The sequence below is a fragment of the Cibotium barometz genome, chromosome 11, assembly GCF_041138505.1.
Source record: "Cibotium barometz isolate CiBa-2024 chromosome 11, ASM4113850v1, whole genome shotgun sequence".
NCBI lineage: Eukaryota > Viridiplantae > Streptophyta > Polypodiopsida > Cyatheales > Cibotiaceae > Cibotium > Cibotium barometz.
In genome coordinates this window covers 12,557,440-12,629,528 of record NC_141056.1, presented here as the reverse complement: position 1 = coordinate 12,629,528, position 72,089 = coordinate 12,557,440, and the positions used below count along the sequence as shown (strand labels likewise).

Below are 72,089 nucleotides of genomic sequence, written 5' to 3'. Positions count from 1 at the left end.
GTCTTTTCATTAGAAACTGCATTTGCTGAATCTTCCACACACCTGTCCTCATAAGAATTGAGCCTATACAGCCCATGAAACAAGGTGCCAAATGCAATAATTGTATCACTAGAAGTCAAATCATGAACAGTACATCTGTCATCCACAAATTTGACTACAAATCCAAGTCTAGCAAGCGCAGAGACAGACAATAGATTCTTCTTTATCCCTGGCACATACAAAGCATCTGAAAGTGTGAAAGCGCTGCCATTTGCAGCAGTAAGCATAATTTTACCAATGCCTTTCACTGGGTAAGAAGCATTATTGGCACATGTGACAGTATTCCCATTAGGGACAGCCTCAAGAGAAGTGAACATATCACGATGCGAGGTAATGTGCTTTGTAGCATCACTATCAAAATACCAAACATGAGAGTCAACAGAAACTGCCAAACATGCATCATGTACAGATGGGTCATACTGGCAATACACGCTAAACACCCATTCTGTATCCTGCACAACATTTGCAGAATCTGCATTTGTAGAAGCATCCGCTATTGTGGCTGCATTTGACTCTTTCTTCTTTGCCTCTTTAGCCTTTATTAGCTTAGGGCAATTCTTAATGACATGATCATTTGCCTTACAATAGTTGCACCTGATCTTTTTCTTGCCTTAATCAAGAGCCTTCTCAGACTTATTGTTGTTACCTATGGTGGAAGGAGAAGAAGTTGCAGACCTACTAATAGGAGAAGAAACAGTGGAAGGGGCTGCCTTACCACTTCTTCTCTGTTGCTGGGCAGCAATAAATGCTTGATCAACTGCACGCTGCTTGGCCCTGTTTTGCCTGGACTGCGCTTCTTGCAAGAGCTTGTTGACTAAAGTATCATACTTGACAGCATCAGGTCTGTCCTCAGCAAGAAGCCTCCACGTGGAAGCAAAAGTCTGATATGTCTCAGGTAAAGCATCAAGAACAGTCTGTACAAGAGAATGATCAGGAATAATCTCACCTGCAAAAATCAACTGTTCTTTGAGATCTTTAATCTCAGCAAGAAAAACATTCATGTCATCATCTTCCTGCATAATCTTCAATTCCAGCTCTTTACGCAGGTAAGAGATTTTTGCCTCGTGATTATGACCTGCATACAAACCAGCTAGAATATCCCAAGCCTGTTTTGCTGTTTTAGCTGAACGAATATGTGGGGTGATGTTACGTTTGACAGAAAGTGCAATCAAGGCATGAGCCTGCGCATCTTTACCATCCCAACGAGCTTGTTCAGTAGTGGGTAAAACAGCAGCAACAATAGAGCTGCTAGAACCTGCAACATCCTCAACAGATCCTACATCCACAGAACCTGGACGTACATCCATACCTTGCACAATGTTCCACACTCCTTTTGCAACCAAAACATGCTGCATCATGTATGCCCAAAGTGGGTAGTTGCTGTCTCCATCCAGTTTGTCTTCAGCAGACAACATGCGAAATACATCATTGTTGTTATCAACCATGGTGGCCACTGACTGAAACTGATGCAAAAGCTACCTGTAATGAAGCAAAGACTGAACAAAAAACAACTCGTGCTATGTAGCACGGGCCACAATAGAATACGTATGCCTGTTTTGCAAAAAACTGCACTGTCAAATTTTTTGCACAAAATGATGAAAACACCTGTGCAGAACTTGAAATGCAAAAACGGAGCCCGAAACGACCTCAGATGCGATTTCTGAGAACGCAAAGCCCTACAGGTTTATTTGTAGAGTATAGGGACCTGGAAGCACTCGTGAAAGCTCACCTCAATCGAAGAACGTGAGTCGGAGGGTGCTGGCAGCGTAGCCCTGGGAGCCGATGCCTGCTCTGATACCAATTGTTGGAATTAGGGTTGCAGGAAAGCACACAAAGCTTGGAGAAGAAGAAGCAAGAATACACACAACACAAAGTGTATTAGATTGTGTCAATGTACAAAAGATAAGTTAGCCCTAGAAGGATGGGCGTATATACAAGCCGGGGGAAAAAACCTCCTAAAGAGGGAAAAAGTGCCCCGGCGGTCCTAAGTGTGTTCACACACATCACTGCCTATATATATATGGCAACAGAAAAAAAACTTGAGAAAATGATGGGTCTTCTTAGCTCCTTGATAGGAGGGGAAGGATTGGGAGTAAAAGAAATATCTAAAAGTAACATTGGTGAGGGAAGGGAAAAAACTCTAAAAAAAGAGTTCAATGAAACCATAATTGAAGAGGATCCCAAAACAAGAGACTAGGGTATGGTATTCAAAGATCTAAAGGCTCTTTAGTGGAGAAGAGAAGGAGAGAAATAAAGATGCGGTCCATATTTTTCTATAAAAATGGGAAGATTTACATCTTTTAAGAAATGTCTGATCATATCTATCCCATTAAAGTTAGCATATCCTTACAAGGCAAAGCTTATAAGTAATGGATGAGTTTAGTGGAAGCTGGCAAGTAACCGATTCTTGGGATTCATTCAAGGAATTATTCTTAAAGGAATATCTTCCTGAAAATGAAGAAGATCAAAATTGGGAGGAGTGGGATAGTTGTTCTATGGAACAAAAGAATTTAAATCTCACTCAATATATAGCTTGCTTATAGAGAAATTGTCTTAAAACTTATAGAGAAATTGTCTTAAATCTCACTCAATATATAGCTTGCTTATAGAGAAATTGTCTTAAAACTTAAGGGCATAGATAATTTTCAAAAAGTAAGAGGCTTCATTAAAGGCTTGAATAGGCTTCTTGTCAACTCCTGTCACTTACCTTCCTCCTGTACGCTACGGACAACAACTGATCGAGTCAGACATCATCATTAAGAAACCTGTAGATCCAAAAATTAAAGTTTTTTGAAATTGGAGGTTTTTTAAAATCAAGTGATAATATTCTAATTAAAGGTTCCAACATTTAAAATCAAGTGATAATCTTCTAATTAAAGGTCCCAACATTAATTTATTTATGGCTTTCTGCAAAATCAGCAATCTACATCAAAATTGAAGCTCTTGTAGAGGCCCAATTTTGGGGCATTCCTCAAAATTAGGAAAATAAACAAATTTAAGCCTTGCATAACCCATGAATTTGAGGGTTTTGCCAAGTTAGCCAAAATTAGCAAAATGGGACCCGTCGATAACATATTGAAGACTCCATAAGGCCATGGTTAGGGCGGTAGCCTGGAAGCAATGCTGAAGTGACCTGAAAGAAAGCAACATCTAGATTAACCTTGAATCAGCCTAGATTAACCTTGGATTTGTTGGAATTAGGGTTAGGGTTGTAACAATGCACACACACAAGATAGAAAAGCTTAAGAGCACACAAACTCACTAGATTAGAATGAACAAATGTGTGGCTGCAGATACAAAAGATAAGTATACACCCCAAAATGAGTAGTTAAGAGCGTGTACATACGCACGTGGAAAAAACCTCCTAGTGAGGAAAAAAGTAACCCGGCAGTCCTAAGTGTGTTCACACACATCACAACCATATAATGCTACAAATCCCCCCTGGAGGAGTGATGATTTGAACATGTATAGGGTATGGCCGATCAATCTTGAAAAGGCAATAAGCCCAAACTTTACGAAAAGATTCAAACTTTTCACAAGGGGGGAAGAGCCTTCTCATGAATAAATCTGCCATGTTATCATGTGTAGGCATATAGACCAAGCTGATCTCTGCCGGCAGCAAAGAGTCTTTCCCTGACATAGTGGTAATGCACCTTAATGTGCTTAATGTGAGCATGAAACACTCGGTTTCTCGCAACTGTTAATGTGCTCTGGTTGTTAGTGAAAATCATAGTGCTAGACGACTATCCAACACCCAAATCAGCCACATAAGACGTTTGAGCCACACACACTCAATTGTAGCTGTAAAAGTTTCCCTGTACTCAACTTCACAGTTGGAAGTGGCCACTGTAGGCTACTTCTTGCTGAGCCATGATATACATGAATCATCCAAGCGAAAGCAAAACCCACTAGTGGACACTCATGTGTCATAATATCCAGCCCAATCTGAATCACTAAAAGCATGTAGCTGCTGTGACTCACCCCCATTTGGATAAAATAATCCAAAATACTGAGTGCCCTATAAATAGCCTGCCAATGCTTCGTACCTGGGCTATGCATAAATCTGCTCAACTGTGAGACCGCATACTGTATATCTAGCCTCGTGTTGCACATATAAAGAAGGGATCCAACAGCCTACTGATAAATCAAAAGAGTCTCCTGCATCTTGAAGACTAAGTCGATTACCTATCTCCATAGGTGTAGCCACAGGTTTACAGTCTTCAAGATTAAACCTCTTCAATAGCTTCTGTATATATTTAGACTACAACATAACAATGCCATCATTGCGCTGCATAAACTGAATCCCCAAATGAATGCAAGGGCCCCAAATCTGACATCTCAAATGTTGACTGCAAATCAGCCTTAAAGGTTTAAATCTAATCTATATCGGGTCCCGTAATAAGCAGCATGTCATCAACGTATAGAATGATGACCAAAAATGTGTCCTTACTCCTCTTCACATGGAGGGTACTCTCTGTTAGACTGTTGCAAAAATCATTTGCAACCAAGTATGCATGAATCTTCTCATACCATGCTCTAGGAGCCTACTTAAGGCCATAAAGAGTATTTTTCAACCTGCATACTTTAGACTCTTCTCCTTTCACAGCAAAACCAAGAGGTTGCGATACATACACCTCCTCATGTAAATCACCATTCAAGAATGCAGTCTTAATGTCCAACTGATGTACATTCCACCCATGATGTGCTGCCAAAGCAATGAGACACTTAATGGTAGTCATACGAGATGTGGGTGCAAAGGTCTCATCATAATTAATGCCCTTTTGGTGGGCATACCCCTTTGCAACAAGTCTGGCCTTGGTGGGCTCTCATAGATCCATTCTTTGGAAATGATGCCGATGCATTTCACCAAGAATACACCCCTCACATACATGTCTAGCAGGGGTCTCAAGAGTTGGCAACTCATACACCATATCATGCCTTTGAAGGCGTAACAAACTGCCATAATTCAGATGTCCAAATTGTGCATGCCATAATTATGCATCATTCATAGCACGAGTTGTAGAGACTAAGCAAGCATCATGCTGCAACTTCTCAAATACATCCATCTTTCATAGGCCATGAAATAAGATACCTGAGGGTAATGATAGAATAACCATCATTTCTATCCTGAGATAAATGCAATGTACAGTCCATGCCTAATCATCTTGAGAAAAAGTTACAGATTCCTTCTTCTTTACACTTGGTGCAGATGCATCAACCATATCCATGCCCGATTCTTTCTTTTTCTCCTTCTCTAGCCTTTTCTTGCACTCATTTATGTAGTGCCCTAGTTTCGTGCTCTAGTAACACTTGTCCTTCTTTTTAGGCTTATCACCTTCTTTCTCTAACATCCTTACATGAGGATTCCGATTTTGGCTTATAGCCACCATGCGAAGAAGCTTTACCTTTGCCTTCGTCTACAGAAACCTTGCGGTGCCCAAAACGAGCCCAAATCGTGTCGCGAACCTCGAAAATTTTGTATACTTTGTATACAGCACACTACAGTATATACTTTCTTCTCCTAATAGGGTATCTCAATCGAAGATAGAAAAACAGGGTCGTGAGGAGGGAGGTAGACTACTAGATCAAGTGTCAAGGAAGCTAGCTCTGATACCAATTGTTGGAATCAGGGTTAGGGTTGCAACAATGCACACACAAGATACAGAAGCTTGAGAGCACACAAATGCACTAGATTAGAATGAACAAATGTGTGCCAGATACAAAAGATAAGTACACACCCCAAAATGAGTAGTTAAGAGGGTATACATACGCACGGGGGAAAAAACCTCCTAGTGAGGGAAAAAGTGCCCCGACGGTCCTAAGTGTGTTCACAGACATCACTACCATATAATGCTACATGATTAGCTTAGATTAGGGAGATTAACCTAGGTTTAGAGAGAAGGAAGAGTAATTCAAGTGATTAGCCTTAATAAATAATGGCTTATTTTGGTATGTATACATGACCACCCCTTTCACACTATCATTAATGTTGTCCATGGGCATGGTCCATTGGCCTTAGGCCCATTATTTATATGAGACCACACTTTGTTACAAACCATCCCCACCTAAGAGGTTTTGTCCTCGAAACCATTGATACGTACAACCACAATCCACATGGATGGAGTATATGATATTGGACTCGTGTCAAACTTCAAGCTCATGCTCACATCATGCACGAGAAACTAAAATTGCATGTATATAGCTATAAACTGCCCAAAAAGCCTTCAAAACAAGCCATAACATCTACCCCATAATGGCATAAGAGCCTTGTGTAGCTCTGCCAAACACTATGCATCCAAAATCGAAGGGTATAGAGCTATCCACACTAAATTTACAGGAATTTTCAGCAAGCTAATTCCTTGTTCTTAACCATCGTTGGACTTCAAAAATGCATCCAACAACCCTTCAAACCCTTCCAATGTAAAAGCGGGTTTCCAAGAAGCTTCTTCCTTAGATAGTCCTTGCCATTTGACCAAATACTCCACTAACGTACGGCTACGAAGAACTCTTTCTCTTGTACCCAAAATTGCTTCTGCCACATACTACATACTCAATCATGCCCTCCATCTTTGCTATGTGTGCTCCCACCACTATCAACCAAAACATGTGCCATCCATTACATTTATGCATGCCTTCAATCCTTAATATACTTGCATCTTTGGAAGGCTAGCATAGGCATCACTTCACTCTTCTTTGATCCACCCAGATCAAAAGGAAATTCACTTCCATTCTCTACATCTTTCACATCACTCCTCTTTGATCCACCTAGGTCAAAGGAAAATCCCCTACCATTCATTAAATCTTCAACTTCATTGTTGGGGCATCTTCAAAGCAATCCTCATAATCTTCCTCTTTTGTGTCTTCATGGCAAGGTTCGGTGAGATCATGCTTATGGACATATTCTTGGCTTTGCAAGCCTTCCAATGATCCTTTTTCCATTTGTCACCACACTTGAAACATAGCCTTTGTCCTTCAAGTCATTAATGTGATCTTCACTAAAAAACTTGCTCTTGTTAGATGCTTTGACATCAACTTGCTTAGGGCTACATTTGGATCCTTCAAGTACTCCATGTCAACACCATATGCATCTCCAATCGACGAGTCTCATCGCAAGGCAAAAAGTGGGCCCAATCAATAATAGCAAGTTAAATTTAAGATTTGAGCATGTGGGTGCATAGTACATGCCATTAGCTTCTTGATAAACCAAAGAGCTCTTAATTCTAGCACCGTTAACTTAGTCAAATGGCAATAGTTAATTGGTCAAAGGAGTCAAAATAGACAAATGTTACCGGTCAAACTTGATCAAAGTGTTGACGTGGATGCGTAGTTCTTGCTTTAAGCATCCCATCAAAACCTAGATCACTCCATCCATATGCACCAAATACTTTTCAACCAATGGGGCCACAAACTTATGGACATTTGGTGGGAGTTTCACATGCAAATGCATCGCAACATGGTGATAGAAGTCATGGGTCTATTCTTGGAAGGGAGAACTTACCTCCACCATTGATGCATCAAGGTGGAACAAGTATGCCAGGAATGCCTATGCATGATCCTATGTGAATGGAGTCTTTTCAATGCAAGGGAAAAGTTTGGACAAAGGCAAAGGCATAGTTTTGGAAGAACCAAGGGTTGATGGAAATTGGAATCGTTCACACATGAGTTGTTCTCACTGATGGGCGGTCCTCACTTCAATGAGATGGGAGATCATCACTTCAATGAGACGGGTCATCATTCCAATGGGATGAAATCTAGCCATGGTAGACCACACCACTTCAATGAGTTTGGGGGCAATTATGTTAGACCATTTGAGCATAGACTGCGTGATCGTCATCGAGGAGTGAAGGACAAGAAAACATTTGAGCATAGACCGCATGATCGCGTGATCGTCATCGAGGAGTGAAGGACAAGAAAACATTTACTAAGTTGAAGCACGTTGAAGCTTGCCGATCTCCTAGCCAAGCTCTTCTCACCCCCTCGCCAAACTTTAGATCCAATGGCAAGGGTTGAGGCCATGTCTTCACACCATGTACCTAATCCCCTTTCGTATTGCTTGGCACGAAAAGTTAAAGACGCACTCCCCTTGGACACTCCACCTAGTGCCAAAGATACCCTCTCATCGTACTAGATTCTACAAGCATTTTGAAATTAAAATTGAATGTAATGAAAGCTTGTAATCCAATATGTGAGAGAGTTCACTTATAAGAATAGTATGAACTCATGCCAATATCGTAATGTCAATTTCATAATGTCCATACTCTTCCCCAACACCATATAGCTCTAAAGGCATTAATCAAAACACATGTATGCCCCTCACATAGGCAAGTCAAAAGCATGGGCATTCAACACCTCCATGTACATGCATATTAAGCATTCACATAAGCATATCATATGTCATTCCAAAGCATTGATTCATGTCTCCATCATGTACAATAGCTCTCATGCATCAAGAAAGCACATTTAATAGCTAACAACCAAGCTTATGCCCTCACCATGGCATACAAGTAAGCTTGAGCATCCATTTGAATCATATCAATCACATACAACCTCATATACATGTATGGAATTCATGAGTGTGATTGGAGCATGTAAACCCATCATATGCTATTCAAATGGCATGGAATAGCCATGAATATCATGAATTGCATCCAAATAGCAAAAGGAAGCAAAACCCTTAAATTATTGCTCTAAGGTTGCTCAATGGCTCTTATGCAAGCTTGCCATTGCAAATTTGTATCAATTAGAGTACTTAATGGGCAACAAGGCAATGCAATTAGCTCGCAACAAGGATCAATGGTATGTAATTAAGGCTTCTTGATTAAAAAATCCCCAATTCTTGAACCATGGAATCAAGAAGAAGCCATTTCCTGTAAGAATCGAGCCATTATGATACTAATCTTTGTAAGAAGAAATCAATTAGGAAGTGAGAAGCTCAATCATGTCTAGCTCCCTTCATGAAACCCTAGAAAATCAGTGCAGCCCGTTTACCTTCTTATGAGCAAGAAAGAGTGCTAAACACACACATAGTAGCCTTGTATGCTTAATAACATGGGAAAATATCACAAGAAACCATGCTGCGATGATTACAATGGCTAGAGCTTGGAGAAAATAACTAGAACGCAAGCAACGCTACTCACATATCGCCTTGAGGTTGTTGAAATAGATGGTCGCTGTTTCACAACATTGAGACTTAAATCCTTTGCTAATAGCCTCCCCAAAGCCATCCCAAGCTTCAAAGGTGATGATTCTTGCTCCAAATCAACCCTAAATTCAAAAACATGAAGATATTAACTATTAATACGTATACATACATATATGTGTGTGTGTGTGTGTATGTATATATATATGTGTGTATATGTGTGTGTGTGTGTGTGTGCGTGGCTTCGAAACAATTCATTATCCTTCACTTTCATCATTGGAAGTGCTTTTTTAAACAAGGGAATGGCAGGTTCTCCTAAGGTTATAGTTTTAAGGGGAGACTTGTGCCACTTCCCTTCCTTCTATCCCTTTTTTCACACACACACACACACATGCCATTTCTGTGCCATACCTAAGGTTATAGTTTTAAGGGGAGACTTGGGCTTACCATACCTTGTGTATGGTCCTTTTTTCACATGCACACACACACACACACACACACACACACACACACACGTGCACTTAATAGTTGTAGCAGTAGTCAAAATGATTAGTCATGTTACTTCATATGTTTATGTGCAAGGATTCATACGTTTTCAACAATCAAAGCATCTACCTTGTTCCCAACAAAGGAGATGCCCACCATGTAAGTATCATGTCACATGCTATACGATTTTGTAAACAACTCCCTTTCCTAAGGGGAGACTTGTGTGCCACCTCCTCCCCATACCTTGTGTATAGTCTTTTTTCGGCGTATCACTAGTCAAAACAATTAACTTCATTGATGATATTAGTTAACATGTTTATAGGCAAAATGTCATTGGGGTGATTCGTACGTTTTTAACAAATGATGCATTCACCTCGTTTTCAACAATTACTTTCCAAATTTCGACAAGTGCACTTTTAATACTATCTTGCTATTATTTTGTCGATGAGCAACTACTATCGGTTGCTCTTACTGGAGGCTTGCCCTATTTCATTATGTTGTCTATGGTTCTTTGTGACAATACTGAGAGTGAATTGTCGACTAGATAACCTCTGAAATTGTTGGAATTAGGGTTGCAGGAATGCACACACAACTTCAAGAAGATGAGGAAGCTTGAGCACAACACAGTAGTGTATTATGAGTGCCAAAAATGAAAGATAACAAGCCCTAGAAGATAATGGGCGTATATACAATGCACGGGGGAAAAAACCTCCTAGTGAGGGAAAAAGTGCCCCGGCGGTCCTAAGTGTGTTCACACACATCACTACTATAATATGGTAACAAATCCCCCCTGGAGTGATGCGGTGAACAAGAGCTAGCACTCATGTATAGGGAAGTGTCTAGCTATGTGGACGAATCCACAAAAGGGAGTAAGCCCAAAGCTTTGCGAAAAGCTTCGAACTTCTCACGAGGCAGAGCCTTTGTGAAAAGGTCTGCAAGGTTATCCTGTGTTGGCACATAAGCCAAACTGATCTCTCCTGCAGAGAGTCTCTCCCTGACATAATGGTAGTGCACCTCAATGTGCTTCGTACGAGCATGGAACACTGGGTTCCGCGCAACTGCCAATGCGCTCTGACTGTCAGTGAAGATGGTGGTGGCAGATGGCTGCCCAACACCCAAATCAGCCATAAGGCGTCTGAGCCACACACACTCAACCGTAGCTGTGAAAGCTGCCCTGTACTCAGCTTCACAACTAGAAGTGGCCACAGTAGGCTGCTTCTTGCTCAACCATGATATGCATGAGCTTCCAAGCATGAAGCAAAAACCACTCGTGGACACGCGTGTGTCATAACAACCAGCCCAGTCAGAATCTGAAAAAGCATGTAAATCTGGCGGCAATGATCCCCCCTTGGGATAAAACAACCCAAGATGCCGAGTACCACTCAAATAGCGAAAGATACGCTTCACTGCCTGCCAATGCTTAATGCCTGGGCTATGCATAAATCTGCTCACCTGTGAGACTGCAAACTGAATGTCTGGCCTCGTAATGCATACATAAATGAGGCAACCAACAGCTGTCTGATAGAGTGTGACATCAAAGTGATCTCCAGCATCATGAAGACTCAACTTCAAACCTGTCTCCATTGGAGTAGCAATAGGCTTGCAGTCTTCAAGGCCAAATCTCCGCAACAATGTTTCAATATACTTTGTCTGACACAAAGCAATACCTCCATCACACTGCTTAAATTGTATCCCCAAATAATGATGCAAATGCCCCAAATCTGACATCTCAAAAGAGGCATTCAAATCAGCCTTAAAATCAGCAATATGACTCTCATTTGGTCCTGTGAGCAGCATGTCATCGACATAGAGAGCAATGATTAGATGTACACCATCCACACGTTTAACATACAAAGTGCTTTCTGTTGGACTATTCTGAAACCCATGTGCAGTCAAATATGCATGTATTTTTTCATACCAAGCTCGTGGAGCTTGCTTTAAACCATATAAAGCCTTTTTTAACCTGCACACTTTGTTTTCCTGCCCTCTTTGAACAAAACCACGAGGCTGCGATACATACACTTCCTCATGCAAATCTCCATTTAAGAACGCAGTCTTTATGTCCAGCTGATGTACATTCCAACCATTATGAGCTGCTAATGCACAGATGCTACGAACAGTGGTCATACGACATGTGGGAGCAAAAGTCTCATCAAAATCAATGCCCTTCTCTTGAGCATAACCTTTTGCAACAAGCCTAGCCTTATGGCGATCCACTGTGCCATCAGGCTTACGCTTCAATTTGTATACCCACTTAGTGCCAATGGCCTTCTTGCCAGGGGGCAAGTCACATAAAGACCATGTACTATTCTTCATAATAGCATCGTATTCTGCTTGCATAGCAGCCATCCAATTTTCTGAACTTTGTGCCTCATCAAATGAAACAGGCTCACTTTCATCGCACATACTAGAAACAGCCAATGCATAACAATCTGACGCATAAGAGGCACCATGAGAGCCAGAACGAGTGCGACTAGACAAAGGGGCATCCAACTTGCTGTCACGCAAAGTCTGCACCAGCCATCTAGGCATGTTCCTAGAGCCCTCAATCTCTTGTCTCTCATCCTCAAGTGCATCATGCACATCTGCATCAGATATAGGCTGATCTGTGCCATCATTTAAAACCTGCATAGGCTGAAAAACTGCCTCATGAGGTATTGCACTTGACTGTGCACCACTGAAAAGAGGCAACAATGTATCATAGACATCACGTGAGCTGATATCTGTCTCCTTAGTACATGAAACCAAGGGCTGAACTGCATCTTCCACAAATACAACATCACGGCTAACCAAAATGCGCTTTGTCTGTGGATGATACAAACGATAGCCTTTGCTCTCAGCACTATATCCAACAAAAATACATTTGACAGCTTTGTCATCCAATTTTCTGCGATGTTGCACAGGCACTAATGCATATGCCAGGCAACCAAAAACACGTAAATGGCCAACAGATGGCTTGCGGCTATGCCAAGCCTCATATGGAGTGACAACCTGTAATGCTTTGGTGGGACACCTGTTTAGTACATAAGTGGCACACATGACAGCCTCAAGCCAAAAACCATGTGGTAGACTTTGACTCTTAACCATACATCTTGCCATTTCCATGAGAGACCTGTTTTTTCTCTCAGCCACACCATTTTGCTGTGGTGTATACGGCACTGTACATTGGTGTTTTATCCCACGCTCAGCCAGAAATGCATTAAATTCTGAAGACATATACTCCCCCCCCTCGATCTGAACGGAGGGTGCCCATCTTACTTTCTGACACATTTTCAGCCATAACCAAAAACTGTTTGAAGCACAAAAACACTTCGGACTTTGCCTTCAAAGGATATACCCATGCATGCCTGGTAAAATCATCAATGAAAGTCACGAAGTAAAGGTAGTTTCCAAATGATGGAGTTTGCATGGGACCACAAACATCACTGTGAACAAGCTGCAATCTGCGTTCAGCTCTCACTGATCCATCTTTGGGAAAGGAAGCACGCTGCATTTTACCCAATATGCAGCCCTCACAAACATGCTTGACAGGTGCCTCAAGCTTAGGCAAAGAAGACACCATTTCAGATATCTGCAGGCGCAGCAAACTTGCAAAATTCAGATGACCAAAACGTGCATGCCACAGTTTTGCATTTGAAATAGCCTGCGTATCCATAATAGCACATGCTGAATCCTCTACACATTTGCCATCCATATTGAGCTTATACAGCCCTCGACATAGTGAACCAGATGCTACAATGATGTCACCACAAGAGAGATCATGAACAGTACATCTGTCATCCACAAATTTTACAACCAAACCTGTTTTGGCAAATGCGGAGACTGACAGCAGATTCTTTTTGATCCCTGGCACATACAATGCATCAAAAAGTGTAAAGGTGTTGCAATTTGCAACATTCAGCACAATCTGTCCAACTCCTTTAACGGGATAAGAGGAGTTATTGGCACAAGTGACAGTATTCCCTGTGGGAGCAGACTCAAGGAAAGTGAATAAACTGCGCTGCAAGGTGATATGCTTAGTGGCACCACTGTCAAAGTACCATACATCTGAATCTACTGCAGACATACATGTGTCATGCAAAGATGGGTCATAACTGCACTGCGCATTGAATGCCCATTCTGTATCTTGAACAACATTAGCAGATTCATTGTTAGAAGGAGAGGCATCTGCAACAGCCATACCAGCCTCTTTCTTCTTAGCCTCTTTCGCAGCCAGCTTAGGACACGCTTTGATGACATGATCATTTCCCTTACAGTACTTGCAAAATGTCTTCTGTTTGTCACCCTTCTTCTCATCTTTGTCTTCCTTCTTTGGTTGCGCAGCATTTGCAGATTTCTGCTTACTAGAAGAAAAGCCAGCTTTACCTTTCCCGCTTCTCTGACTAGCAACGAAAGCTTGACCTGCGACACGCATAATATTCCTGTTTTGCCTTGACTGGTCTTCTTGCAGCAAAACAGAAACTAACTCCTCAAATGATAAGGCATTGGGATTGCCTTTCATCATCAAGCGAAGAGTGGAAGCAAAACCCTGATAAGAATCTGGTAGACCATTCAAAACAGTCTGCACAAGTGAACTGTCTGACAGGATTTCATCTGCAGAAATGAGCTGCTCTTTGAAATCCTTGATCTTTGTCAAAAAGCTATCCATAGAATCACCTTCGTTCATATGCTCACTCTCCAACTGTTTTCGGAGGTAAGCAACACGAGTCTCATTTCTTGCCTGATACAATGTGGCAAGTACATCCCAAGCATCCTTAGAAGTCCTGCAGGAGCGAATATGTGGGATAATGGTACGTTTGACAGACAGCGCAATCAAGGCATGAGCCTGCGCATCTCTACCATCCCAACGAATCTGCTCTGCTGAAAGTGGTGGTTCTCGAACAGCTGCTACAGCACTTGTGCCTGCACCATCATCAACAGTACCTGTTTCTGATGTGTTTGCAGCATTCCCAGCCACAATAGGACGTGCATCAATACCCTGCACAATGTTCCATAACCCCTTTGCTACCAATACATGTCGCATCATATATGCCCACAATGGATAGTTGGTGCCATCCAACTTATCCTCAGCAGCCAACATGCGGAACACATCATTGTTGTCAGCCATGGCCAATGACTGTACTACTAGATGTAAATGCTGTCTGTAAGAGGTAAACCTGTATAAAATCGACCTGTGCTATGTAGCACAGCCCAAAACAGACGAATGGGCACCTGTCCTGCAGATTTTAATCTTGACAGAAAATCTGCACAGTAGGACGATTTTGCCTGCGCAGTACTTGGAATGCAAAAACGGAGGGCGAAATGACTTCAGATCAAAATTCTGAAACGAACAAGCCCTACGGGCTTTCCCACGGCATATACTAACCTGCAGACGCTCGTGAAACCTCGTCGCAATCGGAGGAGATGAAGCGGCAGGTGCCGGTGATGCTGCCCGGGAGGAGGAAGCCTGCTCTGATACCAATTGTTGGAATTAGGGTTGCAGGAATGCACACACAACTTCAAGAAGATGAGGAAGCTTGAGCACAACACAGTAGTGTATTATGAGTGCCAAAAATGAAAGATAACAAGCCCTAGAAGATAATGGGCGTATATACAATGCACGGGGGAAAAAACCTCCTAGTGAGGGAAAAAGTGCCCCGGCGGTCCTAAGTGTGTTCACACACATCACTACTATAATATGGTAACAGAAATCCTAATCCTCATAATATAGCTTAGCTATGATCAAGGTTAGCAACATAAATTTTGTTGGTGGTGCTTATTATTCACTCTTTCACTATTAATTAATTTTGTTGGTGGTGCTTATTCAATTTTCAGTGCAAAAGAATAAACATGTATTAAGGTTCAAAGGTTTAGAAGGGAGTGAAAAGAGCTTTGACAAATTTTAGTCAAATACTTTTTGACGAAAATTAGTAGCGGCATCGAAAAGAAATATAATTAATATAAATTTCACATAAGTAAACTATATACATCATATAGAAAAGAGACATGTACATTTGAGAGCAAAGCATAAGTCTGACGATACATCAAACAGAAAGCCCAATTTACAAAAGGGACACTATACATTTGATACTATAGAAGTGGCTTTCTATCAAAAACCAAAAAACCTAAAGAAAACAACCATCTTCTTCACTGAGGCCCACATATTTACATACTCTAGGTGATAGAGGTACAAAATTATGACCTTCCACAATAGATCTCTTGAAGTTGGCAGTCCTTTCATATACACAAAGATATGATTTTTTGTAGTCTTCTTGTTGTTGTTCTGGCATATCATCATCAACCACAATCGGGTTGTTTCTAGTCCCCAGCTCATTGTTGTTTCGATATTGTTATTCCTCAGTATTGTCACTGGTTTCATCTTCATGTTGAGCTCGAGGTGCTGGATTCATGTGGTCGAAGTATCTTCTGGTGGGTTCATTGGAGAAGAAAATTTCCTCAATGTCGATACATTGGGTCAAGTGAGGGAGTTTCATTACTTTCCAAATAGCAGCTGATCTTTGCTTGTTCATGCCGGAACTAGTTTTGGGAATGATCCATGAAGCAGCCGGGTAGTATTTACCGGTACGCACCATCTTAAAAAATGTGCTTTGCAATCCCAGTTTATTGGCTATGTAGTTGTCCATATATACATATGCTCTCTAAATAAGTTTACAAGAGACAAGCAAACCTTATTTTTAAAGTCTGCTTGGCCATACAAAGCATATAGCTGTCTACCTCTTGTTATCTCTTCGGTGGAGATGTTGTGCGAGAAAAATTTAAAGTGTGGCTTCTGCAAATCGTTCATACAGTAGCCTATCATTCCTTCTAGTGTGTGCATTCTAATCTCTCGAAGGCCTCTACACATCACTAAACCACCTTGAGGGTTAAACATATCCCACCCCAAGTATCTCTTTATGGTTTTGCCTATGCTAATTAAAGATGGAGCCATTAAACTAGCTACCATTTGGAAGTGCATGTGATTTAATGTGCTCCCCTTCTCTAGAGCAAAAAGACCTTTAAAGCATTCCATTCTAACAAATTCTTCTAATGGTTCCCAGTAAGACAATTTAATATCACCATTCCCAAACAGCCTTGTTTTTTTGTCTTTTGGGAATTTAGGTATCTTGTGAACGGACGGTTCGGATGTCTCTGGCTTTTTGCCTTTTTTATATGAGTGTGTCGATCTTGCAGTTTAAGAGAGTTTAAAATACAAACAATTATCGTTTAAAGAATTTTTAAAAAAACATGGAGTGTGTACGGGCAATTTTTTTTTGGATTTATAAGAAACTTAGGAGAAATATTTTTAAAAACAAAGGAGAATAAATATCACTAAATTGTTATAATTATGCATAAAAACAGTTTACGTATCAATGGACTGTATCATTGTGAATTTATACAGTCCGCGTATAAATCGACCACAAAATTGATACAATTTCGCATAAATACAGTATGGGTATGAATGGAATGTATCAATCTACTCTTACCAAAAAATAGCACAGTAAAAAACTGAAACTAAAAATTAGGAGAGATAAAAGGGGAATAAAACAAAAATAGCATAAATCTTATAATTCCATATATATAAAATCGTATTAAGCGACCGCATAAATACAGTCCGGATAAATAGAATCTGGGTAAACGATGATTTCTTTTTATGGTATTCATGCATAAAAAAATTACGATAAATATAACAAATAATTAATCAATGCACCCGAAATCTTTTGTGGGGGTTGCATTGATCAATTATTGAATATAACCTTCATGTAGTCCTTTTGCATGTGAAGACGGACACATGTAACATGCACCCCAAGTCGATTAATATGCACATTGTATATATGTGCAATTATAAGAATTGTACTATTTTTCATTTTAATGACTGATAAAATATTTATTCACTTTCCTGCATATTGAACAGAGAAAAATTTTAATGAATAAGGTGCTGGAAAAAAGAGAGCATGATAATGGAAAATAATTGAATAACTATATACCGGCCGATCTCGCTGTCTTCTTGACTACATGAAGATTACGGACTCCAGAAGGCCCATCTGGTGGAGTGCTGATGTGAGGTCCCTCTCAGAGAGACAGGTCTAGGGATAGTAGATGTTGTGGGACAATTGGAAACTTGAGGTAATCTAGGCGAACTTTACATGCATGCATCAGAAAACATGACGGGGGAAGGACGACGATCAAGACACATATAGTTTGTTATGTCATTCATCGATTTCCTTTTAGGAGCCATTTTGCAGAACAGAACTAAGAGAATCGAACAGAAAAACATTGATAGAAAGATGCACCGAAAAGACTAACAGAGCGTACATTAAATATCAGCTGGGAAAAAGATGCACCGAAAAGACTAACAGAGCGTACATTAAATATCAGCTGGGAAAAAGATGCACCGAAAAGACTAACAGACAATTCATTAAATAGGCAGAAGAAACCTAACGTGTAAGTCCAGAAGGACCTGACGATAAACAGCTGCCCATACCATTCGAGAAGAGCCACAAGCAGGCAAAATGCCGATGAACTCTCCAGAAAAACAACGAAAGGAACCACTTGACGACTCGCTCCATAACTTCATCCACAAAGAGCACGTGACCATCCCATACCATGCCAGAATCGGTAATAAGATCGCAGAAGTCGGCCATAACATTGCAGAAGTTGGCCATACTAACTCGAGGATAGGTTCTAGAAGACGGGAAAGACAGACGAGGAGGAGCATACCATCACAGATTGGGCGACGAAATCGGGCATACCATCATAGAAGTCCGCGAAGAAGCATGCCAAACCATCTTAGAAGTTGGCCGTACTAACTCGACCACCACAGGTTCCAGAAGACAGGAAATAACGACGACGACAACCACAAATAACATTACATGTGTCCGCGTTCACATGCAACAATGCATGTGAACGTTACACGTGTATGCGTTCACATGCAAAAGGACATATTATATAATTATTTATTACAACCCCCACAAAACCAAATTAAGGTTAGATTCTATAATTATTTATTGCAACCCCCACAAAAGATTTGACAGAGAGAAAGGTTTACCAGAGACACGACAACAAGAACATAAAATTGGGAAAAGAAATGAAGTTTCGAGAACAGCACATGCAGCATCGCCGACAATTGTACACGAGCGCTGAAGAAGACAGCAGACGCAACCGGCCAACTGTAGATGACCGACCTGAAACGAAGACTTCGGAGAGAGGAAGGCGCCATGCACGGACGAAGGGGAGCCTTGAAGAAGACACCACAATCAACTGGCAACTTGCTTGCAGACGACCTGGAGAGGAAGGCACCATGAGCCATGCACAGACGAAGGGGAGCGCTGAAGGAGACACCTCGAGCAGCAGGTAGCTCTGCAGACGACCAGGAGAGAAAGACGCCATGCACAAACGAAGGAGCAATTGGCAACTGCAGATGATCTGGAGAGCAAGGTGCCATGCACCATCCCACAGACGAAGGAGAGCGTTGAAGAAGACACCTCAAGAAACCGGCAGCTCTGCAGAGGACCAGGAGAGAAAGATGCCATGCACAAACGAAGGTAAATGAAAGAAGGAGAGGAGTACATACACTTGTCAAAAAAGTTAAAAATTAATAAATGCACCCCAACAAAACGTTTGGGGTGCTTATTAGCATAGCTATGATCAAGGTTAGCAACATAAATTTTCAGATGCCCAAGTTGTGCATCTGTTCTCACGCGTGCCACCGTGGGCGTTGTGGACGCCCGTCAGAGAAGGCCGGCTAAACGGTCGGTCAAAACGACTGGTTGAGCCGGTAGCGGACCTTGGGGACCGGATAGGCCGGCGGCTTTAGGGTTTAGCATATCTTCCTCATTGAACACTGTAGGTAAATCTCTCTACCTGTGAAGCCCATACATTTGCTGCAGTGCGCTTCTGTTCGTTTGGCAGTAGGCTTCAACATGAAGGTGGTAGCTGCATATCTTCTGGCTCTCCTCGGGGGCAAGCCGTCCCCCTGCGCCGATGACATCAAGTCTATCCTCGGCTCAGGTATGGTATCGCCTATCTCCTAGCCTATCTCCTATGTATGTCCGCGAAGTTAGGGTTTCGATCCTGCTTTGCCATGTTGTGTTAGGGTTTCTGCTGATTTAGGGATTGGTTTCTGCTTTGCCGTGGTGAGGAGCTGAGACTCGAATTTGTTGGGCATGTCTTTGTGCTAGTTTTTTTTGCGGGCTAGGGCTTTCTGTTTCCTGTCGGGGTATTGCTAGGTTTGCCTTTCTGCTTCCCTTCCGATCGATCCTGCGGTGGCCTTTTTTAAACTACAGGCTTTCTTCACTTTTTTTTTTTTTTTGGAGGAGAATTTGATCATTAACAACGGCTGCGTGCTAATTGCAGTGGGAGCTGAGGCTGATGATGGAAAAATAGACCTTCTGTTTTGCGAGCTTGAAGGCAAGGACATTGCAGAAGTGCTTGCAGCAGGCAGGGAGAGGTTCGCATCGGTTCCCTCTGGTGGTGGAGGAGTCGTGATGGCTGCAGCTGGTGGTGGAGGCGGCGGTGTGGCCGCTGCTGTCGAGGAGAAAAAGGAGGAGAAAAAAGAAGAGAAGAAGGAACCAGAGGAGGAATCGGATGATGTGAGATGGCGAACTTTTTCAGCTTTCTATTCGCCAGTTGATTCAGCCATACTAAACTGCCTTCATTTATGTCTGTGCAGGATATGGGCTTCAGCCTCTTCGATTAAGAATTTTCCCAGACGTCTCTTCATGTGAATTGTAGCTTCTGCAACGCCTCTAGGTGCTAGCCATAGTATTGTCATTGTACACTGTCTCTGAGAATTGCTTTGAGCCAGGTCAGGATTTGACGTCCTTTTCATCGTTAGAGTGAGTTGATCAAAACCTACTAAACTTTTATTTTTGGAATGGGTAATATTCAGAACTTCAGATGAATTCCCGAGGCTCTGCCTGTGTGAATTAAGCTGGTTGTCGGGTGTGCTTTTGTTGATTTGGCTATGGCATGTTATTTAGCAATTGCATATCTAGAGCGTGTTGCAGGTACAGCATTTGGTGTCTTTCCAAGAGCTGTCTGTTTGTTGTGCTTTTGCGATTCAGCTATGGCATTTGGTGCCTTTCCGATAGTGGTGAAAGATTTGCTGTGGCTTTCTATGAGACGATTGGCTACAACCCATGGCCATCCCTCCCACACAACACTCCATCGGCCTTCCCTGAATGAGAATTGTGTGACTGAGTAAAAAGCTAATGCTGCCAGAACAAGTGGGGTGGGAGGATGGGACCTGTTATTGTGGCTTAGTTGTAAAATTTTAACACCCTTTAAAGCTAATGCCTCATGGTTTGCAGTAAGTCCATTTTTGTGTTTTAGGTGGGCTGTCTTGTAATGCGCTTCTTGTACCTCAGCAGCGTTCTTTTTCCCATGCCAATATTGGACCACCTCCATATTCCAGACTTTGGAAGGATAGCTTGTTCAACACTAGTGCCAATGCTGCCATCTTTCCCAGTACTTGGATTGAACAAATTTTTTTATGCTAGGTCATTCTTGATGTGACCTTTTATGCAGCGTTCTCAAGTCCATGCTTGTGCGTAGGGTGAAGGATTTGCTGGTTTCAACTACACTACTGATACAGTAGCCATTAGGCTACTTTATACTGATTTTTTTAACATTTAGTGTGTATGGTCATCCAGTGTTTGAGTGCACCAGGTGGTAGACTGAAGTGCTGACTTCGTGTTTTGTTTAGTCAGGATTTTGAGATGAGGTTTCCTGTATGTGTACAGATTGTCCGATTTTGAGATGAGCTGCTTGCATGTATACAGCATGTTGTCCCATGTGGCCCATCTAATAGTCTGTTATAATGAGTGATTCTCTGAAACGTGAAAGTCCTCATTCAAGTTGTCCCTTTTGCATTCCAACGTTGGAAAGCCTCCATTCCTTCAGGCTTCATTGTGCTTCAAGCACTTGAAGCCAGGTGTGGTCATGTCTGGTCTAACAGCTGCTATCTGCCATGCCAGATTTTTAGTTTACTTAGAGTGAGTTCATTAAGAACTGGATTCTCTTAAGACTTATGAATTGGGATTATATTCAGAGCTTGAACTGTGGATATCTAATCCAAATCCTTTGCAGAGTGATGGATGCCATTTTGTTAGGTTTGCTTGTGGTTCAGCCACGGCAGCAGCCGCTGCAACGCGAAAGAGTTGTGGTATCGTAGTCCTCATGTCTCTCTTTCTTTTGCCCCTCTTGATACCACGTACACTATCAATCCCTAAGAAAAGAAGTGGGTTGGTAGTCTTCTGAGCTCATAGTCCTGTTATTGTGTGGCCTAGTTGGAGAGTGTCGATACCCTTTGTCAGATAGTCGTGGTTGCCATAGACAAGTGCAGTCAGACTGAAGCTGTTTGTAGTGGGCCACGTCATTATATTCTCTTTGTACAATAAAAGGATGCTTTCAATGCTGATCGATCCTTACGTATGTCCAGGCTTATGCTAATCTAATACCTGTTAGAGAGAATAAGGTAAGGATAGCTTGTACAACATTATAAATCCAATGATGTGTTCCCCATTGATGGAGCATGTTGTCCTGTGTGTTGCCTACCTTGAAGCACAGTCAAGGTCAGAGGTATATGTTTTATAAGCGATTTTTCTACAGATTGACAGTCTTTAGATAGGTTGTCAACCTTGGATTATTTGTCTCATCAAAAGGAAGCTTCCATTCATTTGCTCTCCTTGATGCTGGAGCAATATGCCGTGCAAAGTAGTCAGTATTGCCTCGACTCTTCAAGTCCTCTGTGGAGGACACGCCATGCATTTAACCTCTACATTCCTTGACTAGTTGCTTCGTTTGATGATCTGAATTAGGTTGTTATTCTGGACTCCTCTTAGAAGCACTTATGTTAATGCGTCGATGAAATGGCTAACACCTTGGTAGATTTAAGAGAACTGATATTCACTGGGTGAATACAGCAAAATATAATTAATCTGGACTGGTTAAACATTTGGACAATGTCAGCTAGAGTCAAGTCAGTCCACATAGGCAAGCGCATTCCATTTTCAATTTCGAATATAATGTAATGTTTTATGTCACCTGACCACTCCCACCTCAGGATTTTCTCATGTCAAAGGAATTTTTCTGTGACTGGCACTCTGGTAATAAAACTGGTAAGAGTGGAGTGATTGGGCTGATCATCCAATTCAATCTTGAAGGGAGAATGGAAGGTTTGTGTGCTTTGTTGTGGCCATGAAAACCTCACTGGAAACCATGTACATGTAAAGGAATTCCATGATTGTGTCATGCATGTTGGTCATTGGCAAATGCCATGTGTTCTATATTTGTGTAATGGGCATATTAGTATACAGTGCTTGTTCTCGAGTTCACCTTCACCTTCTTTCATGTGTTACACATGATCTTTAAACTGTGTAATGAGAGGAAAAAATGGTGCCCCACCCTAAACCTAGTGAAGAGAAGATTGGCCACCAGAATTTCGGGGGTGTGGTTAAGGCAGGAGATACCTTTGTGGAAATCTGATACTTGCTTCCTCTTTTGATAGTGTTTTTGGTTTGTGTTTGAGAGTGAGAGAGAGAGAGAGAGAGAGAGAAGTTTTGTTAATCTTCCATATTTTAATCCGCTCAACTACCAGAGAAATAATCTTCCCAAAAACATTACCTTTTGTTGTTGTTGGGAAGTTAGGTTTCTTTTATTGCTTCATTACTTCCACTTAAGGTTAATGTAGGCCTTGCAACTCCTTTTCACATAGTGGGGCAACCAAGTGATGACTCTTTAATCTAGGGTGTGTAATTGCTCAAGCTCAAAATTATTCATGGATGTATCATGTTGAGCTTATAAAAAAGGGTTGGCTGTTTTGGCACGATTGTTCACAATTATCTCTAGAAAACAACCATCCATCTCATTGAAATACCTAGTGGCTCCGTGCGATATTACCTTCCCGAGTAGCTTCCAATTGATGTGTCATAGCTGGATTCTTGTGCAATTGTTAAACTACATCTTTAGCATCATTTTACTGAAAATCTGATGCATGATGACTTGATTCTGGTTGCTATTCTTGCAACCTACACCACCTTCTCTCTTATTCTGAAACGCTTGCCTGTTCCAAATGATCATAGCGCGCTATATATTACTGACCATTCTCCAAACCAGCTCCTTTTTGTACACCTTGTTGTGCTTAGAAACCCAGAAGCCAATGCACGACAATTTCATTGTGGAGTACATGCAATGAATGGAGAGTGGTTGATACCATCCATGAACCCCACCACCCTTGATGAATCAAAAACCATTCGAAGTTTCACATTTGAATGCAGTGTTCGATTCCATGAGGGCTTGAGCACGGTGTAGTTGATACCTCACTTTGAACTTAGCTAATACAAGTAGCCATGTAAGGATGCGGTGCATTAAGCATTCTAAGAGAAAATGGACCATCGAAACAAGTAGCCGTGAAGGGATGCATAGTTTAAATTTTGGCACATTAAGAGTTCTAAGAGAAAATGGACCGTCCAAGGAAAAATAGACCATCAAAAGTTCTAATACAAAATGGAGCAAACAAGTTCACGTCATGAATTCACCTGTTTCTTCTAATCCAAGTGAACTTACAAGGCATTTGGAAAGCCCAAACACACCGCACTCACTAGCACAAGACTAACCAAGTGAAGTGCACTTACCTTTCTCATGCCGTGGGAAACTTGGATGCTTACCTTGGAGCTCCTCAAGCCATGGGAGTCCCACCCTTAGCATAGACAACTCACGTGGTGACAACGGTTGCATCTTCTCCAAGACCGTAGGTACGGTCTTGGAGAAGAGGCAACCGCTGCCACCACGTGAGTTACCTACGGTCTTGGAGAAGAGGCAACCGCTGTCACCACGTGAGTTGTATATGCCAAGGGTGGGACTCCCATGGCTTGAGGAGCTCCAAGGTAGCTTCAAGACAATAGTCATCTCCTTACACACACTCTCACACTCTCACTGGCATCAATAGCGAGGCATATGGGAGAGAAGAAATGACACACACTCACACCCACACACACAAGCATAGAACTATCCAAGCAAGAGAGCATAAAGCTAGAGAGAGCAAGAGCACAAGAGATAAGAGCTTAGTTCTCAATCCAACCCAAGGAAATTGCCCTTTCTCACTAGACAAGTTCACTAAAATATGTCACTTAGTAATCTTGGACGTTCAGACTTCACACACTTCGGGTGCCCAAGTTGACATTAGCCTAATATTTGCCTAATGTAAATAAAAGAGTGGGTGCGTGGGATGCTGGCTTCACACAAGGCTTGGCTAGCCCTTGGGTTACAACTTGAAGTGCAATTTATGCAAGATTACAATGTAATAGGGTTAATCCTATCTTGCTTAGGCAAGCATGTGCACATGGGGTATGTTGCCTACATCCATAGCTACTTCATAGCCTGCATGACCTTGATTACTTACGTTTGTTTGGCTTCGTTCATTCTTTATTGCTTGATGATATCCTCTTTCATTCCCTTCACTTATTGTTGATGTGGCATATGAGTGTGGAAGTGATGCTGGGTGCGTCCCATAGTTGACCTTGGATTAACATTCCCTCCTTCCAATTCGAGGTATGTCCTCAGGCCTGGGCAATGGAGGTATTGATGTGGCGAGGTTAAGAAACTTGGAGGGATCGTTCTTGGAGGTTGTTAATGGTGAGGTTACGGATGTTGGTGCAAACGCATGTGCATGGGTGGATACATGTAAGGGTGCTTAATGCATGTGCTTGAATGGTGAAAGCACATATATACTTATATGCATCACATAAGTAAAAACAATATATGGTGCAAGTAAGAGTATTTGCAAGGGAGGGCATCGTTGTTGAGAGTCTAATTGTGGTGCGAGTGTTAGTGTACTGTGCATAAGTGATGTAGAACCATGAGAGAAATTTTGCAATATACACTACTCTCTCCACCATGTTTGACATTTTATGCTTGTCCATCCAACACAGTGACTTGACTTAGACTCTTATGCATGTCTCTCTAGCACATGTGACTTGGAAAATGATAAATAATAAGAAAATAAAGAAAACCATGACACAGATCATGTTACAAAGACTGACCAGGACTAACATCTCTCCATCGCGTTTTAGGCTTTGAGTAGACTCTAAACTGTTTAGGGTTGCACATTGAATGATTTCTATTCCCCTTTAAAGTAGAGTTATCACAATGTTTAAGGACGTGTGTGTTAATGGTAAGCCATTGCATGTGTTTTCCACAATGAGTTTGGATCATATCTTCGAAGGTTAGGCATGTACTACAATTGGTAGTGGTAGAAAGCTTCTAAACGTGACCAACTGCAGTACATGCCAATTACAATTTAGTGTGATGTAGTACATTCTTTCATGTGGCATGTAAGGGGGCTTAATCCTTAAAGATTGAGGTGCATTGGTATAAATCTTTGAGTAGTATTTCTAGCCAATTCTTTCTCAACTTTGGTTGATCACCATACCATTCTTCTCTTTGTATAACTTTGTCTTCTTCTATGATTGTGTAACCCCCTCACATTGCATGGATGATGTTCATTCCTCCATCTTTGAAAACATTTGTAAATGATAAAGGTAACCATTCTGATCTCCATTAGATCTACAAGATGGGAATTTGAGAGATTGGCATCCCTCGCCACTATGTCCCATAGTGCTTTGGCTCTTGATGTATGCCATAACTCCATGATGACTTGTTTGTTCACACATGGTGCATAAGCCATTAGTATCCTCTTAACATCATCTTTTGGCAAGGTCGGTTTTCCAAGTGGATCTTATAGGATCACCCATCTCATAGCCCTGTACAAAATATTTGGCCTTGAGAATGAATATTTTTCCATGTGACGAAGTTATTCCCAAGATTCTAAGTTACCAAAGATATTATCCCTAGGGTGATCTATCATTGCTTAACACCTATGACACACTTTGTCCTTGTGATCAGAGTAACTAGGCTTGTGATTTGTGAATCGAGGATCTTGGAACATAGGTGGAGATGTAGGAGTGTTTGGTGTTACCACTAGAGTGTGCTCCAGCAGCCAATCATCCATGACAATGTAGTCGTCATCTTCCAAACGATTGTCCTTGGGGAGATTCCTCATCTTTTTTTGCTCCCTTTTGGAAGCCAAGTTTATGGTGGAAAAGTTAGTTCCGACAACATGTACTGTGACTTTGACATGTCCCATGCTTTAGGCCACTCATGTATATTTGCTTCCTGAGATAGGTTCTCCATTGATCCTCTTCTTCTTCACTTACCTATGGGAATTAACATGTTCTTCCCTGAAGTGACCATTGGAACCTAGACTATTTGTTAGATAAAGTAAGTGACCATGTTATGGGAATATATTTTAAGCCCTCTTAAAAATATTATTCTACCCTCTTAGATAATTTAGGGACGCTTGGATTATCTTTGTGTCAAGCCAAATTATGTTAATATCATGGGTGGTGCCATTATAAATATTAATACGTTTGGTGGATATTGACGTATGTTTGGGGTCTCCAATGTTTGTTTTTCAGTTGGTTCGTATGGAGGGGTGATTCTCGGGTTACTTACGCTTTGGCAAACATGTGTGTGGCTATGGTTTGTATGCTTATGGAATATTTATTTCACCAATTTATTATTGGTTATTTTATAGGTTGAGGATTCTGAAGATTGAGGAGAAGTTGCACAAATTTATTACTTGGCACACCATTTTTGTAAACAAGCTTTGTATATACATGTGCTAGCTTGTGCACATTTTGATTTATTTGGAAAGCCTTAGTTTATCAAGCATAGACTTGATCTTTAATATTTTTGTAAAGCGTGATATGCTTTAAATCCAAGCCACTCTATTTTTGAAGATAAGAGAGTGTCGTGTAAGAAAAGCACCTTTTTTGTATTTTTGGAGGCTAAGGCCTAAATTGGAATAAAGTATCTTTTAAATATTCATGTGTGGGGGAAAATAGGCCATACACACATGAGGGGGGATGATTGCACCCAATCTTGGAGTCGTGCTTTGTGAGCTAAGTATTTTTACCTGTTTTTCTCTCAATTATTGAATTTGTTGAGTATGTGGTGTTCGATGAATTATTTGAAATAAACCAATTCTTGCAATTTCATTAAATTTCATCTCCCTAGAAAATTAGATCCGTGACAAACCAATAACAACCCAATGGCATGTACTCTTGTGAATGAGAGGAGTCCAAATAATTATGGGTTGATTATGCTTCTTGTAGTCCTGATGTCATCATTTAGATGAGACTCTATTTCAATGTGTTGTGAACACATCACGGCATTCTTCAATGTATCCGGCAGCACTGTAAGCTCAAGTACTTCCTCATTCTCTGTCAATGTTTTTGACTTCATAAAAGGAGTAAGACCCAAGCTTTGAAATTGAGGACAATAGGGTGGAACCCCATTTATGCTACTTAATCTTGGGGATTCATCTGTTCATGGAAGAGCTTATTCCTTCATTAGCTAAACCTTTGCCCTATTCAGACTTGTGGGGTTATTTCTTCACCAGTTCATATTCAGAATTTTCCCCCGAGACATCGACCGAAGGAGCTAATCAAATAGCTGGAGTACCTCATCATGTAGTAGCACCCATGGGTAATGTAGGATGCGTATACTAAGTAAGAACATTAGCCAACCGTTGGAATTGAAGTGAGGTGTCTGTGTTCCTAATCTGAATTAGAGATGATTTGAGTGTTGAGATCATCAAGACCAAGTGGTGGAGGGTGTCCTGGAGACCACTTGAATTATCCTGGACCACTTGAATGGCTGTTCTTCCAAGCTTCCTTTGTTGCCGCTCTGCTTTGCCTTTGCAACACTACTGGATCACTTTAATGGGCTTGCTCTTTCCTTCTTCTGCCACCAGTGCTAGTGCTTCTTTCTCTCATTAGAGCTTTTACACTGCTACATCCAAGTCAAGCTTGTCTATGGTGGTGAGTTTGTTCATTGCTAGATGCATATTGTTGATTGTAGTCTCTCCTTCTTCTTTTGCTTGTTGTTCTTGGTCCTGTTTGTGCTGAACGTTGAGAGTGTTCTGAGTTAATCTTCAAGAAGGTGATCACACTGCTCTCCTTTTTATGCTTGAGTTTTTAATGTCTCTTTTTCTGTATTCGTGGCTTCAATCTCTTGTTACACTTGAACGTTTTCATTATATTGTATATGCATAAGCTCCACCTTGTCCATGGAACTAGACATTTGCGTGTGAATTTCAGACAAGCTGTGTCCCAATAAGGCTAGGATTTGTTCCATTGTCCTCATATCTTTGGGTTCCTAGAGGAAGAAATTGATACCTTGGGGTGAGGTTCTTTTCATAATTTGGATAGGCATATTTTGTGGCCCATGGATGCGTCCACTTTTTGGAACTTCAAAGGTGGCATTTGTAGGCGAAGCTCTTCCTCAGTGGATGTGAGCTTAGACAATGAGTTTTTACAACTTACAGTGTTTCTTTTTTGTTTTTTTTTCTTTTGTGGGAAATTTTCCGAGGTTATTGGTCTAGGTTTGTTGGCTTTGGGTACCCAAATTAAATCATCATCAGGATAATTTTAGGCTTTAAGAAGTTGTTAAGGTAGCCAACGTTGTGATTTGAGGCTTTAAGAAGTCGTTTAGGGAGCCAACGTTGTGATTTTTAAGCCTGGGGTTGCCTTAGGAATTTTTGTTCGTGTCGAGGCATCAATGATGACTTGTTTGTGTGAAATGTTTGAGTACATGGCAAGTCTAAGAATTTTCAAAAGCCTTGGTCAGGGTGGAAGGTTTTTCACACTTTGAGGGTGTAGGCAATGCATTCCATGGCACAGCCAAAAGAGTTTCTTCATTAGGCAAGTTTATAGTTTCGTCCTTAGAGATTGACCTCAATGTTGACAACTTTCAATGAAGCAGTTCTAGAATCCTAGTCTAACGTGCATCTGCAGTGCCCATCCAATTTCTTCCTAACAAGAGCTATTTTGATAGTGTAAGATTCCTCCCTCCAGCTTTTGAGGTGTACAGGTGTAAGAACCTTCCCTTCTGATCTTATAATTATTCCCCTCTCTGAAATAAAAGAAAGATCCTGTTTTACCCAGAGAGAAAATGTCTAGAGGGAGGTAATTCAGAATTGAGATATTTTTGGATATAAAAATCCTCCTAGTGTCTAAAATGGGATCCCTTGAAACAGAAATTCAAAAAAAACTTTCCAATGTGCAATCAAAATTAATTGAAAATAGGTATAAAGGACCTTAGCTTAAGGGTCCACATTTTCAGAAATTTTTGGATTATGCTCCAATTAAGGTTCCTATGGGTCAATAGGATCAATCCAAGTGTAGGGAGGAGATAAATTAAACCCCCCCCAAAAATGAGTAAATGCTCACATAAGATGAAGAGTGGACTAAGGACCAAAGAAAAGAATTTAAAAACTGAATTTTGACACCTCAGTGTGGGGATCTTCCCTCATGAAGTAGGCACCTTTTTCTCATCATTACTTCCAATTTTTAATCAATAAAATGAGATATTTTCATCTCTCCTCTCTCCTGTTTCAAAACTAGATCCAAAAAGTAAGCTGAACTGGCCCAAAAATGGTCAAAAATTGACCAAACTGATCTGGAAAATTCTAGAATCAATTTGCTTGGTTAGAGGCTCACTTTTTCCTATAAATAGAAGCCTCTCCCTTTGTAAAAGCTTAATGGTGTTTATGCATTGTTACTCTACTCCTGTCCTGAGCCATCTACATTGAATTTTTTACTAATTCAATTGTTTTTGGCCTAATCCTCTCCAAAGTGAATTGGTGGTGGCCACTATTGCTTCAAACAATAGTAGAACCCTCAATCCTCAATGTAAGATTCTTTCCTAGCCCCTCAAGATGTCCAGTTTCTTCCCCTGTAATCAATCCCCTTTTCAGAATAATAAAAGATATTGTTTCTAACTGTTTTGGCCTAGAGACAGAAAAATATTTTAGAGAGAGGTAATTCAATTTTTAGATATCTTTGGATGGAAAAATATCCTTTCTTATTAAAATAAATTCCCTCGAAATAGAAGTTTAAAAAAAATTTCCTAAGGTGCATTAGAAATAAATTATAATATGCTCAAAAGACCTTAGCCTAAGGGTCCAGATTTTTTGAAAATTTTGGATTAAGGTTCTGAGGGACCAATAAGATTAATCCAAATGTAGGGAGGAGATAAATTGAAGCAATAAAGAAAACCCCCCCAAAAATGAGTAAATGCTCACATAAGATGAAGAGTGGACTAAGGACCAAAGAAAATAGTTAAAAAACTGAGTTTTGACACCTCAGAGGGGGGATTCCCCCTCATGAAGGAGGCACCTTTTTTCTCATCATTACTCCAGCTCATGCGGCAAAGCCTGCCCAGGTCTTGACCAGCCTCTCGATACGGTTAAAATGGTGTGCTTCCGGTAGTACGATGGATTAGGGCCGATGAAGCGGTCCCTGAGTGAAGTGCCAAGACACCTAAGGAGGATCCTGGAGGGTTATGACCAGGCAATGCACGGGCTCGCGGTGCCTAGGACACCCATGCGTATGTCGTGGAAGATATGTATGATGGACAAATGATTATTGTAATCTGTTATTACTAGATCTCGTTGTTGCTGACCATTCAACGGAGAGTCCAGACTGATTCTATTTTTTTGAGAAACAAGGGACGGGATGGAATTTTTGAGTTATGACATCTGTAACCAATAACTGTTTGTCAATGGATTGTTTTATAAATTAAAGTTTTAAAGAGGAGTGTGTGCGTATCTGTTATTCGAAAGCAAAAGTTAAGAAAGGCATTCAATTATGGGTGGGTGAGTAATTGTCTGGTTCTACCAATTCCAGTGGTTGGGTGGTGGCTATTACCCATGGGCCGGATGGGGCTGAAATCAGTAGAGTTTTAATAATGAAATTGAATAATAGGAATATGCTTAGAACTCGAATAGTTAAATAATAACCTAAAGACTTTCTCAAATGAATAGATTACCGGCGGCTGTGCCTGATTTTAGTTAGGAAAAAAGCGTTGATTTCTTCAAGTTAAGTTTGTAATAGTTTTTCTTCTATCTAGTTTAGTCAGGTGAAGGATAGTTTAGTCTCTTGACCCCGTTAGAAAATTTGTTTTAAGAAAATAAAAAAGGTGGAATCGTCCCCAATTTTCGGGCAAGGGAAATTTTCCCGGTTTCGGTTTCGGAATGACCACCAGATTAGTCTCGTGCCTGGACATTCGAGGGTGAGGCCCTGAGTGGGAAACCCTACCACGCACATGAGAAAGCTACTTCCGCTGCTACCAACCGGGAATCCGATGCACGGAGGGACAGAGGGGTCTCACAGCACAGCTGGTATCAGAGCGTTGTTGTAAACTTATGAATCAGCAGCAGGAATTGCCTAAAATTTTAAAGTAAATCTAGGAAATAATGTGTTCACTTGCTAAGATTATGTTGAAATGAATTCATAAATTGAAAACTCATAAATTGAACTGGACTTTTAGATGGATACCCCAAATCTTTCTAGCATTCCTGGACTTTCACACAGAGTCAGGATATGATGGCTTTTGCCTTCGAAAATCTCATCAACTCCGCTACAACCGGAGAAAGCAGAGTGAGGCTCGCTTGTCACTTTGAGGATCTATACTTTCCTGATCCAGTAGAGCGATGTCAGCACATGTGGTTCTTTGGAGGGCGATGTATTAACGTCAATACCAATCAGCATCAGAGACTCAGATAGAATATCTCGCTAGCCATGATCTTGATAAGGCTAGGAGTTATTCATTATGTCCGACTCTATAATCATTCACCCCGGAATTTTAGAATTTCTTGCTGAATTTTTAGACTTCTGAGTCGCTTTATTCCTAGGAGTAGAATTACATCACCTTTATCAATGAGATGAATCGTGTATATCATAGCATGTCTCCATCACAGTATCACCTTTTTATGCGTACGCGATTGAGGCAGTGACTTTTGGAGCTGAGACGCTCTATGTATATATCAGAAACTTTTGATAATAAATGATGTTTTGCAAAAGATTCCAAATTGATTTCGTGGTTTTGAGAATATTGGTTAATAAAATTATCAGAGTGAATCTTGTTTTTAAGAATTATGATGGAATAATTATTGTTTAAGAAATAAATCTCAAAAATTAAATAGTCATACATCTGATGACAAAGTTAAGTTGACAAAAATCTCGTTTTATTAGAATCATGAGGCATGCGGCCCGTGTTGCTAGGCAGCCAGATCCTCTTATTGATGATGAAGAGTTAGATCCGGATGTTCGTAAAGCCCTGCACCGATCCCAGCTTGGTCCCTTCAAGGGTGAAGGGGAATAGTTTAGGAGAAACAGTGGAAAAATGGATCGAGGCAATGGAAGAGTATTTTGATGTAACCGGTTATAATGAGAGGAGCAAGATGGCTCTCACCAAATTAAAAATTGTGGAAACAGCCAGTGTCGCATGGAGGAACCATTGCGAGACGAACTGTCTCGACCAAAATACCCAGACATGATCTTAAGGCTTACCTCTTAGGAAGAGGTTCTGTCCTCCGGGCTTCCTGTGGAAACCAAAATGAATGAGTTCATTTCTATAGAAAGATGCATAATGGAAAATTTTTATTATAAAAGTGTTGTTTTCATTGAATTTAATTTCTATGCATAGAAAGATGCATAATGGAAAAATTTTTATTATAAAAGTGTTATTTTCATTGAATTTAATTTCTATGCATAGAAAGATGCATAATGAAAATTCTTTTATTATAAAAGTGTTATTTTCATTGAATTTAATTTCTATGCATAGAAAGATGCATAATGGAAATTTTTTTATTATAAAAGTGTTATTTTCATTGAATTTAATTTCTATGCATAGAAAGATGCATAATGGAAATTTTTTTATTATAAAAGTGTTATTTTCATTGAATTTAAATTTTATGCATAGAAAGATGCATAAAGAAAATTTTATTATAAAAGCGTTATTCTTGTAAAAATTGATTTTTATGCATAAATAGATGCATAAAGAAATTCTTTTTATTTTAAAAGTGTTATTCCTATTAAAATTGAATTTATGCATAAATAGATGCATAAAAGGATTTTCTTTTATATAAATGTGTTATTCCCATTGACGTTGATTTTTATGCATAAAGAATTTTTATATCAAAATTAGAATTCTCTTTAATTTCTATGAGTATTTGATAAATGAATAAGTAAATACTCTAAGAGAGAATTTTCTATCGTTTTATATTCACTCGGATTGTAAAGAGAAAATTTAGAAAATCTATCGAAGTCTAAATATTCAGATAAATGATTAATTTATTCCTCATCAAAATTTGTAATTAATTTAGAAATCAGTTAAGTGAATATTCAATGAATGAGATGAAGATGAGGAACAACCAATGGGTGGAAGGTGTCATGTCTCGTGATATGCTAGGAGAACCAAACAGGAATTCAAATTGGAGCCCCATCATTAATTTTTCACTAAAGAATATTCACTTTTGCACACTTCATGCATTCATGAGAATCTTTGATCGATTGCTTAAGTGCCATATCGATTATGCATTCACAATGCCACACAAGAGAGGAAAGTTGCAGTCCTTGGTAAATTAGAGCATCTTCTGAATTCTCTGGGCTGCCATGGCGAAAACGTGAAAATTGGAGTGAATAAGCAGGCCTCTAGTATGTCATACGAGGTTGCTCAAAAGGTCTCCATGATTGGATCAAAGGCAAGGAGATTTTTAGAGAAGCCAGCAAACATAGAGAATTCAAAGAAGACTTGGGGACTCTGGAGAGACCTGTGTGCAATCACCACAAATGTAGATTGTCCAATGCCAGCTCTTGTAAATATGCGCAAATGGCTTTGGATAAATTTCAATAACATGGTTCGCATTATGAATCAAAGTAGCACAACTGCCCAAGAACGAGCATCATTCCAACAACATATCATAGAATTCACCAATGTGCTAGGTGCTTGGGGAGAGAGTAAAGTAACACACTATATGATAAGTTGTACAGTAAAAAAATAAACTGGTGTTTTAACCTTGACTTTTTCTAATTAAATTCTATTGTCATGTGTACAGCACATAGTTTATGTGCATATTTCATGAACAAGTATGGATCGCTCGACATGTGGAGTACCCAAGGGATGGAGAAATCACATTATAAAGCAAGAGGGGTTTATTTCAAAAATACAAGACATGGAGGTGGAGCTTCTGTAAGAGGAACACGTACAAACTATTTACAAGAGATGTTCAATTGGTTTTACCGCACCACCTTTGGAAGGGTATTGGTTAGGGAGCGGGCCCAACAATCTAAGCTTGCGCAAGAGGCACGCAAGGCTGCAAAAAGTCATGCTCGGCTTGAATGGTTGTAGACCAATGCTCCCCATAGGCATGGTGCTTGGTGTGCATGAATGAGGAGACAAGGGAGGCATTGGGTTGTGCACACACCAGCATAAATCTAGATGTAATAAGGCTAAGAAAATAAGTTTAGTTAGGTTTTTTTTCCCTTAAAAAACTATTAATAGTTCCTTCTCTCACTTCATTTTCATTTCACTTTTTTAGAGAGCTTGAGCTCAAGATCTACGTAGACACCCACGTAAGGACACCAGCACATCGCCATGTTAGCATAGTCATACATGGATATGGCATGCACCAAGAACACCGTACGTGTTACCATAACTTCACAAAACACAGTGCAAGGCACCCAACAACCACATACTAGCGACACCACAGAAGAGAGTGACCCCTTGGATTCTAGGACACTCCCAATGGGATCACCAGAGTCCAACCCTCCTCCCAAAGCAACACCAGCGCACACACATGCAGGCCCTTCTAGTGGGAGGAAGCGTGTGAAGAAGACCCCACAGTGCCGCCACCCCAGAGATCAAGACAGAGAGGCCAATGATGAGCAGTTCGACTGGGTTGGTGAAAACATTCCTACATTGCGCACAGCACCATAGGTGGCAAGACCCTACTCAGGAGGAACTTGATACACAGGTACCACATCAACAGGAGGAGGAGGATTCAGACTATGAGAGAGACCAAGAGGAGGTTCCTGCAGGCACGCACAAGCGTAGAAAGGTCAAGCTCTTCAAGCCAAGGAAGTCCCAACCTCGCCAACGCACTAACACAACACAGAGAGCTCCAAGGAGAAGGATACGCCAAGGGCATAGGGCTCTACAAGAAATCAAGTTTTATCAGAGGAACACTGCGTTGCTCATAAGAAGAGTCCCTTTTGCTCGCACAGTGAAGGAGATTCTCCAACGATATAGAATAGAGTTCCGTGTGCAGGGGATTGCCCTTGAAGAATTGCAAGAAGCCTTCGAGGCTTACCTTGTTGGGCTTCTTGAAGACACCAACATCCTTGCAATACATGCAAAGAGGATTACCATATCTGCCAAGGACATGCAACTAGCTCGGCGCATTCGAGGCGAGCGAGACACGATCTAGAGATCTTAGATGTTAACCTTTTTTTTGAAGCAACTCTTTTGTTTCAAACCCCCATTTGTAACAAGCCTATCTGGCTTTCATTTGTAACCTTTTGATAATTAAAATTTTAAGTTTCTCTTACAATGTCCCGGTGTCATCATGTTTGTTTAAAATGGAGTGTCTATCATGTGCCAGTTTGTCACCCAAGGCATCAGAAATACTCTTGGAGGACTGAGGAAGCTGTGCCAGAACAGTGCGAATTTGGCCTCTACAACGGTGATGTAGGCTCAAAATTTGCACTGTTCTAGCACTTCACCCCTAGCCACTCAGGATCATTTCTGATACATTTATAATAAAGTTGAGCACACTAATTGTGAGAAACAGTAGTTTATAAGATAAAAACACCTTTAATCATGTGTAAAAATATAGTGTTTATCATCCAATGCATCAGAATTGCTCTTGGAGGACTGGGGAAGCTATGCAAGAACAGTGCGAATTTAGGCTCTACAACCATTAGAAGAACTCGGAGCTCATTTTGGGGCCCTGTAAGAAATTCACTATTTGCTTATTTATCTTGCTAAACTACATAAAATAGTCACAACAGGTCCAAATCGTCAGTTTGAGGCAATAAATATACTGTTGCTCACAAACAACGAGGTCTTATCATTAAAAGCTTTGAGAAGATACCTTTTTCATAGGTTTAGCTCACATGTATGAACGATTCTTCTGTCAGTATTACATAACTAATCTCTCTCATTTCGAATTTAAAAATGTTTAGCGCCTTCTTCAACTCTCAAACAAAACAATATATAGTAAGAAAGAATACATCGCATTGTTGCGAAACATGGCAGAAGGAGAAACCAGTAGGAAACGACTTCATCATTTCCATGTCGACTTGGGACAACACTATGCACCGATATTGAAGCACCAAAAGAGTTTGCATCTATGCACTGAGCAAAGAGACATGCTGCAGAAAGGAGATTTGCAGCATATAGACTTGTGGTGTGACAGAGGCATCTATCCAACATGCATCATTAGAAATTCAACACCTCCATTCTGTAATCCAACAACTCTATTGAAGTTTGTAAGCAATGGAGTAAATGGATTGTATGGATACGTCTCAGCTCAATGTGCTAATGCAAATATGTACAAGAATTTATATCTACGAGAGGAGGCAAGCAGAACGCAAGATAAGATAGAGTGTGTGGCATTGAAGCAACTTCTAGAAAATGAGAAGGAAGAACATAAAAAGACAAAGGCAATGCTACTGAAAGTGAGGAGAAAAGGCACTGTATTAGGAGAGAGACTACGGAATAGAAAAATCCGAAACATTGCAGAGTTGAAGGCAGGCTCTGGAGGATGTAAGCGTAGAATTCAAAAAGCAAGGTATGACGATATCTTATTGTTAACTTCCATTAATGAGCATCTAGAAATGTAAGTATTTGCATGTTTATTTCTTTATTGCATCCAAATTGTTTAAACGAATGAAGAAGTTCCAAAAAATTTCAATGTAAATCAATGAACTTTTAAAGGTGAGTTATAAGTGTCTCATTGTAGAGAAGTTATATATATTTAAAAATGTATAATTGTAGATATGTTTCTTTCTTGTTGTAGGAAAATTTTAAGGCTTGGTGAAGTAAATGAAAATTCCAATCTTGTTCCAGTGAAGCAAATAAAAGGTTTAGTCTCTAAACTTGTCGTGCAGAGCTTGATAGATGAAAAAAAGTTCAAAAGAGTGAAACGTGATGCTGTCGAAAAGTTTATATCAAAAAGTAGAGTTGATGTCGAAAAAATTCAAGAATCCCTTGTTGGTATGAGTGGGGTGAGTAGAAAAGGATATGCTTTGATCTTTAACATCGTTTCTTCTACTCTCAAACGGATAAAACGTGTATTGTTACCCACCCCAGCAGCAGTGTGGCGCCAAAGAGGTCTTCTAAATCAGGAAATAGATGACTTCATTGGACAATATTTACATATCAAAAATGTATATGAAGGGGCCAAAGGAAGGACTGTATATGATCCTTTGAATAATATTTTTGTGGAGCTGCAACAATTACACAGAAGAATGGTGGAGTTTTATAACATCCTCATAACATCACACTTGAGGAATGTAAAGGAGTTTTAAAGTTTGTTGTTAAGCTTGACGAATGTGAAATTGTAAAGGAAAAGAAGATAGAAAGAATGACTATTACCTTGATGAATCGGGCACTTGATCCATCAATCACAAAGACCAGTTCAAAGTACTTTAGCGTCCAATCAGAAAAACATGTATGGTGGTTGGGATCATTTGAGGTATGGATTTTCTTATTTTGTTGTTAGTATTTGTTGAATATACATGTATATTTTTAATAAACTTCTACCATATCATTCTATTGTAATGGCAGGTGAAGACAGAGGACCATGAAACACTCAGATATACCCTCAACTGTAAGGATATGCCCTCAAGTGTAAGGATATGCCCTCAAGTGTAAGGATATACCCTCAAGTGTAAGGAGTCAAATTTTAGGGGGTCATCTTCATGTTCTAGGCAAAGGTGATTTTCAAGTAGAATGGCATATGGTGGCAGGTGATCTTAAGACATTGAAGTGTATGTACAATATCAGTAAAGGGGGTAACTCCAAATCTCCTTGCTTGTATTGTAAACAACCAGCCCATGTCTTGGATTTCAAATGGTGGAGAAGAGCACCCAATAGGGACAAGGATGATCCAAATTTTAAAGCAGTTCTTGATATTCCATTATGCAATGTTCACATTTGCACATTGCATGCATTGTGTAGAATTATTGAGAAACTTGTTTTTCTATATATTGGATTTGCTTGGAAACTTCGGCCTGAGGTGAAAAGAAAAGAGGCAATACAATCATTGGAAGCGGTATTATCAGAAATTGGTCTACATGGTGGAGATGTTCATATAACAAAAGATCTTAAGAAATCTACAAATGGTAAAGAGGTACCTATCAAGCCATCCATTGGTGGAGTAAAGGCCCGAAGGTTTTTATCACGTCCACAAAATATAACAAGAAAACATGGTAGACAATCACAATATGTATCCAGAATAAAATACAATGTGTGGAAGCAAGTCCACAATGCAGTAAGGCAAATGGGATGGCACGAGATGTGAAGGCTGAGGTGTGGAAATCGTTGGACAAGCTATTTGTTTATTGTTGTGACAAAGTTTCTTGGAACAAAAATGATCAACAGGCATTTGAGAAAGAGGTTAAGAATTTCGGAAAGGCAATGAAGGAAGCATGGACAACCTGCAACATAACCCATTACATGGTGAGACAACACTAACTTCCACCCAATTGTTCAATTTTGAGAACAAAATGATTTGTATTTTTTGTGTTTTCTAATGCTAGACTCTTTCTGTGTCCAAACAGCATATTATCTACAACCATCTTCCATTCTTTGTAAAAAAGTATGGATGCCCTGTAATCTGGTCTACACAAGGAATGGAAAAATCACACTACATGGCCTGTAATGCTTTCTTTAGACATACACAACATTTTGGAGGAAAACAAAAAGGCAACAGCTTAAAGGAAGTGTTTCAATGGTTTTATCGAGGCGTACTTCAAAAGATTGAAACAAAGAGAAAGGTCAATGCATCTCAAGTCAAGATAGCCTTTCAAGTAGCTCAGAAGCAGAGAAGACAGAAAATTTTAGAGAGTTTGAATGCAGCAGAGAGACATGCTGAATGGAGAAAATCAAAGGTCTTTGTAGATCACAAATGGGTGGATAGAATACAAGTGTAAATATTGTGTATCTCATAATCTCATAATTGAAAACACTTCTCAAATTTTGATGCATAGAAATACAGAATGTGTGTTTACAATTCTTTTGTGGTGGATACAGAAGAATACAAGTGTAAAAATTGTGTACCTCATAATTGAAAACACTTCTCAAATTTTAATGCATAGAAAATACAGAATACAAAAGATACAGCAGAAATAAATTGTTGTTCTAAAGCTAAATATACAATGACAATCATCTTATAGCTAATGGCCTTAGGATTTCTCCCAAGGTCTACCAATGGGAACCCTCCCTTTCACTTTATTTGGAGACTTCTTTTTCTTCAATGACACCAGAGTGCTCTGAGATCTTCCTTGTTCTGGTGAGGTTGGTTCTCGAGCACTTTCTCCTTCCTCCAATTTCTTTGGTGATCCCAATAGTGCTGGCTATCGGTTCCGTATAAGTTTGTGCTTGCCATAAGGCTCGAGACTGAGAGGATTCTTTACACCAGCAGCGAGCGCATAGGCAGTATATGACAAAAAATATCCTGCTCTAGAGCACTGTTTTTCGGAATAATAACCAAAAATATGTAAGGCAGACCTCTTCTCTATCAATATCACTTTGTCTGTAGACCATGAAAGGGAATGGCCACCCAGGGCCTCTGACATACACTTGAAAAAAAGAATTATTGCTTTCCCATTGTTGCTCATTGTCCCATGGTATATTAACAATTTGGCATTACATGTTTATCCACTGTAACTGCATCTCTTAAAGTCTCTGATTTCAGAGATATAAGATCAAGTGCTGCAATAGCAGACTTCTCCTCCTCTAGATTAATGCTTTGCTCCTCATCTTGAAGTTCTTCACTCTGCTCACTTGCCAACTCCTCCTCCTTTTCCTCATATTCTTCCAAGTCATGTTCTTGAGCAGACTTTTCAGAAACACCAAGCTCAACATAATGTAAATAAATGGCAAATGCAAAGCTCTCCTCCAATATCCTACAGCCCCTCTTGTGGAGATTGCAGATACCCTTGAAGCAGCCAGGTAGAACATCAAATCTCCTGTTCAATTGATACCTCAGCTTATCACTTTGGCATAAGTCCTTGATATGCACAAAAGCCTCATCCTTATTCACAATCCTTCCATCAGCTGTCGTCTGTCTAAACACCTCAAACTCGTCCTTCAAAAAGTGTTTGTGCTGAGCCACAATGTCAGTCAATTTGAAAGGAGTGTTGAACATCCTGTGAAATGTTGGATACTCCTTTTGGGCATTGGACTTTTGGAGAAACTCAAAAAGCTGTAGGTCTGGTGACTTTTGCTCTTCCAGAGGCTTCCTTGGCTCACCAGATTTGATTACTCCTTTGCTACTGGTACTCTGCCTCTTAGCTGTAATGAAAAATATCATAGCATAAATAAAAAATAATTCATATTTTCTCATATAAAGAAGAGTAAATTCAAATATTGCTCACCTAGACGTTCCTCAGCTTTGATAGAGTATCTTAACAGGTCCAATGTTCTCTTGGCAAGAGCATTATCCAAAACTATACATGCTGTAACGTCCCTCCCAAGCCATGTATGTATGTGTCTCTTTTAATATAGATTTCAATAAGAAAAGAGAGTGTAATTAGAAAGAGTGAGACAATAAGGCTAGAAACATTAGAAAAGTGTTAGAATAAAAATATTAGCTCCAAAAATCCTAAAAGAAATAAGAACATAAGAAAGAGATAAGTATCCCCAAAAATAGAATTTCGATTTTAGGTGATGAGAGGTCATATTTAGAGTACTTTTACACATTTAGAGTCCATGCATACTAAAAATATAGAAAAACAACGCGTTTTTAAAGATAGTGCGTTTGCGGCTATATACAGACGTTTTTGCCTATTCTGCCCGCGTTGGCTTGTAGACCACATGCCTTCCCGTTCTTTTGACTGGTTACATGACCATATTCTGAGTTTTTATCAGAGAGTTATGGCCGAAACAGTTTGCTGTTTCTGTCAGGGTCTCTACATAGAGAAAACTGTGAGAAGACAGCAAGTAGTCTCAAGGTAATCCTAGAGTTTGAGATGCATATATCCCTTCATTCTTATCTAATATCTCAGAAAAGAAGCTTAGATTTCTATAGTCTTTTGGAGGAAGAGACCAAAACTCCATAGCTTTTCTTTTAGAGAAAGAATAGTATGCCATAGCCCTGTAAGAGAAGGCTATTTTGCCATAGATCTTAGAAAGAGAGAAGAGTCACAGTATGAGTAAGAGGAGATAAAGCTTGGAGATGATTGGATGATTTCAATCATAAGACAAGGTATTAGAAGACTCTATTCTCATATGTCAAGTTCTAAAGCTCTTGTTAACAAGCAAAGGCAACGATAAACGACAAATTTCTATAAGGTATACACATATTTTGTTTTTCAATTATATATCATTCTTAGGGGTTGAGGTATGGCCCCGGCTTCTCTATTGATTGTTACAGTGATCTATTTGATTGATTTACCATTTAAAGTTTTAAGCAATAGCATATGCCTTAATAAAGAATGTCTTATCGCAATCTCAAGTTGAAATGCTAAAATCTTTGTGAAAAAGATTGTTTTCTTAAAAAAGGTGACATGGATCCTAGTCATATGGTTTAGTGAGTAAATGGATTGTTATCTTGGTTAAATTAAGGTACAGGTACAACTTCTCCCTGCCTTGACGCTGCCCCGTTCTTGTGCTTGTGTAGCCGGACGGCGGAGACGTTAGTAAGGCCCGGAGTTGGCCCATGGTATCCCTCATACCATTGGGAGAATGAGGTTTGCCGATTGAGGCAAGTGATTGTGATGATGCTGCCTAGTTCTGAGGGCCCAGGCTAGTGCGGTGAATTAGCCCACCCTAGTGCGCAGACATCCCTCTGAGGGGCGGGAGGATCGAGCGATGGAGCCTGAGAGGGCGACAGGCCGGCTTGAGTCCTCGCCAGCGGCCGACGATGAGGTGTATGGTCCCGTAGGGTTTTGCCCAGCATGTGGAGGCTGGAAGGCCGAATTCTAGATCATCGGCGGTATAAAGGAAAAGAATAAGAGAGCCAGTTTGGCTTGTATGAAATTGATTCATGTTTAAACTTTGTTTTTATAAATCTTATCTTTGGCATTATTGTATTGTGGAAAAAGGCAAAGGCTGTTTTAACAAACCTTGTGAACAGGCCTTAATTAAGGAACATGTTTATTTATGTCAAACAGTATGGTAGGATTAATTAGAAAACAAATTGACGCGTGAGTAGGGTGGAAAGTGGGAGGATGGAATGCCCCGACGGCACCATCCTACGGACGGGTGGACCCGATTAGTCGGGTAGCTTTCCAACATATTAAGTGAAAGCCCTACGTTAGATAAATAGGTTCTCGAGAAATTCTATTCTAGAAGACTAGGCCAACGGCTGTGCCTCGCATGGATGAGGAAAAAAGCGTTGCCTCTAGAAATCAAGTCTAGTAGTTGCCCAATTTATGATAAATTACCCTATGGGTGATTTGACTTTTAGAAGATCACGCTTCCCCTGTGGGATAGGACTAGGTCTTACCTATGAATCGTATCCTTGAATCTCTACATGGTCAAGGTGTCGATGAGTAGGAAATTTTCTCCAAGTTAATAAGACTTAGTGGACTATCTTAAGCTTTTCCCCCATTGTGGAAGGGGGGGGAACCTTACAAGTGGTATCAGAGCCGATCTTAGTTCCTAGGATTTGTTTTTCAAAGGTTAACTGTCAAGGGATTAAAACAAGTGATTGTTTATCATATGAGGACGAATCAATCATCTCTACTGGCCATAGAAATGATTTGAATATCCTCACATGTTGAGACAATCATCCTATGAAATTGTGCTTGTATCTTGGGGGTGCACACGCAAGATATTTGTACAATAAATTTGACAAATAAGATTGGGGAGAAAACCTTTTATGAGAAAAAAACATAGGGTGATCAAATTAAGAAACTAGTGAGAGACTGAATGACTAGAAGGATAGAGCGAAACTTGTTTAGAGAAATTTTCAGGATATATCTCATTAAGATTTGAACAGTTGACGTGTGAATGCCATCCATTCGATACTATACACTAGGACGATCATCCAAGATCTTTAATCCATCTCAGACAAACATGGATCTTGGATGTGTAATTCCCAGAGGATCATGCTATTAGATGTGTTAATCCCAAGATACTAGGTGTGTAATTTTTTAAAAAAACTAATCATCTCAGATATGTCAATCCTGATAATCTTTGGATGTGTTAATCCCAAGATACCAGATGTGTAATTCTCAAGAAAATGAAGATCTCAGATGTATTAATCCTGACTGCCTTCAAATGTAGTGCTATGATAAGTATTTGATAGTTTTGAACTTTTAATGGATATAATGAAAGAAGCAAGCTCACCCTTGCTCGCGTCTAAAAATCGTAAGAAATGCCAAATTAGTGTTGGGAGCATTGTTGTCAATCTAACCACTGGAGCTAGAATCAGTTATGACATGCCATGAAAGTACACCTTCGTGAAAGGTTTTATCCTCTAGGATTTCGAGAGGATAAAATGAACGAATTTTTGGAGCTAACCCAAGAAGGAAAGACCCTAAAAGAATGCCACCAAACTTTTGTTAGACTTCTCCGATTTGTTGTAGAGATAGATGAGGTAACTCTTCTCCATCGATTCATTTGGAAGCTTAATCTACCTTTGAATAACCTCATCAAGAATGTAAAACTATCCTCTATTTCAGAAGCCATAATTATAGCCAGAGACTATAATAAAGTTTTTCTGTATAGAAAGTGTCGAGAAGGACATGAGTCCTTCCATGTTAATCAAGAAGAGGTCCCCTAATTCAAGAGGAACGTCAAGCCCATCCCTGGTTACAAGGAATCATGAGCTAGAGCAAAAAAATTAGGTCAAGAATTTGGGATAGCTGGGTTAAAGATAACCGAATTCAACAAGTATTTCTATGAGTAAATAGAAGAGGATTGGTGCAAGATTCAAGTAATGTGCATGATGAATAGAGGTATTCTACAAGACGGTACTAAGATTATGAAATTACTATCATGGGTTAGATTGCGTAAAGGATTGATTCCCTTACGTTTCTCCATGACAATTTGTTAAGTACCATATTACATGGACGTATAGAATAAGGAATTCGAAGGTTCATATCATATGAGAGGTATATGGATGCATGAACTTAGGATAATAAGGCCAATTAACTTCAGAATAATAAAGACCTTTTGGAGGCACTACAAAACGAGCTAAGCACATGAAATAAAAGACTCTTTAAGAACAATGTTTAGATAAAAGAAGATTTTACCTAGGGGTGGGGACACCAATTTGAAAGAGACAGGAGGATTTACTTAGATACTACCCTGGCTCGCGAGATGAGGACATCTCGAATCTTTTAAGTGGGGGAGATTGTAACGTCCCTCCCAAGCCATGTATGTATGTGTCTCTTTTAATATAGATTTCAATAAGAAAAGAGAGTGTAATTAGAAAGAGTGAGACAATAAGGCTAGAAACATTAGAAAAGTGTTAGAATAAAAATATTAGCTCCAAAAATCCTAAAAGAAATAAGAACATAAGAAAGAGATAAGTATCCCCAAAAATAGAATTTCGATTTTAGGTGATGAGAGGTCATATTTAGAGTACTTTTACACATTTAGAGTCCATGCATACTAAAAATATGGAAAAACAACGCGTTTCTAAAGATAGTGCGTTTGCGGCTATATACAGACGTTTTTGCCTATTCTGCCCGCGTTGGCTTGTAGACCACATGCCTTCCCGTTCTTTTGACTGGTTACATGACCATATTCTGAGTTTTTATCAGAGAGTTATGGCCGAAACAGTTTGCTGTTTCTGTCAGGGTCTCTACATAGAGAAAACTGTGAGAAGACAGCAAGTAGTCTCAAGGTAATCCTAGAGTTTGAGATGCATATATCCCTTCATTCTTATCTAATATCTCAGAAAAGAAGCTTAGATTTCTATAGTCTTTTGGAGGAAGAGACCAAAACTCCATAGCTTTTCTTTTAGAGAAAGAATAGTATGCCATAGCCCTGTAAGAGAAGGCTATTTTGCCATAGATCTTAGAAAGAGAGAAGAGTCACAGTATGAGTAAGAAGAGATAAAGCTTGGAGATGATTGGATGATTTCAATCATAAGACAAGGTATTAGAAGACTCTATTCTCATATGTCAAGTTCTAAAGCTCTTGTTAACAAGCAAAGGCAACGATAAACGACAAATTTCTATAAGGTATACACATATTTTGTTTTTCAATTATATATCATTCTTAGGGGTTGAGGTATGGCCCCGGCTTCTCTATTGATTGTTACAGTGATCTATTTGATTGATTTACCATTTAAAGTTTTAAGCAATAGCATATGCCTTAATAAAGAATGTCTTATCGCAATCTCAAGTTGAAATGCTAAAATCTTTGTGAAAAAGATTGTTTTCTTAAAAAAGGTGACATGGATCCTAGTCATATGGTTTAGTGAGTAAATGGATTGTTATCTTGGTTAAATTAAGGTACAGGTACAACTTCTCCCTGCCTTGACGCTGCCCCGTTCTTGTGCTTGTGTAGCCGGACGGCGGAGACGTTAGTAAGGCCCGGAGTTGGCCCATGGTATCCCTCATACCATTGGGAGAATGAGGTTTGCCGATTGAGGCAAGTGATTGTGATGATGCTGCCTAGTTCTGAGGGCCCAGGCTAGTGCGGTGAATTAGCCCACCCTAGTGCGCAGACATCCCTCTGAGGGGCGGGAGGATCGAGCGATGGAGCCTGAGAGGGCGACAGGCCGGCTTGAGTCCTCGCCAGCGGCCGACGATGAGGTGTATGGTCCCGTAGGGTTTTGCCCAGCATGTGGAGGCTGGAAGGCCGAATTCTAGATCATCGGCGGTATAAAGGAAAAGAATAAGAGAGCCAGTTTGGCTTGTATGAAATTGATTCATGTTTAAACTTTGTTTTTATAAATCTTATCTTTGGCATTATTGTATTGTGGAAAAAGGCAAAGGCTGTTTTAACAAACCTTGTGAACAGGCCTTAATTAAGGAACATGTTTATTTATGTCAAACAGTGTGGTAGGATTAATTAGAAAACAAATTGACGCGTGAGTAGGGTGGAAAGTGGGAGGATGGAATGCCCCGACGGCACCATCCTACGGACGGGTGGACCCGATTAGTCGGGTAGCTTTCCAACATATTAAGTGAAAGCCCTACGTTAGATAAATAGGTTCTCGAGAAATTCTATTCTAGAAGACTAGGCCAACGGCTGTGCCTCGCATGGATGAGGAAAAAAGCGTTGCCTCTAGAAATCAAGTCTAGTAGTTGCCCAATTTATGATAAATTACCCTATGGGTGATTTGACTTTTAGAAGATCACGCTTCCCCTGTGGGATAGGACTAGGTCTTACCTATGAATCGTATCCTTGAATCTCTACATGGTCAAGGTGTCGATGAGTAGGAAATTTTCTCCAAGTTAATAAGACTTAGTGGACTATCTTAAGCTTTTCCCCCATTGTGGAAGGGGGGGGAACCTTACACATGCACATAAAGATACACAGAGAGATGAGAAGAAAATCATTACAAAATATATCGGTAAAGGCTAGAAAATACGAGATATGCATCGATTCTCATCACAAAATACTTTTTGTCAGAAGACACGATTTTGACATGTCTTTGCAGAGCCAGAATCTTGAAATCACATTTCATTGCGAATATTCTTTGTATGCTTTAGAACTCATATACTATCCTATGTAATTTAGGGAGAGGATATACAAGAAAGTGTAACAAAATCTGCTAGAAAATGCGATATTGTGTCCCCCTCATGCAAAACCATCCTATATCGCGTTTTCCATCAAAACCACCTTTATATCGCGTTTTCGATGTTGGAACTACTACACCTCGGGGTCCGACAACATCGACAAGCGCATGTTTGTGTACTGTCACAGAAGTCTCAAATGCTGACAATACAGAATATAACATTGTAGTATAAAATTGAGATCGCTTTGAACAGTACCTCTTTTTCCTCTGTCCATGCTTTCTGAACAAAAGTGTTTGCAGGACCTTGAATAGGTGTATCAAGTTTGCCTGCAAGGAATACCAAGACGACAGGAAGGTGGTTTAGGGTTGAAGCAGATGAACTGTGTCTATTTGGTATTTTAGGGTACGAGGGTAACGCTTGATGAGGAAAGCATTGGCTGGGTGCTTGATGTGAAGGGGATGGTCAACATGGTCACTAGACGGTTTGTGTGGAGGAGAATGCAAAAGGACACGATTAAAGAATCTGCCACACAAAAATCGAGGACACATTATCATGATGCACGTGGCAGGTACAGTTGATCACACGTGTGACATTTATAGTGGCACGTGCCACGTGGGCGTGAATCCCGAGGCATAAAGTATACAATGTGCTAGAATACTTGCCCTCCTCACATGTCTGTTCATCAGCACAACAACAAAGAACTCCTCCACAAAAAGCCTCCTCCGAATGAAGGATACCATTCAGCATGGCATCCTCTGACTGAAAGATAACCTGATATCAGCATATCCCCAGCTCTCAGCCAAAGCCAAGTACAAATACTCCAGCGTATCCCCAGCTCAACCAAAGCCAAGTACAGAGCCTTCTGAAAGGATTGTACCATCTGAGAGGGTATACTCCTGCAAAACTGAAACCTCGTATTGTTTCTTCCTTATATATATTCGATGTCTAGTCCAAGTCTAAAAGAATCTTTTCAGAAAATAGATATCTGCATCTGCATTGAATAGTATATAAGTTTCGGTATTGGAACACCTTTTTTGTCGGGAAACGCGATTTCGATATGTGTTTGCAGTGAGAACCTTGAAATCGCGTTTCATTGCAAATTTTGGCTTTAAGCTTTTCTGTTCTTCACCTTGGAGTCATGTATCATACATCCCTCTGCAATGACATGGAATAATTCGTGATGAGATAGTACTAAAATTTTAGTGGGAAAACGCGATATGAACCAATTTTCCTAGCAAATGTTTCGAAAATGCGTTTCTGGCAAATCTCTTCCCTTGATATGCTCTCTCGTGGTGGAGAAGGCAAATTTCGAGTCATTCCATATCTTACTTGATTCTGATGACATGGAATTTCTTGTCCTCCTCTTTCATGTTCTGTTCCATGATAGTTCTCACTATTGTACCTATTTATGAGTGGAAGCTTACCTTTATTGGATGTCATCTTTAAAGGTAATTAACCATTTTGCTTATTACTCTTTCAGTTCTGATGGCAAGAACAAAGGAAACTGCAAGGAGAAAGGGAAGTGGTCCTAACTTGGCTGTGGCTGGAGGTCAAAGTCCTCCAAGAAGGACAAGCCCATGCACATGCTCCAGAAATGCCAGAAGAAGAGAATCAATCAGGGAACCAATGTTCTCAGGGAGATCAGGAAGGCACAAAAGGCTGTAGGCTTTGCAATGCCCATGGCTTCTTTCCAGAGACTCGTGAGACAAGTATGTGACTATTGGGGTGTCGGATTCAGGTGGAGTAGGACAGTCCTTCTCACCCTACAGGAGGAAGTAGAAGATTTTCTCATATAGTTCTTCCAGGATACCATGCTATTTGCTGCCCATGCACACAGGGTGACAATAATGAAAAAGGATATCAACACATTAGTGAGAGTAAGGTACAGATATGATAAAATTTTGAATGCAGAAGATTGGGATGATATTAAGATGAGAGACATCTTATTAATACCACCAAGTAGGAAGCCCTCTAAGGATGAGGTGAAGATAGAAGAGGTCACACACAACTATGAGACCAGAGGGAAGTCAGCCTATGAGGATTTAATGAAACAACAAATGAAGGATTCATCTTCGGACCTAGAGTAAGAAACACTTGTTAAGGAGTTGAAGATACAGGAGAGGCTTCTGGAGTTGGGGCCCAAAATTACAATAAAATTAGAGACCACTGATTTTGATTTGGCTGATTTGGAGTTCAGGCTCACTAGAGACTGTATAAAAGCTCTTTCCCAGAGGAAGACGTACCTCACAGATACGCTCATCCTGGCTACTCTCTAGTGAGTATTTTCCAAGATTATTCTTTCTACAAAAGTATCAATCCTTTTCAATCTCAAACTGAGTCTTTCCTTGTGCAGCATGTTCAAGAGCAAATTGCATCCTGGGTTATGCATAGGATCTTCACTGATCCAGGAATCTCTTTCAAGCTCAAAGATCACACAGAGAGTAGTGCAGACATTGCAAAATGGTTCAATTACTGCAATTTTGAAGTAGTTGATGTCATCTTCCTACCATACCACTCCAAGTAAGTACACCTAGATTTTAGATTTAATAGTACTTTGCTTTTTTGGTTCCTTTATCTTTCTGGTCCTTATATTATTCTTCTTTTTGTAGCTCTCATTGGAGTTTTGTTTCCATTGACCTTGAACAAAAGAGATGCTATACATTTAACTCTCTTCAGGGTACCCACCAGGAGCTAGGCCTGTAAGTCTTATCCTTAATGTATTCTCGTGAAACTTTGGAGTATGGAGAATGCTAATATCAAAGAAATTTGATAGTTCTCATATTTCCTTTGGTATTGTAGTGTCTTGAAAAGACTTTTTGATGCCCTGGACTTATGTCCTCCAAATACAAATTTACTCAACCTGATTGAACCAATTGCATTGTAGGTTTGTGGAAGAACACCAATCTTATTTTATCTTCTCTATAGAGAACTGTTTATCTTTATTTAAACTCTCATAATTTCATTTACAGACACCACAACAAACAGACCCATATTCTTGTGGATGGAGATTACTTATGACAGCTAAATACATGTTGGACTCCTACTTTGGAGAGAAGCAGCCTGAGTTTATAAGTTAAAAGATTTACAATCTTCAAATTTTCTAATTTTTAACATAAATGCAGTCAGTTTCTGAAAATAATATTTTCTTTATTTTGCAGATGCAAGAAGATAGTTTTGGCTCTGACTACATCTAGAGTTTCAGAGCCTATTCTTGCATCTCCTCCAATTCTAAACGAGCCAATATCCCCTTCTAATATTGATGTAGAAATGATTACTGAGCCAATTTTGAGGTTGCTACGACTTGCTTCTCCTATTCTTGCATCTCCTCCAATTCTAAACGAGCCAATATCTCCTTCTAATATTGATGTAGAAATGATTACTGAGCAGAAAGATGATTTGAAATCTTTCAATGTAAATGATAACATTCTTGATGGGTTCCAGAAAGTTCAGGAGCAGCCTTCCAAAGTGCTTGAGGAGATGAAAATGGAAGATGAGCCTCTCCCATGAAATATGAAGTCTTCGGATGTAACTGAGGTGCAAAAGGAGAAGCTGAGGAAGAGCCATATCGACAAGGAGCCTTTATCTGAGTCTTTGGACCAAAGCCAGAGCTAGAATCCCAAATATAGGCATATTTGTACATCTATAGATATACCCTCCTCTGTACATCTGAGAACAACAACAGTAAATGCAATTACTTTCTCTCAATGGATCACTTTTTGGTTTGAAAATGTTAAGAATTCTATAATGCTTTTACTGTTTGGTAAAAGTATATATGAATTGTCTATTGTACCTGAGTTCAAGAATTCTATAATGCTTTTACTGTCTGGTAAAAGTATATATGAATTGTCTATTGTACCTGAGTTCAAGATGATTGAACTATCTGAATTGTTCTGCTTGCAATATCTCTGCATTGTATCTTACTTTCTCTTCTTTGCAGTATCTGAAACAAAATCACAGTTTCAAAATGAGATGTCTACATTTTTTGAATTAAAATTTTGATAAAACAATTTTGCCAATCTTGAATGAGTACTTTAGGAAACTCAGTTTACCTTTTTGTTGTTTAAAATGAATGAAAATCCCATGCAGACACTCCCTTCAGTCTCGTTTATAATGTCATTCCGTAAATCGAGAGAGTGTGCAGTATCTTCCAAGTGTGATGGATGCTATTAAAATGCCATTCTCGACAACATCTATATCAATAATATCATTTTCTAGACATGAAGAGCTCTCATCTTGTTCCATTGGTACTAGCTATGTACCTATCATCCTGCTTCGTTTATAATAAAATGAGAAAATAAATTTCTGGGAGGCAAACATGTACTTGAGATTGATTGTGTCATGGACAACCTCACAATACATAGTGTTGGCCATAATTTTATCCCAACCATCATCCAAAAATTTTGGAATGTCATCACAGCCTTTTGCTTTAAAAGAAAACATAGTCTTACAAACTCTGATTGAATATTCTTGAAAAATATCTATGAAAACATTGACAGGCATAAAAACTGTGATTTTGACTATTCTTGTTGCAATATTTGGTTTCAATGAATGCTGCACTTCTGCATATAGTTTGGCTCTATATGCCTCTATTATACTTCCATCGGGAACATGCCAGTATATTATATTCCATTCCAAAAAATCTTGCCTTTGCAATATGCCATAAGAATGAGCATGGTCCAATATAGCTGGTAGAAGTGATCATAGAAAAAAATACCCGCTTTAGCCAAGTCTCTTACAGATCTACCTTTGTACTGTAGCTCTCCTACCGTGCCATGTACGACATTGAAGAATCCTAAAATGCATTCCACTAGTTGCCACTCCTCGTATGATGAAAGATATAGATCTGAAACATTCAAAAAGATCATCTTAGTTATAAAGGGAGAAACAATTGTGCCTTGAAAATAATTTAAGTTATATTATGCGTTTACAATTTGGTCTATGATATGGAAGATAAGCTGGATATTCTCGTAATTGAAGTTCTCCATGCATATAAACATGCTGCACTAGAATCTCTTTTACGTATCTTCTGCCTTCTTTTACTCTAAAACCTTTTACTCTGCCTTTCCAGGATGTTAGGAAAGTACTCGTTGATTGTTGCCTTTTGCTCTTCTTCCTGATCCTCTTGGGTTGCATTAGTACCCAAGCTCCTTTTCCCACTTCGAACATTTTCCAACTAGCATTTGCTGTTACAATATTGGAAACTTATCCTTTGGTTATATGCTTGATATGACCTTGAAAAAGAGACCTTCAACCAAGCCTCCAAACCCCTTGAATTTTTCTAAATTCTTTTTCTTTCACAGAAACCAGAAAATTGCACGTACCTTCTCTCTTTCTTTTGCAAGCCTTCCTCCCTTTGATTTTTCTCAATATTTTTTTACCTTCTCTCCCTCCTTTGCTCTGATACCACTAAAACCACTAGGATCATGGGGAGACACACCGTCCAACCAAATACCAATTGGTTCATCACTTCAATCAAATTACCATAACCGAAAAATTAATAAATAATCATAAAAGCATAACATAGCATAAAAAACACAAGAGAGAATCATTGGGTGCAATCTATCCCCCCCTCAAGAAGTGTCGGCTTCCTTCCACTTCTTGAGTATTGCTTTTAACACAAGCTTAGGTAAAGTGTTCCTATCTAACCACTAAAGGATAATTACAAAAAGAACCCCAAGGGCTAATTCATGTGAAAATAAATAAGTCCACACCCAATATAACAAAAGTGGGCAGCTCAATAGGTCCATGCTCGAATACAAAATCTTGTAGTAGACACTACGACAAAAATATCAAAATGAGAACTATCCCGATAATAGCTCGCACCATATCGCTGCCATCACGTCCCAGCCAATCCGGCTTACAAGCACGAGACCCGTCAATCTCACCAACCTACAAGGTTGTCCATTCAAACACACTATGAGTTAGCAACAACGGACAACCTACAAGGTTGTCCATTCAAACACACTATGAGTTAGCAATGTATGCTACAAGTCCACGACAACACATAAGTAATAAATCTAACACTTAGTTCTAGCTATCCCTAATTTCATATATCCTACACATGGAATATTCGGAATCACCCAAGTGCCGTTCTTTATACATAGTGGTAATTAGTGTTGAAATATACAAGTGAATAGGGTGTGTGTGGGAACAAGCCCTTGGATAGAGGTTGTAAAAGAGAATTTGTAAATGTGAGAGAACCTGTGAAAAGGTGAGAAGAATCTACTAGGAGAGAATAAAGGGTAGCATGAGAAGGTTTAGGAAGTGTGGAGATATTCTGGGAGAGGTGGAGAGAATCAAGCAAAAGAGGTGGAGTGAATCAAGGAGAAATCAGTGGGATTGGATGCTTGGATGTAAACTCTATAAATTGAGGCATTGACCTAATGAGAATTTGCTGGTTTTTGATTATCCATGCCTACATTAAATTATTAGTTAATTGCTCACTAATCATGTCTTAATTATCATCTAATCACTTTGTTAATGATGTTGATTCTAGCATTTGATCCACCATAGCTCATCACATTGCTGTAATTTTAACATGATATCAAAGCCAAGCCTAGAATCCATCAAGTTTATGAGCCCATTATTTAGTTAATTAGGATTAGTAGATAATTAGAAAATAATCAATTTTTTTAGTTATTTTCAACTAACCCTCTGTACCCCCACCAGTGGGAGGAGCTCCCACTCCGTGCACACATAAAATTAGCCCAAACCCTTCTAGCCATAGATAGCCACTTCAATGGTCCTCCAGCCAATCTAATGAGAAGCGCAAACTGCCACCTAGAACTCCAGAAATTCGCAGATTCGCTGGCGCTTATTTTTTGAGTGAAAAATAAGATCTCTACTTCATCCAATCAAATGGGTCTAATTCCTCTTAGCCCCGGGGATTTTCAAGCATGCTCTACAAGTTGGTGAAGTCAAAATTTACTTTGATCAAGTCTACAGTGAGATCCAAGCTCTTCATCAAATCTACAGGTGACTTTGGTAAAACAGAGATTAAGCATTCAATGTTTGGTCAAATCTTATGTTTCTTGGCTTAATCCTCTAGTAGACAAATTGCTATTGATGGCCTTGAAAGGATTTGAGCTCATTTGAACTCTAAGGCCTCAGATTTGGGCTCCTCGTATACTCTATTTTTTGCACATAAAACAGAGGATTAATTTACTAATCAATGATTAATCAGTACTAATCACTATATTTTGGTGCAATTGAGGGTTCAAATTAACCATTAGGTATCTGATACAGATCCCTATAACTTCATATTGCAATTCGGAGTTGGTTTGGTACTCCAACCATTCCGTACAAATTGGTTACCCTTGATTTAATGTAATTTCTGGTAAAATTATGCTGATAAATTTATGGTAATCATCATTTAACATTTAACCCTTGGTTAATGCCTGCAAATCACACTCAAATTCAAGATTATTCACAGCCAGAGTTACATTTGGGAATGTGCATAAGAATGAATTCTATATGCATTATGTATTGGGCACATTACATCAGTGTAAAAATGGGATCAGACACTGCCCTTGTCCAGAATAAGGCAAGAGGTAAGACCTCCCACATACATTTGGGTTTGCATTGCATAATGACACAAGATAAACATCAAAAGCCCAAAAGAATGTCAACAAAACATTTAAACATGTTGCTCACATGGAGCAAGAACTGACAGATAAGATGGAGCAAGAACTGACGGACAAGCTCATGGCCTCAGTCATGAAAGAAGAAGAGCATCTCTTTCCAAGAGGAGGATCCACACCAAGAAGAAAAGCTAAAGGAAGCATTGAAGGAAGACATGGACACGAGAAAAGAAGCTGCCCCACAAGAAGACTAAAAGAAGAGGAAGACATGGACGCATGAAGAGAAGCTGCCACGACAAGAAGACGTGAAAATCTCTGAGAGAGAGAGAGAGAGAGACCCCACAACCCAATGTAACCTGCCCCAACAAAGTAAAACCACCTCTGAGCCACCGATGATGTAGGCCACGTGGTAGATGTATGTGTGAGCACTTTAGTCAAGGTCACGGGCACTTGTAGTAGCCTTGGACACATAGAGAGAGTGTGTGTCAAGGACTATGAGTTTAGGGACTTGAGGCACTGGTCGCGGACTATCAAGTAAGAGAGAAACTTGGTATAGGGTCCAGGTGTGCTAAGTTAACTTGAGGGGAGGTGTGCTAGTAGACACTGGTCGGACTATCAAGTAAGAGGGAAACTTGGTATAGGGTCCAGGTGTGCTAGGAGTATTCACTTGAGGGGAGGTGTTGAAATATACAAGTGAATAGGGTGTGTGTGGGAACAAGCCCTTGGATAGAGGTTGTAAAAGAGAATCTGTAAATGTGAGAGAACCTGTGACAAGGTGAGAAGAATCTACTGGGAGAGAATAAAGGGTAGCATGAGAAGATTTAGGAAGTGTGGAGATATTCTGGGAGAGGTGGAGAGAATCAAGCAAAAGGGGTGGAGTGAATCAAGGAGAAATCAGTGGGATTGGATGCTTGGATGTAAATTCTATAAATTGAGGCATTGGCCTAATGAGAATTTGCTGATTTTTTATTATCCATGTCTACATTAAACTATTAGTTAATTGCTCACTAATCACGTCTTAATTATCATCTAATCACTTTGTTAATGATGTTGATTCTAGCATTTGATCCACCATAGCTCATCACATTGCTATAATTTTAACAATTAGGTGTCCCCAATTAACCATAGAAGGATGGATGGACAAACCTTGCCAATTTAGCCAACCATGCAATATAGATTTGGATAATCCAAATCTATCTATAATTCATAGCTCACTCCTATTGGGGACTTGCCTAATGCTCATATCACTATACATCACGTCCGTATTTTTTGGGGGCTTGCCTAATACTAATCCTTATTGGGGATTTGCCTAAAGATTCTCTCACTATTTTCAATTCATAGCGCACCCCGATTGGGGAGGATAATTGTCCTAATCTAACTACAATTCCTAGCTCACTCCAAATGGGGACTTCCAAAATGCTCCTCTCACTAGACCTCGCCCCTATTGGAGACTTGTCTAAGGCTAACCCTTATTGGGGATATGTCTAATACTCCTCTCACTAGATTTGACCACCCATTAAATATAGATTTCCAAATCTATATACAATTCATAGCTAACTCCATTGGGGACTCACAGAATGATCCTCTCACTAGATTTTACCAACCATTCAATATAGACTTAGACAATTCTCCAAATCTACAACAATTCATATTTCACTCTTATATTAAGGACTTACCTAATGCTCTTCTCAATAGATTTGGCCAACCATTCAATATAGATTTAGACACTTGTCCAAATCTATTTTTAATTCATATCTTACTCCTAATGCTCCTTGACTAGACCTCACCCCCATTAAAGAATTTCCTTGACCACAAACTTGGCTAATCATTCAATACAAATTTGGACAATCCAAATATATCTACAATTTATAGCTCATTCCCATTGGCGACTTGCCTCAAAAAGAAATGTCAACATCAACATTTGGTAGGATCTGGAATACAAAATTCAACCATGTTAGCCTTGCCAAAACAAGTGAACTGTTTTCAAAGTGCACTATATGCAGTGGAATAAAGGATCAATTTTGGGAGCCACAAAGTGCCAAGATGAACATAATAGATTGATGCATCAAAGAAAGGCCCACATGTTGCAACAACTTAGTTGTAGAAATATCTACTATGCTTATAGATTGAACTCACAATTAAATCCTAATAAGTACTTATACATAATACATGATGATAAGATGATAAGATGGACCAAAAGGAAACAATGATCCTGAGATTGAAGGTGTGTTCCAAGGAGACTGATAAGTCAACACAATTGCCAATGTCACTAATGGGAATGATAACCCATGGACATGGAAAAGGGCATTATGGACATTTTGCTATCAGTTTATGGACATATGATCCAAATTCACAATAGGTTCTCTTGCCTTGTGCCTAAGAAACCTTGAGAGATGTGATAGACATGAGTATGGAGATCTTTTTAATGATGGTATGCCCAGACCTACTAGCAAATTGTTGAATGCTTCAAACTCTAGAAAGGCTCTTTATCAGCATTACCCGCATGAGGGTGGATACATGGATGCCTATTCAACTACATTGAATGATGTTGGGATAGCAACAGAAGTGTTGAACACAAATCCTAGTTTAGAATTCAAGAAGTTTCCAAAGAATTTGATGTTGCAATTGGACAATTGTGCATTAGAGAACAAGAATCGGTATTTGTTTGCCTATCTATCATTGTTGTTTGCCTATCTATCATTGTTGGTTGCCAAAGGAGTATTTAAGATGGTCCAGTTAGGATTTCTGATGGTTGGTCATACACATGAGGATATTGATGCAATGTTTAGTAGGTTTTTTGAGAAACTAAGGACTAGCCAAACATCCAACCCCATTCTTGATTGAGTATTGGGAGGCCATGGTTCAGGCAATAGAGAGACCAAGTGTCTAGGACAGATGCTTCTATCAAAACTTTTAGCCAAGAACTCTAGGCACACATGTGGATGACATAACTATTGATATTGATGATGAATTCTTAGGATTGGAGGAACTTGATGATCACTATTGTGGACCACAAAGTAAAAGGCCGAAGCAAGCTTTTGAGCCCATGGTTGATGTTAGAAAGGGAGACTTTGTTCTTATTCGACCATCAGAACCAATATATCCTATATGGTTGGTATAGCTCTGAGTAACATAGATGCCAGCAGAACATCTAAAAACTACAAGAGGATTTTAATAAAATATTGGGCACCAGCATGCAAACAGAGAAATGTTAGTGATGCTAAGGTTTATAGAGATTGTTGGAACAAATTCTGGATGTGTAACAAGAAGGATCCTTTGCGTTGGGAACTATCAAACATGATAGTTTTTGCGTGGGTCACTAAGGGGCAAAAAGTGCCACAAAAGATTAAGATTCTAGCAAATGTGTGTGCTAAGGCAAAGGAGAGTTTGGCAACATCTGAGGACTATGATGAAGGCCAGTGAGTTTAGATCATTACAGCTAGCAAACTATGATTGATCGATGGATCTGTGCTGCCAAATGTCAAGGGGGATTTAGTGTGGGATACAACAACTAGTGTGTGTTTCTATAGACAACTAATACTACTATAAACAAGGGTAGTTTTACTCAATCAAATGATGTAATTCTAGAGAGTCAAATTTAAGAGAATTTCTTGTATCATCATCTTCAAAAGCCCTAACCCCTACATCAATAGTGTTCAGTTTGTTAATATCATATTGCTATACTTGTTAGAAACTTTTCAAGCTAAAAGACAGGGGATACAGAAATGCATCATCTGAAATCGAAACAGTGATGTGCACATGATGTGGCACTCATAAATTATAACGTTAGACTAGAGAAATGCATGTTGATTCCTTGTATGTGTGAAGAGGCTCAAATGTGTGGTGGCCATGTAGCAATGAAGGAGGGGCTTCAAATGGAGAGGCTCAAATTGTGAACAAGAGGGGAGGTGGGGGATTTTTTATTATTTTACTTTTTTGCATGGAGAAGGAGAGAGGACAAATATGGTAGGCAGGTAAAAGGCGGCAGTTTAGCAGAGTGTATGTGGGCGATCCCACCAAAGGAAGTCCTTTGTCTCTCACACACACACACACACACACACACACACACACACACACACACTCACATTAGCCTTAGAGCCCCCCCTTACTATTAAGGAGCTTTGCATCATAGCCTTCTCTTCATTTCTGATCATAAACTTCTTCAATTTGCAAGAATTAGAAAAAAAAAAACAACCCCATCTCACAAAGCCATGGCTTCCTTCACCACCCTCTCCGGCTCTCCTCTGTCTCCTCCGGCCTGCCTAGTCTCCCCTCCCCAAGCACTTGTAAGTTCTCTCTCTCTCTCTCTCTCTCTCTCTCTCTCTCTCTCTCGTCTAAGGTTTGCTCAGGTTAATTGCTCTCTGTAGAGTGTCTCTTGCAACATGCATGTTAATCATACCTTCTAATTACTGTTAATCATACCTTCTATTACCTGTTAATCATACCTTCTCTTGCAACATGCATGTTAATCATACCTTCTATTACCTAATTATCTTGCAACATGCACGTTAATCATACTTTCTATTACGTGTTAATTGTTAATTGTATTCAATAGAACACTGCTAAAAAAATCTCTGTATTTAATCGACTGATTTGCTGTAGAAAATTGCTAATTTCAATGGATTAAGAGCCTGCCAAATTATGCCGAAGCTCACCGCCAGAGCTGTGGCTCTCAGGCAATCCTGCTCCTCCCGGCCTCTCAAAATTACTTGTTGCCAGGTAATTAAATAACTCTGAAATTATCAGCTTTTTAACGTCTTCAATCCGTAACACCATTTGCAAATCATTTTTTGATTATTGATCTGATAGATCTTAGGCGTGGTTTATCCTTAATTCTAGACCCAAATTAATTAAGCGACACTAACTGATCTCGACATGATTAGCATGCAGCTTTTTTATGATTAGGGTATGATTTTGCATGCGGTTTAGTAATGGTAATTAGCAGCCTTAATACGATTAACTGAATTAAGCGACACTAAGTGATCCCGACATGATTGATTTGCATGCAGCTTTTTTACGATTAATGTTGCAGTAGGGTATGATTTTGCATGCGGTTTAGTAATGGTAGTTAGCAGCCTTGATACGATTAATAACTGAATTAAGCGACACGTCTAAGTGTTCTGATTGATTTGCATGTAGCTTTTTTACGATTAATGTTGCATTAGGGTATGATTTTGCATGCGTTTTAATTAGTAATGGTAATTAGCAGCCTTGATATGATTTTGCATGTGCAGAGTACACTGGAGCAGATCCAGGACATAATTGCCACCCAGCTCTCAGTTGAACGTGCAAACGTGCAGCCGGAAACCAAGTTTTCCGAACTGGGCGCAGATTCTCTCGACACAGTAAGCGCCCTTCTCGATTAATTACATAATTTCCACATTAATCAAATCACAACAATTAAAAATAAACCCCTCTATACGCCCTTAATTACATAATTTCATCATTAATCAAATTAAAACAATTAAAGATAACCCCTCTCTCGATCAAAAACTTGAAGTGTATCTTATAGCTTAGATAAAACTACTCGTCTTTTATATATACAAAACAAAAACAATTAAACACTTCATCTTTGACTAAATTTAGATAAAAATTTATCTTGGAGAAAAAATTAAGCACAACTTGATCTTTGAGAAAATGACACACATATTCTTTAAAAAATGATCTTTAGATAAAAAATTCATCTTCCATAAAAAATTAAGCACAACTTGTTCTTTGAGAAAATGACACATATATTTCTTTAAAAAATTATCTTTAAGAAACAGTTGAGTGCTTATCCATGTGTAAATTGACACACAAATCGCTTCCTCTCTTTAAAAAATGATCTTTAAGAAATAGTTAAATGCTTATCCATGAGTAAATTGACATACAAATCACTTCCTCTCGAATTAATCTTTACATTAATTAGTGAGTGACTTTGATTTTAAACTTCTCAATTTGTCTCCACAGGTGGAGATTGTGATGTCATTGGAGGAAAAATTTGGTGTCTGCATTGGTGAGCAAGATGCAGAAAACATCTCAACTGTGCAACAAGTGGCTGACTTGGTTGAGAAGCAAAAAGTGGCTTCTTAGATAATTTTCCACTTAATTAAGTGGGTTTTGACCTAGAGCAACAAGAAAACCTCCTCCATTGGCCTGCCTTTTTGTTGACATTGTAAGGTTGTGTAGTGCTTTTTCCTTAGATATAGCATAATAACTAACAAGCTAGCAGTCACAAGCTTGTGAAATTTTTTAGGTGCATGATTAATTATAAAACAAAAATATCTCAATGAGTCATGTCAATTAGTGTTTCTTGTTTAAGAGCTCCTATGTTCTAATGTTTGTCCAAATTTTTAGGTGCATGATTAATTATAAAACAAATATATCTCAAAGAGTAATGTCAATTAGTGTTCCTTGTTTAAGAGTATTATGTTCTAATGTTTGAATTTGCTCCAAAACCAAGGATATGCTTTTGTACTAGTGTCTTCAATCGACTACCAATTACTCTATACGTATAAACATCCAAAGTTTCCAAATTTATCCTTCGTTGCCATGGAGGTGGTGTTCTTGCTTCAATGTTATGATGAAATGCATGCTTTTTTTAATGATCATGTCTTCAAGAGTTATGCCATCAATATCATTTACATCATGTTTATGCTTGACTTAAGATGTCTATCATCTAATCTTCAATCTTTAGTAAAGCTCGTGTTTTTTGAAGCATGTGCATTACTATTAGGCCATTGTGTGGTGGCATCTTCATTACCTTCTCTTTTTGTGTAGTAGTAATAGTACTTATTGTAGCACTTGTGTATTTGTAAAGCTTCATTATGGAATCCCAACATGCTAACACAACCCTCTAGATTTTTAGACTCTAGATCTATGTTATATATTCACAATATTGATGAGAGTGTCATTTTTGGGTGTTACCTATAGTTTTTATTTTTTTGTGTTACCTATAGTTTCTTTATGCAATTCACATGTGCAATATTGATGAAGACTCTTCAATTTTTGGTGTCACCTAATAGTTTCTTTATGAAATTCACAATATTGATGAAAACATGTCCATTTTGGTGTTACCTATAGTGTCTATGTAATTCACAATAGTGTCTATGTAATTCACAATAGATTTATGTAAAATATTCACAATTTTGATGAAAACTTGTCAATTTTTTTATAGTTTCTTTATGCAATTCAAACATGAGTTCACTTTGTAAATACTATTATTCTTAGCTTGAGATACATAAAGGATAATTCATTTTGTAAATAATATTATTGCCACAACAACTTGAGATAAATAAGGACGAATAAATGGAATTTGGTTGATAATGACAATCATGAATATAATATTTGTCTCACAAGTGAGAACAAGAAATATCTAGTATTAATGAGATCATTAAGCCTAGTATAAAATTAATAGAGGTATGGTTTATGTTGATTTTTAGTAGTTTACAAAAAAGAAAACAATATCTAGAGAATCCCTTTTTGTGTCATGCTTGAACTTGGCATCTCTCTCACATTTGCTCCTTTGTTTGAGATAATAAGGTAATTAAAGTACCTCGACATTGCTCTCACATTTTCTCCTTTGTTTCCTTTGTTGAGACAATAAGGTACTCCTTGCTAATTAGAAGGCAATGGTAGTGGGTCATACCGTGGACCAAGATTCTACCCACCATGTCCCCACCATCTAGAGATGTATTTAGAAGTTTGCAATGGTGCGTATGAACTTTACAATACTTTCACCAATGGGTGAGTAAATACATATGTTTAATCACCAAGTAGCTACAACTAGTAGAATGGAAAGCCAATTAGCTCGCCTAAGTGATATGGCTAGTTGTGGATGATTTAAGATCTTGGTTATTTTTGATGAGTATATGGCTAGGCTATGGATGATTTACAAGCTTTCGTGATTATTGGTAAGGCTATGGTACTTATAAACTTTTTAGTTCTGTCAATGGTGGTGGGTGAGAAAATACATGTGTCTACTTTATGGAGCAGTTGTCTATAACCAATAGAATGGCAAGATAAATAGCTCACACATTGAATGATGGCAAGATATGGATGATTTAAGATCTTGGTAGATTATTGATGAGTATTTTATCTACTCCTATTTGTGGACTTGTGGTTTAAGTGACTTCATTCGTGAGGGTCAAAATCTAGAGACTTTCACACGCATGAAAAACAAGATATTTTTTCAATGATATCATGTGGTCAGATATTGATCTCCTCACCTTGGGCATGACTTGTAGAGATTCTTTGATGATGTTCTAGTACTTCCCTTGGTCAGTACATATTGATTTTTTAGACGCCACTTTGTGGCATTAAAAACCAATCTAGTTTTTATACCTCAAAGTTAATATTATTTAGGCTCTCACACACATGATGAAGTTAGTTGGCCATGTAGATGCATTTATTGGATATCAATGCTCCACCCTTATATTATATTATCTAGTAGAGCAAGCACCAGCTAGCTCATATTTGTACATGCCCCATTATAAGAAGTAACCATGGTTAAGCAGCCCGAGTGCCTGACATCCTGTATTCACATGGGAAGGAGGCTTATGAGGCAAAATACGGTTTAAAGACGGCTTAGATTAGATTTGGCACACTGCCAAATAGGCTACATGCTACACTAGACCGTTATTGCATATAACGGTCCACATATGGAGTAGGTAGACTCACTCTTTGGACACCATGTCCTAACATTTGTGATCGAATGAGGCCCAAGATGAGCCTAGTCCATACAGTTCATCAACCACATCACTGTGAGTTTACTCCCTAGCTTCTACTAGCATATAGCCTCAATCTTAGCAGTTTCAAATCAGCCTAAGCTCCCTTTATAGGAGTACATGGATGTGGGGATTTGCCATCTATTTTATCATTTTAGTAATACATTATTCTTCTCTATATCTATTGTTGTGCAATTTGAGTTTTAAAGTTTTGTGATGTGAAAGATCCTACTTCTTCTACACGTGCATTCTCTTACATGGTATTAGAGCTCCAACTTAGTATAAAACTTCATTTTTAATTGTTGTCTAGCAATCCTTTTAGAGTGCTAAGGCAGTTAACATGACTATGTACATTCTTAATAGGAGTGCAACAAAGGCCATCAAAGGGATGACTCTGTTACAAGCCTACTTAGGTAAGAAACCTTCAACACTTGAAAGTTTTTGGGTGTGAATATTATGTATATGTTCTAGAAGCTCAAAGAACCAAATTGGATGCCAAAAGCCAGAAATGCATCCTCTTGGGTTATAACATGGAGCTGAAGGGATATCGGCTCTATGACCCTTAGGCAAAGAAGATCATCTAAGTTGCATTAAAGAACCAAATTGGATGCCAAAAGCCAGAAATGCATCCTCTTGGGTTATAACATGGAGCTGAAGGGATATCGGCTCTATGACCCTTAGGCAAAGAAGATCATCTAAGTTGCATTATACGTTAAACAAGATTCATTTTATACGCTAATAATCTCTGTTTTATACGTTTGCCCTCGTTATACGAGCGTATTATACGGTGACACATCACATATTTTGGGTTATACGTTTAGGCCTTTATATTTCAATCGATAATATATCGATCGATATATTATTAATCGATAAAGTTATCGATCAAAACAAGTCACTATAAAAATAGTACATCATTCCCAATGTACTATGTGCACGACTTTCGATATCTGAAGGTTGTAAGCCAAAAAAAAAAGCACTTCCTTCCAAGTTAGTCCTTCTAAAATTGGAAAATTAAAAATATTTCTAATATGATGACGTTGATGATATAGTGCCAGTGCTAGTAGAATAATACTTACTCAATAACATGTAATCTAACATCAGTTTTTTGTGAGTATATATTTTCAAAAATAGAGGTTGCCATTATAGCTTTAAATCATCTTTTACAACTAAATGTTTTTGAGTCTATAAAAAATATCTAAAAAAGAGTTTATGTCACTAAGATAAGTCTTGTGCATCCTCTTGGGTGATGCCTCCATCTAAATCACCCACCACAAGAATCTTGTAAGTGGCCACCACTAGCACAGCACCATTCACTTACTGGGCTTCCAAGTTGATCATCAATGTTGAACAGCTCAGCTGACACATTGCTTGGACTTTGATAACGTGCAAACACTGCATGGAGCTTTTGGTTCTCTGCATGCAGTGATGCAACCTCTGCTTCAAGTCGAGCAATCCTCTCAGTCACACTCTTTGTTGTTTGTCCTTGGCTTGTAAGAGCAATTCCTTGGCTGGCCATCTCGATGATCTTCTGCATGCAGTGATGCAACCTCTGCTTCTTCAAGTCGAGCAATCCTCTCAGTCACACTCTCTGTTGTTTGTCCTTGGCTTGCAAGAGCAATTCCTTGGTTGGCTATCTCGATGATCTTCTCATGCTCGTTGTGTAACAAGATGATGGGATGCTTTTATGCTAGCAAGGGAATATTTTCTATTCTTGCGGCTGCTCGTTCATTTGGGAAGGCTGGGTCATGCACTTTGACCTTGCACACAAAGCCCAATGCACCTTCACCTAATTTGGCACAGCTAGCAAGAACTCTAGGCGCGAATTGTCCAGAAACCGTAGAGCTGCCGTATTGGCTATGGCAATGACCTCTATTTTGGCAATTTTTGTAGGACGACCAACCTCTTCCTCTTCTTCAACTATGGATTTAGCTTTGCCTTTTCCTTTGTAGCTATTGTATAAATTTGTGATTAATGCTAATTGGATAGCAAACCCCTTAACACATGTCTTCTCTGTGGGCATATACTTTGCAACCACTTGGAGTTGGCCTAAAGCACACATACACTCTATGTGGATCTTGCCTGATGTTAGCAAGTCAACTTGGTTGTCAAAAATTTCCCAGGTCTTGTAAAGAGCTCTAAACGCCCTCTTGCTAACTTCATCTACCATGCTCTCATAAAGCTCCTTCCTCTTTGCTCAAAACATGATCTGACCTCATTTTTAGGCATGTTTATTAAATACATGCAAATAGTCTCTGAAAGGAGTTTTCATTGAGGCCTATTAATTGACTCGGCCATGATCTACAAAATGCAAAAGATTTAAATTAATCACATGATAAATTTCAAACATTAATTTCATCACACGATTTTTTTCCAAGCAACGTTGTATGTAATTTTATTGCACAACTTAAAAATTATAAATAAGAGACGATTGATCACATGACACAACGTATGACCCGTGAACCTAAACTATAGGTCAACACACCTAATCTTAAAGTGGGCATACCTAACCTTAAAGTGGACACGATAAGGGGTCCTATATACTGAACTTAAAGTGGACACAACTGGTCGGTAAAGACCAGAGTGGACACAATAAGTCGCTTTGTGTGAGGAAAACTTAAAAAGGAAACAACTGGTCAGTAAAGACCAGAGTGAACACAATAACTGGCTTCATGTGAGGATAACTTAAAGTGGACACAATTGGTCGATAAGACCAGAGTGGACATAGTAAGTGGCTTTTGTGTGAGGATAACTTAAAGTGGACACAGCTGGTTGGTAAGACTAGAGTGACACAGTAAGTGGCTTTCGTATGAGGATAACTTAAAGTGGACACAACTAGTCGGCAAAGACTAGAGTGGACACAACTAGTCGGTAAAGCCCAGAGTGGACACAGTAAGTGGCTTTCATGTGACGATAACTTAAAGTAGTCACAACTGGTCGGTAAAGACCAGAGTGGACACAGTAAGTGGCTTCCTACAAATTGAACTTAAAGTGGACACAACTAGTCAGTAAAAACTAGAGTGGACACAGTAAGCTGAAACAATTATTAGTGTTTAACTAGAGTGGTCACAATTACCATATACGGGTGCTAGAGTGAACACAACTAGCTTTTTTTTAAAGCATTAAAAATACAAAAAGGAAAAAAGGAAAAGCTTTGTAATTATACCTGTTAATCACCCTAAACCTACAAGTCACTCTCTAAGTACTCTCTCTAATCACTCTCTCTCTCTCTCTCTCTCTCTCTCTCTCTCTCTCTCTCTCTCTCTCTCTCTCTCTCTCTCTCTCTCTCCCCCTAAGCAATCGAAAAGATATACGATAACGCCACTTTTTTGATTGATATATTATCGATATATTATCAATCGATAACTTTATTAATCGATAATGTTATCGATTTTTGAAAAGAAAAAAAATGTTATTCGTCTAATTAAACAATAAAACGACGAATAACTCGTGTTATTCGTACTAAATCCATTATACGACCCGTATAATGCTACGTAGAAGATCATAGTGAGTCGTGATGTGATATGCTAAGAACAACCACGTCAATGGAGGAGGAGCTTCCTTCTTCTTCATCATATGCAACAAGGAAATCACCAAAGTAACACAAGGTCTCCATATGCACCGCACGGGCTTCCTCGCATTTTGATGGAGGGAAACTTGCCCCATATGAACATGGATTTTGAAGATGAAGAACAAGAGCATGATGTGCCACAAAAAGGTAAGCCATTCCCTCAGTGGTTCATGCAACTTTTGGATGGAGCAAAACCTGTCAAAGATTAGAGGAGCAAATTAGGGCTCAAAAGAATCTTACGAATTTTGCTCTTATAATAGAGGTACTTAAGATTCAGGAGCCCCTCACCTTTGTTGAAGCATAAGGGGATTCAAAGTGGATGGACGTCATGCAAGTAGAGTACATGACTCCATCCTAAAAAACCACACTTGGGACCTTATAGATTGTCCTCCAAGGTGTAAGGTAATTCACACTGAGTGGATGGACGTCATGCAAGTAGAGTACATGACTCCATCCTAAAAAACCACACTTGGGACCTTATAGATTGTCCTCCAAGGTGTAAGGTAATTCACACTGAGTGGTTTACAAAGAAAAATAGAAAAATATAGATCTAATGGTACTTTGCTAAAGGTTTTGCACAAGTTGAAGTTTTTGACTTTCAAGAACCTTTTGCTACAACGAGGTTAACCATAATCCGTACCATTCTTGCATTGGAAATGCAAGGGGAATGGCATGTTCTTGAAATGGATATAGAATCTTCTTTCCTCAATGGGAACCTCAAGGAGGAGGTAAACATGGAGAGTAGCCACCTAGATTCACGGTTCCCAATTCTAAAAGAAAAGTTTACAGGGTATGGAAGGCACTCGCCCTACGAGCATGGTACAACATTATTGATGCTTAGTTTGTGAGTATTGGTCTCTTATGAAGCACTTCATATGTAAATTTGTATGTCTTTTGTGAGAGTAGGGGAAGTATACGCTTACTGTTCTCTATGTAGATGACCTCATCTTGGCAACAAATCACTAGAAAAACATCTCACAAACACAACAAATGCTTAGTGATGAGTTTGAGATGACAAGTCTTGGTCTCGTGCATTATTATTTGGGGATTGAGGCCTGGTAGAAGCTATATAACATTTTCATCTCTCAACAAAAATATGCAAGTGAGATACTCAAGGAATTTGGCATGACTAAATGCAAGGCAGTTGGTACCCTAATGGAGGTTGATTTGAAGCTATCCACGAAGACACCTTAGACCTTGTGGATAAGACCTTATACAGGTAACTAGTTAGTAGTCTTATCTTCTTATGTTATACTAGACGAGACATCAGTTGAGCAGGTTCTCCAACAAGCCTCGGGAGGACAATCATTAAAAGGTAGGTAGGCGGGTGTTGTAATACATTCAAAAGGTACTCAAAAGTATGGAATCACCTATGCTATTAGCAAGACCCTTAGTGGATTTTGTGACTCAAATTGGGCAAGTGACTCAAACACCAGGCTCTCAGCAACAATTGAGTATTATTTTTCTCTTGGTTTGGGATGCATTTCTTGGATCAGTAAAGAAACATCCCACAATTGCACTTTCATTGATAGAGGCTGAGTACAACCTACATACTTATTGACAGAGGTTGAGTACAAAACTACATACCATTGTATATGTGAGGTATTATGGCAAAGAAGTATTCTATAAGATATGGAAGTGGTGTAAAAGTATCCCCTACAATGCTGCAATGTGATAACTAGAGTTGCATGGCCATTGCTCGGAATCCTATGTTTCATGCTCATACAAAACACATTGAGAATCATTATCACTTTGTGCACGAGCTCATATTTTTCAGGGAGGTTGAGATGGTCTACTACTTTACAATAGAGAACTGTGCAAAAATCTTCACAAAGATTCTTAGCAAGGGATCAGATGGAACGGCGTCTTCATTGACTCGACATCGGACCACAGAGGTAGTTCACCTTTGGGTGGACATTGAGGGGGGGTGTTGGATATTGTATTGTCTAGGCACCAGCTAGCTCATATTTAAATGACCCACATTATGAGGAGTAGCCATGGTTAAGTTGCTTGGGTGCCCAAAATCCCCGTATTGATAGGTGGCCTATGAGACAAGATGATTTAGAGACAGCTTGGATTAGATTTGGCACACTCGCAAAATAGGATACATGCTACACTAGACTATTATCACATAATGATCCACACCTAGAGTAGGTCGACTTTACTCTTGGACACTCTATCCTAACATTATGAGGCTCGAATGGGGGCTGAAGATGAGCCCGGTGGTCGTGGGAGGTGGGGATGCTGCTACATAGTTCCTGGTACATCTTTATAGGCCAAGTCTACACAACGGACAGTGGCACCAACTATGATCGTGGACCTACATGGTCTTGTCAGGGTCGCTGTACATATATATGCTTATATAGAGACACAGCTAGCCCCTTCTCCATGCACTTCATCAGCCGCATCACTATGAATCTAGCTTTTACTAACATGCAACCTTCATCTTAGCAATTCCAGATCAGTCGAAGCTCCCTTTGCATGAGTACAAGGGTGTGGGGATTTTGCCATCTATTTTATCACTTCAGTAATATAGTATTCTTCTCTATCTTTGTTGTTGTGCAATTTGAGTTTTAAAGTCTTGTGCTATGAAAGATCCTACTTTTTGTGAGTGTTCTCTTGTATACATTGCACATTGTATTCTTTTATAGCACTTTGATGCTTAATGTGTGCTGTCTAATGCCATGAAAAAATCAGGGTACAATTTTTCATGACATGAAAAACCAAGGTTTTTCACCATGAATCAACTCCCTTCTTTTGGTGATATTTTCATGATACCGTAGTATGACACATTAGTGAGAATAGATCATTGTGGATACCAAACATGTGGGTGAAAATTTAGGGTCCTTTTTCATGATGTGAAAAACCTTAGATTTTCATGGCCATGAAAGCATTGGTGAAAATGTTGATTTTTTTCAAAGGTTATTTTTTTGCCTAAGTTTGGAATATTGAGTTAGATCTATCTTTGATAAATATGCCTAATGATAATTGAATGTCCTTTTTGAATTGAATAGAAAGTGTTCATGTAGATTCTCCCATTTAGCCTTTGTACATATCAAATTTGCTTCCATCTGAATGTATCAAATTACCACATAGACACTTTTATAGGTTCTTATGTGCACACCTAAGTTATGTTCTTCTAGGTCCCTATTTTTATTTTGCAAACCTTGCGAGTAACATGTTATTATGCCTACTCTCCTTTTTGAGAGAGTAGGTTCTTATGTCTGTTTAATAGGGCTTCGATGCTCGATAATGTGTAGTAGGCCTAATTAATTTGTAGAGAATAAGAATAAAGAGCTAGAGTAAGGTGAGTAGAGGAATTGAACAAGTTTTAATTGCCTACACTTATCTTATCCACATGTATATGAGTTAATTTCTCTAATTGCACATTGCATTATCTAAAATTCTGAACTGCCTACACTTACCTTATCCACATGCACACATTGCATTATCTAAAATTTTGAACTAATTTCTTATCTTCCCTCTTACTAATCCTTTTATGATATGCTCTATTGGTGAATTCTTTTTGTGATTTGTGAGTTCCATTACATTCTATTATGTCCTAGCTTTAATTTAAGCTCTTGTTTGCTAAATTTTTGTGAGATTAGTTGGCTCTAAGCATTGTTTTCTTAGAAGCATTCTGCTTATTGCGCACAATCTTGAGATTAGTTGGCTCTAAGCATTGTTTTCTTAGAAGCATTCTGCTTATTGCGCACAATCTTGAGATTAGTTGGCTCTAAATTTTTGTGAGATTAGTTGGCTCTAAGCATTGTTTTCTTAGAAGCATTCTGCTTATTGCGCACAATCTTGAGTGAAGGACCACATTCTCTTTCTTATTTTGCATCATGGAGTGGACAGAAGTGAATACATGGTAATAAATGGAGCTTGGGAAAGCTATGAGAGAAGAACCATGAGTGATGGGAGAAAATGGGAAGGAAGGAGTGATAAGACACAGATTAGTAATGGGAGAAGCTGTGTGAGCCCAATGGGAGATAAAATCTTGAGGAGCTTGGATAGGATATGCAAGGTAACACTATCTGCCAAGAGGGAGACTTGGGAAAAAGAGATTAAAGCTAACTTGAAAATCTTTAAAAATCCATAGAGAATAGAAAACAGATTGGTTAGGTTGGATAAGTGATGACGAGCCACTACCAAGTCAATCGTAGGGGCAATGTGTCAGTTTATTGCAAAAGACAAGAAAGCGTAGAGCTTTTTCATCTATGATATTCGGGTGGAAGATGAGCACAAACATCGAAATCTCCAAAGGGTGGCTACACCATGTAGATTAGGAAGAGGGAAAATAGTGAGAGCAAGTAGGAGTAGAAACAAGTAGATTCATGGTGTTATCACCAAACCATAACCTGGTGTTAAATCTTGTTATGTCCCCTATTGTGTGGGCATGACATGGGTAGTGTTAGAGGCCGACCGGACAGTTCTTATAGTAGTGTGAACTAGTCAAGTGGCCATAAAGTTGGCTTATGGCTTATTTGTGAGTAGTTCTAGATATGGAGCTCTACCTTGGGACTACAGCATTCTAAGGGTCCTAGCTACTAGTGGTCATCCCACTGGTGAGAAATGTCAGTGACAACCAAGATGGTTGGGGGTGCGTGGAGTGAGTCACACATGTTTTGTGGGCACGTGCTTGCTAGGGTTGTCCCTGTGTCTAGCTCAGTGGGTGTCTTACCACCGTGTGTGGTTTGGGGCCTATGGTTGAGTGGAGAGTGCCAACCAAGCCCTTATATCTTCCCTTTATTGTTTTGTGATTTGATGATGATATACAGCAATGATGAATAGTGTTTATGTGTTTAATAGAAGACG

General features: G+C 39.3%; 2 protein-coding genes across 2 annotated transcripts; both read left to right on the top strand.

Annotated features, from left to right (window-relative positions):
• Positions 1 to 19,486: 19,486 nt before the first annotated feature.
• LOC147633767 (large ribosomal subunit protein P2B-like) lies at positions 19,487 to 20,544 on the top strand. The gene is made up of 3 exons (XM_086804796.1): positions 19,487 to 19,651; positions 19,997 to 20,232; positions 20,313 to 20,544. The coding sequence occupies exons 1-3, from the start codon at positions 19,564 to 19,566 to the stop codon at positions 20,337 to 20,339; spliced, it is 351 nt and encodes a 116-aa protein (XP_086660922.1). The 5' UTR covers positions 19,487 to 19,563; the 3' UTR covers positions 20,340 to 20,544.
• Positions 20,545 to 59,122: 38,578 nt separating this feature from the next.
• Positions 59,123 to 61,369, top strand: LOC147633766 (uncharacterized). The gene is made up of 4 exons (XM_086804482.1): positions 59,123 to 59,284; positions 59,601 to 59,717; positions 60,233 to 60,343; positions 60,948 to 61,369. The coding sequence occupies exons 1-4, from the start codon at positions 59,210 to 59,212 to the stop codon at positions 61,068 to 61,070; spliced, it is 426 nt and encodes a 141-aa protein (XP_086660608.1). The 5' UTR covers positions 59,123 to 59,209; the 3' UTR covers positions 61,071 to 61,369.
• Positions 61,370 to 72,089: the final 10,720 nt, after the last annotated feature.

Coding starts and splice junctions, on each gene's coding strand:
- LOC147633767 (XM_086804796.1), top strand. CDS start 19,564: ATGAAGGTGGTAGCTGCATATCTTCTGGCTCTCCTCGGGGGCAAGCCG. Junction 19,652..19,996: donor CAAGTCTATCCTCGGCTCAG/GTATGGTATCGC, acceptor TGCTAATTGCAG/TGGGAGCTGAGGCTGATGAT. Junction 20,233..20,312: donor CAGAGGAGGAATCGGATGAT/GTGAGATGGCGA, acceptor ATGTCTGTGCAG/GATATGGGCTTCAGCCTCTT.
- LOC147633766 (XM_086804482.1), top strand. CDS start 59,210: ATGGCTTCCTTCACCACCCTCTCCGGCTCTCCTCTGTCTCCTCCGGCC. Junction 59,285..59,600: donor TCTCCCCTCCCCAAGCACTT/GTAAGTTCTCTC, acceptor GATTTGCTGTAG/AAAATTGCTAATTTCAATGG. Junction 59,718..60,232: donor TCAAAATTACTTGTTGCCAG/GTAATTAAATAA, acceptor TTGCATGTGCAG/AGTACACTGGAGCAGATCCA.